This window comes from Triticum aestivum, chromosome 7B, assembly GCF_018294505.1.
Source record: "Triticum aestivum cultivar Chinese Spring chromosome 7B, IWGSC CS RefSeq v2.1, whole genome shotgun sequence".
In the NCBI taxonomy this organism is placed as follows: Eukaryota; Viridiplantae; Streptophyta; class Magnoliopsida; order Poales; family Poaceae; genus Triticum; species Triticum aestivum.
Genome location: NC_057813.1, coordinates 439,803,932 through 439,876,020, shown reverse-complemented (window position 1 = coordinate 439,876,020; position 72,089 = coordinate 439,803,932). Strand labels below are relative to the sequence as shown.

At 44.9% G+C, this 72,089-nt stretch overlaps 3 protein-coding genes across 3 annotated transcripts; 2 read left to right on the top strand and 1 right to left on the bottom strand.

Annotated features, from left to right (window-relative positions):
- Positions 1 to 16,870: 16,870 nt before the first annotated feature.
- On the bottom strand, positions 16,871 to 17,371 carry LOC123158029 (uncharacterized; the record flags this gene model as incomplete). Its single annotated transcript, XM_044576174.1, has 1 exon — positions 16,871 to 17,371. A coding segment is annotated over one exon (501 nt), but the record flags the coding sequence as incomplete, so codon positions are not given.
- Positions 17,372 to 49,101: 31,730 nt separating this feature from the next.
- LOC123156504 (DEAD-box ATP-dependent RNA helicase 31) lies at positions 49,102 to 57,043 on the top strand. Its single transcript, XM_044574624.1, has 11 exons — positions 49,102 to 50,689; positions 52,187 to 52,293; positions 53,988 to 54,043; positions 54,140 to 54,364; positions 54,446 to 54,652; positions 54,724 to 54,810; positions 54,893 to 54,988; positions 55,063 to 55,278; positions 55,474 to 55,656; positions 56,123 to 56,362; positions 56,486 to 57,043. Exons 1-10 carry the CDS (start codon positions 49,185 to 49,187, stop codon positions 56,348 to 56,350), a joined length of 2,910 nt encoding a protein of 969 aa, XP_044430559.1. The 5' UTR covers positions 49,102 to 49,184; the 3' UTR covers positions 56,351 to 56,362; positions 56,486 to 57,043.
- A 3,513-nt stretch (positions 57,044 to 60,556) lies between these two features.
- LOC123161421 (abscisic acid receptor PYL3-like) lies at positions 60,557 to 66,326 on the top strand. Its single transcript, XM_044579256.1, has 3 exons — positions 60,557 to 60,757; positions 64,717 to 64,933; positions 66,129 to 66,326. The coding sequence occupies exons 1-3, from the start codon at positions 60,585 to 60,587 to the stop codon at positions 66,324 to 66,326; spliced, it is 588 nt and encodes a 195-aa protein (XP_044435191.1). The 5' UTR covers positions 60,557 to 60,584.
- The last annotated feature ends 5,763 nt before the right edge of the window (positions 66,327 to 72,089 follow it).

Below are 72,089 nucleotides of genomic sequence, written 5' to 3'. Positions count from 1 at the left end.
GTGCCAAGGAAACTGCTTCGCTAAACGCGCTGAGGTGGTATAATAAAAATGATTTAAGTAAAGGCTTGGTGGTGGTGTGACCTCATGCCACAAAGTACGTCAGTAGATTGAGCTTGTCTACATATTATTCTCTCTATGGTGGTATGTGGAATTTATTTTGCAGAGCCGGACACTATCCTGGTGTTCACACTCTTCTATGATTAATTCGGAGGAGGAACCCGCCTTGCAATGCCGAACAATATGCGCACCGGACTCATTGTCATTGAAGCCTGGTTCAGGGGCTACTGAGGGCGTCCTGGACTAGGGGGTGTCCGGATAGCCGGACTATCATCATCGGCCAGACTCCAAGACTATGAAGATACAAGATTGAAGACTTCGTCCCGTGTCCGGATGGGACTTTCCTTGGCGTGGAAGGCAAGCTTGGTGATACGGATATGTAGATCTCCTACCATTGTAACCGACTCTGTGTAACCCTAGCCCTCTCCGGTGTCTATATAAACCGGAGGGTTTTAGTCCGTAGGACGAACATCCATTACAACAATCATACCATAGGCTAGCTTCTAGGGTTTAGCCTCCTTGATCTCGTGGTAGATCCACTCTTGTACTACCCATATCATCAATATCAATCAAGCAGGAGTAGGGTTTACCTCCATCGAGAGGGCCCGAACCTGGGTAAAAACATCATGTCCCTTGTCTCCTGTTACCATCCGCCTAGACGCACAGTTCGGGACCCCCTACCCGAGATCCGCCGGTTTTGACACCGACAGACATGCTGACCAAGGTAGCTCACCTCATTCCCATCCGAACCACCTACCGAGCCGATCAACTCACACAGTTATACTTGTCCATAATAGTCAGTTTGCATGGAGTACCAAGAACTATCACTTTCGACATAGGGTCTCTCTTCGCCTCAGCATTCTGGTCACGTCTCCATCAAGCCTTGGGGACCGCTCTCAGGTATAGCATAGCCTATCATCCTCAGACAGGACGGGCAGATTGAGCGAGTAAATCAAATACTCGAAGATATGCTCCGAGCATGTGCTTTGGCCCAAGGACCCAAGTGGGAATATTGCCTGCCTTATGGTGAGTTCTCCTACAACAACTGTTTCCAGATCAACCTCAAGATGTCACCATTTGAAGCTCTGTATGGCCGTAAGTATCGCACTCCGCTAAACTAGTCTCAAACCAGAGATATCCGCATTTTTGGGACCGATTTAATGATGGAGGCTGAAAAGCAAGCCAAAGAGATTTGCGATAGACTACAATTGGCTAAGTCCCGACAAAAGAGCTACTATGATTCAAAGAATCGACCGATCAGTTTTGAACCCGGAGAATATGTGTACCTCAGAGTCACCCCGATGAAAGGAGTTAAAAGATTCCAAAGTCGAGGAAAGATTGCACCCAGATATATTGGTCCGTTCCTAGTTATGTCCAGAGTTGGTACCGTGGCTTATCAGTTGGAATTACCCTCGGAATTGTCAGAAGTGCACAATGTGTTCCATGTCTCATAGTTGAGAAGGTGTATCTCGCCACCTGAGAAAAGGACTAATATGGCAGAGATAGAGCTTGCTAAGGATTTAACCTATGAGGAGAAACCGTTCTGGATATTGGATGAGATGGAAAGGGTCACCCGCAGTAAGGCAATCAAATTTTATAAGGTACAGTGGGAGCATCATACTAAGGAAGAAGCAACTTTGGAAAGAGATGACTTTTTAAAGGCAGCTTATCCAGAATTGTTTTCCCGAGCAATCGAATCTCGAGGATGAGATTCATCCTAAGTGGGGGAGGTTTGTGACATCCTGGTTTTTGCCCTCTTTCTTTTTCTGGATTTCATTGCCATTTGATTTGAATTTGGAGTTTTGAATCAACTCAGTTGGACTTAATCACTTGGGCATGTCCTTGATGTTCACCCAAGTGACTCACCTCTCTTTCACACACATCATTTCCTCTCTGATATATCCCAAAATAGCCATAGGAATATTTTTCATAAATGAAAAATATTCATTTCCCTCTCTGAAAATCACTTCAGCAACTTATGCTCCAAAGCAACCCTCATTTTTCTTGGCCATAAAAATCTGAGAAAATCCCTGAATATTCTTTGAACCTTGCCACACCTCCCTGTGCAAAAATATTTCATAGTTCTTTGGAATATTTTTGCTACAGAAAATCTTTTCTGTTCTGACCAGAAAATGCACTTTACAAAGGAAGTGTATTTTTCCTTGATCCAATGAAGCTGAAAAATTTAGGGCTTCATTACCCTCCTAAGAAACCCTTAACCTCCAAAGATGAGCCCTAAAACCCTTCTAGAATTCTCTCATTTAACCTCACGAGTCCGAAAACTTGCCAAGATGATACACTCACACATAGCCCACCTGTGATCAACTCAAGACCTTGGAGCAACCCAAACCATCAAGGACTACACGCCAAACATGAATTTAATGCACGGCGTGGCTGTATGCCATAGTTCACGCGGTGACCACGCGTGTGCACCATGCCAGGCTGCTTGTCGATGCGCTCTGGATGCCGCCGATGCTCCTATTGTGCGCATGCTCGCTTCCCCGCTCACCGCACCTTACCAAACCCCACCACCATCATTGTCTCGACACCCTTAACTCCGCCCTGGCACTCACCGATGTCGGAGCTCGCCGCAGCGAGCATGGGCATGATGCGGCCAACCATACAGTGCACCCGTGCGCCTGCTCTCGTTGCCACCCACCTCCTGTGCTCGTCCCCGCTCGCCCACAGTGGCCGCGTGAGCCATGGCTGCTTCTCCCCCTCTCACTGACGCCATTCTTCGTGGGGCTTCGTCTCCAGAGAACTCCGGCGGAGCACCGAGCCCCCTCCTCCCTCGCCTATAAATAGAGCCCCTCTCGGCCTCTTCGGGCATCACCTCACACTCACATACTCACCACGACTTTGTAGATAGCCGCAGCCGGCCGGGCAGGCTCTGACCGTCGTTCCCAATCGGAGTTCGCCGGCGATCCACTCCATTGCTTCCCACCTCTCCAGAGCTGCTCGAGCTCGACTAGCTTCTCTGGCATGTCCCTAGTGAACCTATGGTGCGTGCTGGTGCAGTTGGAGCCCCTGGACTCGCCTCAGCTCGTCATCTTCTTCCTCTCTGGTGAACCCCAATCGCAGTCGCCGCTGGAGGCCAAGATTCTGAGCCCCTCCATCCACCCCTAGCCACGTTTCGGGTACGTACTGGCTCCCCGTAGTCTTGCGCATCCATCCCCCAACCACGGCGGTGGCCGACCTCTCCTCACCGTAGAATCGCCGGCACATCGCCGCCCTCCTCTGTTTCTCCCTCTCTCTCTCTCTCTCTCTCTCTCTCTCTCTCTCTCTCTCTCTCTCTCTCTCTCTCTCTCTCTCTCTCTCTCTCTTTAAAACTGACAGTGGGGGCCCACCGTCAGCCTCTCAGCTGCGCCCGAAGCAGTATAAGTGGTGGCGCCCCGCGGAAATGCGCCTTCGACGTCACCCCCCCCCCTTTGTTTTCTTTTTATTTGATTTTAATTCAAATTTTGACCAGAAACTTCAACCAGCCACAACTTTTAAACCATAAGTCCAAATGAATTGATTCTTTTTACATTGTGTTTGTCTTGGAATTCTCTAGCAACACACAAAAGTTGAGATTGTTCTCTGTTGTCTAGAATTTCTGGTGATTTCAGAAGTGTTCTTGATATTTTATTTTTGTGGTTTTATTTATTTTCAGAGGAAGAAGCTTGCCTTGAAGGAAACCAGGAGGAGTGTGGCCCTCCTTTGTGCTAAGGAAAGCAACACAAATATTTGCATGGTGTCATTTCAATATTTATGATTTTCCAACTTGAATATGAGTTATTTCATGCATTTAATCATTTAAATGAATAATGTTTATGCTAGTTTACTTTTCATGCTTGAAGTGCCTAGTTTACAGTAGTGTTTGAATGCATGAACTAGTATGAGGCAGTAGAAGTATTTTTGATAGCATGGTTATGTCATGGTTATGATCGGTATCATTTTCATATATGAGTTATTGATTTTAATATGTTAATGGCATAACTAAAATGATGAGGTAGAAAACCAGTGAAGTTGAAACCAGTGAGTTAAAGTGATGAGTAGTGCAAGTAGCATGATTCTATGATGTTGATCCGTTTACTTTAGTGCTATGTTGATATAGTGCATGTCACATAGTTGCATGATCATGGCAAATAGTGACTCGAAGTTCTTTCAAGTCAAGTTAAACTCAACTTGAACATAATGTTGATCCGGTCATGGTACCACTGAATCGAGCTTCCCAGTGCAATCACATTTGCCTTTATGGGAAGGTTTTCTTCGGTTCATTGCCATGCCTCTGGTCGGTGCCTCCAACTAGGGAAGGTTATGGGCATGTGGTACCCTGGCCCGGTAAGCAGACATAACCTTGTGTGCCCGTTGTTGTTGTTATGGTACCTTGTCCCCATTTGGGACCGTTGATTTGTTTTGCCACGATGGTGGCCGTTGGATGTCTTTGGTAGAAATTGGGGCCACCCATGACTTAGCCCAAGAGGGGAGTTGGTTGGAGTAGCCGAGAGAGTGTCGTGTCAATGGGAGGGTTCTGTCGGAATGTCGTTGGTCCACCCGGATGGGAGAGTGAGGCCATGGGTTCTGTGGTGTGGGTACAATGTACTAACCTCTGCAGAGTGTTTATTAATCTATCGACAGCCGCGTCCTCGGTTACGGACACAGCTCGTAAGTAGGTCACACCATGGGTCAACATAAACAAGCTAATCTTGCACACTAAATATACACTATGGCACTGGTTGTGATGAGATCGTTGAGACCATGAGATGGTCGTTGTTGTGGAAACCAAGAGTTGGTTCCGTTTGTGATCCGGGACTGGTCACCGTAATGTTGAGATTGATATTGTTTGTGATTCGGGAGTGATCACCGTTTTGATGATGTTGGTTACGAGGTAACCCGTTTGGTAAGTGAGTCTGAGGGACTCGATGCACGAGCATGTTCACTGCATGAGTAGTATGTTGATGCTTTGCATGAGTAGTATGTCGAGGTTTTGCATTTAGCCTACTTAATTGTCATATTATTGTTTGCCACTATGCTTTTACTTGTCGTGAGCTTGCAAGTACATTCAATGTACTGACCTGGCGTGTCATGCCAGATTTCAGGAAAGTCTTACCAGATCGGAGTGCTTCCCATGTCTAGATCGTGTCCACATCTGTGTCCATGTGCTATGGAGTTCCACTTTGTCGTTGCTCCGCTGCCGCGTAGTTGTCATGATCGAGGCCCCCTCACGTTCATTAAATAATGTACATATTGTTCAGCAGCACTGTGCGTGCCGCTTGGCCTCGCTTCTTGATGTAATATCGAACCTATGTTTTCGCTAGCATCAATAAAGCGGTTGTTTCTGTACCAAGTTGTTGTGTGTTGCCAGAAGACTAGATCTCTGGGCTGGCAATGCAAGGTAAACTGGTTGCTCTGAGCTGGGGTGCCACAAGCTGCTCAATGGTGGGAAAGCCACAGGGGTATGTTGCGTGCAAAGTCTATAACCACTTGGCAGGAATTTCATTTAGCCTTTCGTGCACGGCAAATTCCTCAAGGTTTGATAGACCAGAAGAAGGAGTTTTGCAAACTCTCATAGGGCACAATGACTATGGATGAATATCAGAGAAAATTCCTTGAATTATTTTGCTATGCTGAGGATGACGTCTGCACTGACGCTCGCAAGCAGGAGAAATTCCATGAAGTACAGCGTCCTGATATAAAGCTCGCACTTGTTGCTCATGATTGCGCAGACTTTGCAATGCTTGTCAGCCAAGCTTTCCGAACTAAAACTGGTCTGACTGAGTACCAGGAGTTGCTCAAGTGTACCAGAGATGGTGGCCCATCCTTGAGTTAGGCTGCTCAGAAACGTCGAGTCTGGATCCCACACAATGTTCATCACCGGCCTACTCCAACACCAAGGCCGTCTTATGTTGCACCTCGTCTGCCTCCGCTGCCGAGTCAACTAACAATTCAGGGTGAACAGTCCAATGTTGTAGCTCCTCCCCCCCCCCCCATAATGATGGTTTATGCCACAAGTGTGGACAGCCAGGGCACCGTGCTTTCAACTGTCGCCAGGGTCAGCCACAGAATTCATCACGTCGTCCTGTTGACCGTAAGAAGGGCCGTCGAAACCATCATACCCGTAGTTGTAGTGCCAGGCCGCCTACGGTGACTCGTGGTCAAGTCTCCCATTTAGAATCATTATAACTGAGCAACTTTCGAGCCCTCCCAGGCCATCAACATGCACAGCCGTTTGATCCTCACTTTTTGCCATTTTTGCCCGTCGGATTGGCCCTGGATCGCACGTACGCTCGCTTCGTTCGCTGCAATTGAGCCCCAACTGAAAGGGCCGCTGCTCCGGGGATTTTTTTGGGCCTCCGTCGTTAAATCGGGTTTAATGGCCTTCTATCACGCGGCTATCGCAGCCCCCTCTTTTAGTTCACAAGGTCGCGTGGCGGCTCCTCGCGACCGCTTGGGTTCTGATCCGATCAATGCGGGAAGGACGACTCCCATGGCCACCGCTCTAGATTCTGGCCGACGCGACGAACGGCCTGGCCGGCGAGAAGATCTGGCAGCCGCTCGTGATGCGGGTGAATCAGGGGCCGGCGGATCCAGCCGACGCGGTCGTCCGCTTGCGAATTGGAAATGGAGGGACGCGATCGATGATGGCCGGCGCCTCATCTGCTGGATACTCGGCAACGATGCCGCGGCCTTTAGGTTTGGTTACGAGTGCGCGGTCCATGGTTCTGCTACGGTCCGTTGAAAGGTAACCACACCTAGCCTCCCTGCCGCCCTTTCCTCCCATGAGCACCATTATGTTGAACCTAATTTTCACCTTTTTGTGCAGATCAGACATCATGGTTTTTGTCATTACCCTGCCACTATTCATCCGAAGAGATGGAGATGAGGTTGCTGTTTGACCATGATACGAAGAGGTAAAACATAACCAGCTAGGTTGTTCTGCATGTCTTGCCAATTTAATTGTTTTAGATTAGACTACTAATTAAAAAAATCATCTGCTCAGTGTCTTTGGGATTGGAGGATAATAACTGGGTTCAAAGCATTTTGCTTCCTGACAAAGTAATAGTTGTGCAACACATTGATTAAACAAGTGAGTAGCAAGCCAGAAATGACCCGTAAGACATTCTTTTGTATTTGATAGGGCCACTTATTTCATCAATCCATTGTTGGTAGGTGGAGAATTTACTATTTATTCAGATGGCAAAGAAGCACTGATCTGCAGTTAAAGTGATGCCGAAATTCTGGAACCTGAGGAAGAGAAGCATGTTTTCACAAAATTATGAGAAGATCTGCTAATATTGTAATAATATACCCCATTTGAATAGACTACGTTTTCTGCATTGTGCGCTCTTGTCTCAATTGCTACAAGTACTTTTGACAAAATGCTATTTATCTGTTCAAGTTAATCTGAGGAATTGGTACTATTTGTAAGCCTATTTCATCCGATCTTGTCTCTTTAATTATTTTTGAGTATATAATTTTTCTGACTTCTTCATGCCACGAAATACAACGCGAATTTATTACATGCTTATATGTATGGTGTATGGTGTTTATTTTTCTTTTGGTGGTTCATTTCTTCTTTACGAGAAGTATGTAATACATTGAATGCAAACATAGCAGAACCTGTATTCTAGGATTTTACATGCTCATATGCATGGTGTCATCTCTAACAAGGTACAATATTTTCAAAAGGATTAGTGCTGAAGTTCTACAGAATTACGCAGACATAGTTTGTTTTGTTGACCTAAGAACACGACTTCTCTTTATTTTCTCTCCTAAGGCTTTGAGCTCCGTGGAAGCTATTTCTATGATGAAAGGGGTGAGAACTTAGTCCTTTAGATAAGGAACATACATAAATTATTTCAAAACTGTATCATTTGGGAAACAAATAATAGTTCCGTCAATTAGCATCGATTAGTGACATATGAGTAACCCTCACTTTGTCTCAATGAAATCTTGCCGCTATTCATTCAAAGACAGTAACTTTTCTAAGCAATGTGGTCTATTTCTGCTCAGTGGAGCCTCGGTGGATCTTTATCACAATCATTATCGGACGAGCTTGTGACTTTGAGAGGACACCATTCCATTTATCACGAGTTAATGGGGAAATGCTACAGAAACTTAAATATGAAATTCAAGTTTTCACATAGTTATTTCCTCAATCATATATTTTTAATAACTTCCGTTTCAACTATTGCTTCCACTTTTGTGGCTATTTATTCGAGAATGCAGCTCGCTATGAATACACAACAAGGATGACATTGAGGCCATCAGGACACACCGGTTAATGTCCAAGCACTGGCAGCCTGATGCCTAAGATAATTGTATAATTTGGCACCCCAAATCTCAATGTGTTATGTGAAATCATACTGTATTTACTTTATGATTGTTTCATTCTTACCCTCCTCAAAGTGGAACATTGTGATTCTGTGCACATGTTTTTTTTCAATTATATCTCCATGGGACTAGCATTCTTATGTTACGGCTCATTTTTGTTTAAATTCACAGATGCCACAAAGCAAGTTGGGGCCGTAACGGTTTGTTTGCCTATTGAATATGAATTACTGCTTTATTTTCCCTGCCTAACCATTATTCCCATGTGTGGTGTGCTATTCCTGCTGCTACAGCTTGCATCAATACAAAATGTAGATTAACTACACCAGCATGTATTCCTTAGTTACCGTCACTATGTGAACTTTGTTGGAAGAGTATTTCTGTGTGGCATGAGAAGAAGTTGGATGGATTTATTTTAGCAAGATTTTGTACATATTATGCCTTACTATTGTACTGGCACTATTATCTTAAATTAGATGTATGGAATTTGCGAAGATATAAATATTATGTTGAAGATAGAACAAAGTTGTGATGGTTATAGATAGTATAAAATTTTCTCAATATTTCTACCATTCTTTTGTTAAGATATTTTTAAGATGGGTGGGTGCAGCAATGCGCTGTAATTAATCTGTACAATATCATTGTATAGCAAAATTAGGTGCTTTTGGAGGAAATTAATTTGGTCTGATGCTTATATTTTCACTTGGACAAAACTCTTAACTATATATATTTGATTCCTTAGTTTTATTTGCATGCAAAACTACATATTTTGGTCACAAATATGCCGAAGGTAATGCAGAAAATTGTCTTCCTGTAAAGCCTATTTAATTTTTCCTCTTGTCAATTTAATCCAAAATTTATATTCGTACCGTTTTATTGGATGAACTAAGGAGACAGCATGCGCTATTAAGGTTTGTGCTGGGGTCCATGTCCAATGCAAACAAATAAGGCCAAAACCAAGCCAAAGGAGACTAGATGGAACTTCCAGTCTACACCCTCTCATTTCATAATAAACAGGAGCTACATGTTTTACATAAATTTCTAACTCTATCAAACAACAATCAAAATGGACGGGCGCGGCAACGCGCACCATCAAAGATCTAGTGTCAAGATTGAAGAAGCTCGTGAGTCCCCAAAAATCATGATGGGTACCCTTCGCGTTAATTCAGTGTCAGCATCTATTCTCTTTGATTCAGGAGCATCACATGCTTTTGTGTCCCAACAATTTGCTCAGTCACATGAGTTATAGATGGAGAAATTACCCACTCCTTTAGCGGTTCAATTTCCAGGATCCAAGTGGCAAACCACGATGTTAAGCCCTCACAACCAAATCAAAATTGGAGGTCTACTATTTTTGGCTTCTCTCATTGTACTCGGACCTTCCAACATAGACATCATTCTTGGTATGGTTGGTTGATAGCCCATAATGCTTTGATTGACTATGCTACCAAGAAAGTCCAGCTCACTCACCCTTCTGGACAGACTGTCCAATACTCAGCCCGAACAGCTCAGGATGCCGAGAACCTGATATATGTTCTGAATGCATTGAATGCTTCACCTCTTGAGGGAATAGAGAAAATTCCAGTTGTTCATGATTTCAAAGATGTCTTCCCAAAAGAACTTCCAGGAATACCCCCTCCTAGAGCTGTCGAATTCATCATAGACTTGAAACCGGGCACTACTCCTATTGCCAAGCGACCCTACAAGATGCTGTCGCAGAACTCCTTGAGCTTAAGGAGGAAACCGACAAATCTCTTAGCAAGGGTTTTATTCATCCTAGTTCATATGCTTGGGGAGCACCTTCCCTCTTTGTCAAGAAGAAGGATGGTACTAATCATTTGGTCCAAGATATACCGGCCTATCAACCAGGCAACAATTTAGCACAAGTATCCGCTTCCCAGAATCAACGATCTGTATGATCAACTTGCTGGTTCCTCGGTATTCTCTAAACTTGATTTGAGGTTGGGTTACCACCAGATTCGGGTTCGTGAAGAGGATATTCCCAAGACCGCATTCGTTACTCACTATGGTTCATACGAGTACACCGTCATGTCTTTCAGCTTAACAAATGCTCCAGCAACATTCTCCTGATTGATGAACTTTATATTCATGGAATACCTCAACAAGTTTGTCGTGGTCTATCTGGATAATATCCTGGAATATTCGAAGAATAAAGAAGAGCATGCTGAACATCTTTGCCTTGTGCTGGAAAAGCTTTGCGAACATCAACTCTATGCAAAGTTTTCTAAGTGTGAATTCTGGCTTCCCGAAGTGACCTATCTTGGGCATGTCATTGCCAAGGATGGTATTGCCATCAACCCCGAGCAGCTCAGGCTATTCTCAATTGGACTCCTCCGAAGAATGTCAAACAAGTCAGAAGTTTTCTCGAACTCGCCAGCTATTGTCGTCAATTTGTCGAGAACTTCTCCAAGATTGCCAAGCCCCTGGCTGGTCTGCTTCACAAAGGCGTCAAGTTCGATTGGACAGAAAAGTGTCAGGAAAGATTCCAGGTGCTCAAAGACAAGCTGACTTCTGCCCCAATGCTTGCTCCACCTGATACTAAGGACTTCCAATTTACTGCAATGCTTCACGTCAAGGATTAGGCAGTGTCCTCATGCAAGAGCGTAGAGTGATTGGTTATGCCTCTTGTCAATTGCGCCCTCATGAAGAGAACTACCCAGTTCATGACCTTGAGCTTGTTGCTGTCATACATGCACTAAAACAGTGGCGACATTACCTTCTTGGTAATCATTGCGAGATCTTCACCGACCACCAAAGTCTGAAGTACCTGTTTACTCAGCCAGATTTGAACCTTCGTCAATAGAGATGGATGGAGACAGTAGCAGACTTTGATTTCAGTATTTCCTATACCCCAGGCAAGGCTAATGTAATGGCTGATGCTTTAGCCGCAAGTCATATTGCAACCATCTCAAGGTTCGCAAAGTTCAGCCCTCGCTTGTTGAAGAATTTAGAAAGATGAACCTCCATACTGTTCCTCCAGGTGCACTCGCTCCCCCTCCTGGAGAGCATCAAGATGAACCTCCGTGTTGTTCCCCAGGGTTCCCTCAATACCCTAGTTGTCGAGCCAGATCTCATGGAGAGCATCAAGAGACTGCAGAAGTATGAATCTCAAGTTGAGAAGATTAAGCGGTACCTCGCAGAAGGAAGGCCCTCGTTCTTCATTGTTGAAGATGATGACACCTTGTTCTTTAAAGGTCGCCTAGTGGTTCCTTCAAAAGACAACCTGGATATGATTCAGGAAGTTATGAAAGAAGCTCATGATACGCCTCTGTCTATTCATCCGTGTAGCACCAAGATGTACCAAGACATTCGTCAAAGATTCTGGTGGTCAAACATGAAGCAAGACATTGCTCGCTATGTTGTTGAATGTGACGTTAGCCATCGTATCAAAGCAGAACATCAAAGGCCTGTTGGAACTCTGCAACCTATCTCTATTCCTGAATGGAAATGGGACCATGTTGAAATGGACTTCATCACTAGATTTCCCAAATCGCATAAGGGTAATGATGCTATACTTGTTGTCGGTGTCAAAACCGGCGGATCTCGGGTAGGGGGTCCCAAACTGTGCGTCTAGGCGGATGGTAATAGGAGACAAGGGACACGATGTTTTTACCCAGGTTCGGGCCCTCTCGATGGAGGTAAAACCCTACTCCTGCTTGATTAATATTAATGATATGGGTAGTACAAGAGTGGATCTACCACAAGATCAAGGAGGCTAAACCCTAGAAGCTAGCCTATGGTATGATTGTTGTAATGGTTGTTCGTCCTACGGACTAAAACCCTCCGGTTTATATAGACACCGGAGAGGGCTAGGGTTACACAGAGTCTGTTACAATGGTAGGAGATCTACATATCCGTATTGCCAAGCTTGCCTTCCACGCCAAGGAAAGTCCCATCCGGACACGGGACGAAGTCTTCAATCTTGTATCTTCATAGTCTTGGAGTCCGGCCGATGATGATAGTTCGGCTATCCGGATACCCCCTAGTCCAGGACTCCCTCAGTAGCCCCTGAACCAGGCTTCAATGACGACGAGTCCGGCGCGCATGTTGTCTTCGGCATTGCAAGGCGGGTTCCTCCTCCGAATAATTCATAGAAGATTGTGAACACTAGGATAGTGTCCGGCTCTGTAAAATAAATTCCACATACCACCGTAGAGAGAATAATATGTACACAAGTTCAATCTGCTGACGTATTTTGCGGCGTGACGTCACATCACTACCAAGCCTTTACTTGAATCGTTTTTATTATACCACCTCAGCGCGTTTAGCGAAGCGGTTTCCTTGGCACGTCTTGTCGAAGCAGAGATCGTGTTCCCCTTATTCCGGGATTCCCATCAATACGGACGTGGGTAACCCAACCGTGCCCGTTGCCACGCCTCCTCCATTGAAGGTGAGTTCCAAACGGTTCCGGGGACGGCTCCTGGTATTCTCCCTCTTTATAATGAGACCAAGGCTCGTTTCTTTTCTTCAACCCTCAATCGAATCTGCCCCTCGCCCCGAGTTCCAACACCCAGAGCTCCAGATTCGAGCGCCCCGAACCTTCAACAATGTCCGGCTCCGACCTACAGGGCGGTGGATGCCCTCCTCCATCACGGAAGAGGACGTGCTAAAGCTGAGAGAAGCCAGGTACCTGACCTACGAGATTTCGCATAGGTTGCCTACCAAAGGGCAAGTCATTCCTACTCCCGAGCCCGGCGAGAGCGTCGTGTTCGTGTCCCACCTCCGTCGGGGTTTAGGCTTCCCGATGGATCCTTTTGTGAGAGGGCTCATGTTTTATTATGGGCTGGAATTCCATGACTTGGCCCCGGAGTCCATCCTCCATATCTCAACGTTTATTGTCGTCTGCAAGGCCTTCCTCCGCACTACCCCTCACTTTGGTTTGTGGCTCAAAACCTTCAACGTGGAGCCGAAGATGATTGAGGGGCGTCAAGTAGAGTGCGGCGGGGCGGTCATAAACAAGAGGGCCGATGCTCCATGGCCCGAGGGCTCTTTTCAGGAGGAGCTCGGCTTATGGCAGCAGGAGTGGTTCTATATTACCGCTCCCAGGGGCAGCAGGCAGAGGCCGCCGCCCGTCTTTCGCCCGGGTCCTCCACAGCGGCTGACGTCATGGGTCAGCAAAGGGCTTGACTGGGGGCCGTCCAAGGACGTACCCCTATTGCAGGGCCGGATTCGAGACCTCCAAGGGAGGGAGATCAATCTGGTCGTGGTGACGCGGGTTATGCTAATTAGGCGTCTTCTGCCCTGCAAACGTCGCCCTCTCCGCCTGTGGGAGTTCAATCCGGAGGGACCACGAGCTCTCCAACACTTCATGGGTACGACACCCGTGGAGATGTACAAATTATTCTTCGGATCACAAGAGGTGTGTCCGGAATTAACCGAGGACGCCGGCCTAAGCTGCAATCGCCCGGATACTCAAGTAAGTAGCTCTGTCTCCGGACATACCGTTCGTTTGCATATCTTGGATTTGCCTTTTAACCAATCGTCCTTTGAACAGGAGTGGATAGCGCAACCAAAACTGATACGGTGTCCGGCCCCCCTCCTGGAGACCGCGCCGGATCCCGTGTTGGTCAAGATGCTGGAGGTTGCGCCTTTAGAGGAAGGCGAAGGGGAAAATAGAGAAACTACCGCCTCTACCAAGGAGGCTTTCGAGAAAGGGGGGATCGAGAATCCCTCCTTCCACGGGGAGAAGAGGACCGCTTCCGAAGACCCGGAGGCCAAGGCCTCAATGCAGGGGAAGAGATCTTCACCGGAGGGTCCTACGCCTGGGGAAGCCCCGGCCGCGCTATCTCCCCTAAGGAATCAGCCCTCCAGTGAGCCGTAAGTAGAAAAAGTGGAGTTTTGTAATAAGGGACATCCCTATTTTTCTTCTGAGGATAACCAAAGTTTTTACCTTGTAGTTCGGATCTCCGTCCTTCTCAGCTGAGCTCGTCTTCGGGGGACCTTCGTCCAGAGATGATGGAGAGCGAGACGCCTCCATCTGCCGCACCATCAGGCGGGGCGGACGACCCTGAGGTGTCGTCACGGAGGGTATCCCCGAGTCCGGCACGGCCGGAGAGTTCGGCACCAACTGGTGTACGGCCGGGGGAGCTGAAGGATCTGCTCGAGAGGGCTTCTATCTCAAAAGGTCACCGTACATTGATGAGTACGGTGGTTGAAAGAATTTCATCCGCCAAGGGCGGGTTGCGTGATGCCATCAGAAGTTTGCTGGCGGGGTTTGAGGTACGTAAAAATGACATACCTTTTGACAGTTTTGCACATAAAGTGCACCCTATATAGATAGTAGCCCCTGAGACTCGGTATGTTGTCGAAATCGACAGCGTGCCGAGGATCATAATCCCAGGTATTAATTCTCGCCTTTCCTACACAGGTGGCGGGTAGTCCGGTGGACAGCCGGACTGATGGAGTTGCCGAACTAAAGCGGCAACTGGATGTTGCGGATGTGGACATCGCGCTGGTCAATAAACGACTTGACGAGTCACAAGGTAGGTTGTTTCTCCGTGGTCACCTAGTAAGGGAGCTGATGCCCATTCCTTACAACATGTATGCTTGATGCAGATGGTGCCGCTGCGGTGGAGGACCTTCGGGCAGAGCTTGCTCGAGCCAAGGAGTAGGCCAGAAGGAGTGATGCGGCTGCCTCGAAGGCAGCCGAAGAGCTAGAAGCCGAAAGGGCTGCTCACTGCCGAAGCAGGGAGGAGATGGCCGGAATGGCCGTGAAGCTAAAGGATGTTACCGACCGCTATGAGGTTCTTGAAAAAGAACGTCGAGCGGAGCAAGAAGACCTGAAGAAGGCCACCGCCGAAGCCAAGGATGCCCGTTCTGCAATGAGGGCTATAAAGGAGGAGCTGCGTCAGGCCGGAAACATTGCGGCTGGCAAGCCCTTTCTGCTGTGCAGGAAGTTCACAGATCAGAAGTATGCTCAGCTTGACCAGCTGTGGGTCCGGAGGATCCTTATCTGGATTTGGCGGCAAGTGCGGCGGATGCAGTTGTGCACTTCTGAAGTCAAAAGGATCGCGAGACGGAAGAGCTTTTTTTGTCTCAATTCCACAGTCCGGAGCGTTCACTTCCGTTGACCGAATCGGTTGGCAAAGTGGGCTGAGCTGAATAGATTGTCCGGATTGGCCATGACGGATGTAGTGACTCATCTGTGGCCGGATAGGCCCAAGCCAAAGAGTTATTTTGGCTTATTGCAGCAATTCCTTGGGGCGGTGCCGCATATCAAGGCGATGAAGTGGTCGACATGCATAGAGGGTGCACGGATGGCCCTCGTCCGTGTGAAGACATACTGGACGGAGATGGATGCCACCGATATTGCAACCCGGGGTTCGGACAAGAGCCGGTTACCCGCCGAGCACTATTTTGGGGAAGTCCTGTAGGGTGCTCGTGTAATAGAGTCGCAGTGCTCAAAAAATGTCATGTTCAAATGATCTTTATGGTTTGTAAGACGATATTCATAATATGAGTGCTTTTTATACTTCTGCGTTCAAGTATTGAAATATCTCATGTGCGGCCATTAATGTATACTTGTGTATAACCTGAAAGATGGCAGTCTTCGGCTTCAGCCCCCACGCACATGGTGCGGGGGTGTTTGCAAAATAGCGCATCTTCACACTTAATCCAACGTCTTGGTCCTGTGAAGGAGGTGGTAGCGTAGCAAACGAGGCAACCGGACTATAATGCTTTATCACTTTCACTTAGCCATAGGAGTTCGAAGGTGGGGCTACGACATAGCCCCTATGGGCACCGCGCTTTCCGAATTCGGGGCGCGTATGTGCCTGACTGGGAAACGGTCCTTCATCAAAGCGGAGGAATTCTAGACATTCCAGTAGTCGATCGAGTGGTTGACCAGTCTCTCGCTGTATCATGACAGTCAGTTTTCGGCTTTCTCTACCGAGGTGCTCGCCCGGCCGAACCGGGGCACAATTACAGTAGTTCTCCTGGTGCCGCGTTAGCCGATGATACGGAACGTAAGGCAGCAAAACACAGGAGCCGGGCAAACCCAACATTTGACCAAAGACATGATTCGGAGCTGATGCATATAAGGCCTAACTCGAGACGCCGAACACTCCCTAAGGTATTCGGTCTTTATGATAATGGTCAGAACAATGCCCTAAGCCCCTAGTGTCCAGGTACGGGCGAGAATTTCTGACGCGGCCGATGCCAAAACACCAGCCTCCTCCTTGGTTATAAAAAAAATCGGGGGATGTGTATCAACAAGAGACAGTAAGAAAGGTTTACGCAGGGTCTTAATCTGAAAAGAATACTTGCAACGGGTCCCTGCTGCACGTCTGCGCCTGTGTCTCCATTGTGTTGTATCCTGGACGGGTGTAGCACGTTGTTCATCTGTAAAAGAGAGGAACTTAGTTTGAAAAGAAATCGTCCGAAAAATGTATTTAAAACAGAGTATGAATAAATGAATAAAGTTGAGCTTTTATTGGCTCTTATTATTCATACGCACAGCCCCTTGTGAAGGGGTATGTGGCTAGGAAGCCCCTAGTTTATTTGTGCCGGACTCGCCTAGCCGTGTCTGGGGTCTTGAGCGACCTTGTAAGGAGATGATGCCGCGTGGACCGGGCATTTTAAGTGTAAGAGACGCGTAGTGCGGTATTGCGTTAAAGCGGGCGAAAGCTTCACGTCCCAATAGTGCTTGATGGCTACTTTTAAATGGGGCGACATGGAAGATTAGCTTTTCGCGACGGAAGTTGTCGGGTGATCCGAACACAATTTCTAGTAGTAAGGAGCCCGTGGACTTGGTGTGAGGGCCTGGCGTCACTCCTTTGAAGGAAGTGCGGCTATGGCGAATTTTAGTAGGGTCTATCCCCAACTTGCGGATTGTGTCCGGATATAGCAGGTTTAAATCGCTGCCGCCATCCATTAGGACTTGTGTAAATTGTAGTGCGTCAATTATAGGATCCAATATCAGAGCAGTCCATCCTGCGTTTCGAATACTTCTGGAGTAATCCAGACGGTCGAAAGTAATTGGTTTTGACATCCAATCTCGGGATTCCGCTGGGGTGGACCGTGCGGCATGCGCTTTGGTAGGTGCCACCCTATTTTTCCTTGTTATCACTTGAAGTGAATTCACTGTTTTGACCTGTTGTGAGAAGTCCTTTTGTTGTCTGGCGCTCTGCTTGTGGGGTTCGTCATCGTCCTCGCTCGATGGATCGAGGCCCTTGTGTTCGGTGTTAAGTCGGTCGGACTGCTTGAAGACCCAACAATCTCTGTGGGTGTGGTTTGCAGGCTTCCCGGGGGTACTGTGAATTTGGCATATCCTATCCAAGATTTTGTTTAGGTTGGATAGCTTGTCGCTGTTGTCCTTAAGAGGCAGTGTTTTGCTGTTCGGCCGAGAGCTTTTGAATCCGGCGTTGACCACCATGTTCTTTGGGCCATCTTCCTTATTTCGGCGCTGATCTTTTCTGCGTCGTGATTTTCCATTTCCATCTCTGATCTCGGATGTACTCGGGTCGCTGGTGCTGCATCTTGCCAGCCAGCTATCTTCCCCCGCGCAAAAGCGGGTCATGAGGCTTGTTAGCGCGGCCATTGTTCTTGGCTTTTCCTGGCCGAGGTGTCTAGCGAGCCATTCGTCTCGGACGTTATGTTTAAAAGCTGCTAAGGCTTCAGCGTCCGGACAGTCGACTATTTGGTTCTTTTTAGTGAGGAACCTGTTCCAGAATTTGCGCGCTGACTCTCTGGGATGTTGAGTTATGTGACTTAAATCGTCTGCATCCGGAGGGCGGACATAAGTCCCGTGAAAATTTGCTCTAAACGCGTCCTCGAGCTCTTCCCAACTTCCAATGGTGTTTTCTGGGAGGCTTTTGAGCCAATGCCGAGCTGGCCCTTTGAGCTTGAGGGGTAGGTATTTTATGGCGTGGAGATCGTCTCCTCTAGCCATATGTATGTGCAGGATGTAATCCTCAATCCAGACTCCGGGGTCTGTTGTTCCGTTGTATGCCTCTATGTTTACGGGCTTGAATCCCGCTAGAAATTCATGATCCAGCACCTCATCGGTGAAACATAGTGGGTGTGCAGCGCCCTTGTATTTAGGTGTGCCGTTATCTTCAAACACTCGGCGTGTTGTGTTGCTTCCTGGGGCCCTCTTTTTTGGCCCATAAATGGACCTGACCGGGCCATCCTTTTTGCGAGGATCTTTATGTGTGTGTCACGGCCCTAGAGCTTGCTTGTAACTAGTGGCATTGCAGTCATGCATCATGTCTAAATTTCTTTAAATTTGAATTGGGGAATTGGAGAGCCTCAGAAGTCATTTAAAAAAAATGATGATCAACATTAAAAATTGCTTCAAATGTTTCCAAGGAAATGTTCCTTTTCAGCTTTGAAAAATATTGGCAAGAATAAAATGCAAACCAATATTTTTGGAGTGACTGAAACATTTATTTTGGGCCTTTGAATTAATTCAATAACTATTTGCATTGGATATATATTTGATATATAAATAATATATGTCCAATAATTACTGGAACATTTTATGTGGTTTGGTATATTTTAGTTCTAGCCACATAACTATTTTCAGGATTTTATAAAATGGTTTAGTATTTTACTAAACTAAAACAACACAGAACAAAATAGATAAATAAAAACAGAAATAGAAAGAGCAGAGGACTACCTGGCGCTCACCTCAGCCCACCTGGCCCAACTCCAGCTGGCGGTCCAGCCCGCCACCGCTAACCCCCCTGTCGTCTTCCTCCCCTCGCACCGAAGCAGCTCGGTGGCGAGCGCCGACGCCGCCTCGGCCACCTCCTGCTTCCCCCGGCCTCCCTAACGACGCCACGATGACGCCCCGTGTCCCCTCACTCCTCTTCCTCTCTCGCTGCTTCCTCTCTCCTCCCCTGGCTCTCTTCCCTGAGCTCACCCGAACGGAGCCGCCGCCGCCGACGAGCTCCACCACGGCCACCGTCACCCCCTCGCCTCTCCTACATGCCCCGAAGCCCCGCCATCGATCGCCGCTTCGCCCCAACCTGGCCCCAAGCGCTGGGACGGCCTGCATCACCGACGGCCTCATCTTCTTCCTTCTCAGAAGCCGGTCGCCACCGACGTCGATTCGCCGCCGACAGGACGTCCCCGAGCCCACTTAGCGTCTCGTCCGACTCCCCGTGAGCTCCTCTTCTCTTCCCCTCACTCCGCGCACTTGATTTCGTCCCCTAGCTAGCTGCCCCGCCGAACCCGAGCTCCGGCCGCCGCCATGGACGGTGAGCTTCGTGCTCCCGAGCTCCTCCACCTGCACTCGTTGCCTCCGAGTGTTCCTGGTGACCCCAGCAACCCGTAGAGCCCATCGGCCGCGCCCGTCGTGCCCCGTAACGCCCAAAGCCTGGATTCCCGAACTCCGGCGGCCGCCCGGCTCGCCGCCGCCGCTGTTACACACACCCCCAGCACACCACGCGGCCACCACCGGATGCGCCTCACTGCCAGCGTCCCGTAGCTGCAAACCACGAGCGAAACGATGCTCCGTAGCTCCGTCCCCGAGCATCTCCAGCGAGCCATCGCCGTGCTTTTGGTCGCCGGCGTCGACCGCTGACGTGGCCGTGATTAGGGCCTAAACACACCACTAACCAACCCTCTGGGTCACTGACGTATGGGCCCCACGCCCTTATTTAATCTTTATTATTTTCTGTTAAGTTTTAACCTAACCACCGTGGGCCCACACGTCAGCTTTGACCAAGCTGACGTGGCCGTTGACTTGGTCCCACCTGTTAGTGAGCTAAGCAGCACTGTGACACTGACGTGTGGCCCCCACACGTCAGGTTTGACCTGGACCCGCCCTGTTGACCTGATGACGTCAGGGTGATGTCATGCTGACGCAGTAAATGTTTTCTGGAGTTTTAAATAAATCAGAAATGATTTATTTATTTCAGAAAATATTCTAAACTTCTAAAATTCATAGAAATTCAACCGTAACTCCAAATCAAATAATTTATATATGAAAAATTATCAGAAAAATTCAAGGAATCCATTTGTACCATTTTCATGCATGTTAGAACAACTTATAGCTGCTGTATAGCACAAATCAATTAAATGGCATTTGAATAATCACATATGGAGTTTGAATTTGAATCTTGTATTCAAACCAACTTCATTTAATCTGTTGCTAGTTGCATTAGCTCAAACACATTCATATTGCCATGTCCTGAGCATGCATCATATTGTGCATTGCATTGATTGTATTTCTTCTTTGTTGCCGGTGTTGTTCCCCCTCGGTAGACGTTGTACCGACGATGTGATCGTTGACACTGATGAAGACTCAATGTTATCTTCAGAAGTGCCAGGCAAGCAAAACCCCCTTGTTCATTCCGATACAATCCCACTCTCTCGCTCCTGCTCTCTTTTACTGCATTAGGACAACAACGACATATTTGTTACTTGCTGCGGTAGCTGAACCCCTTTATCCTCTGCATGACCTGTCATTGCCACAGTAAATAGATGAAACCCACTAGCATGAGTAGGAGTTGTTTGAGCCCTGTTGTGCCTACTCATTCATGCTTGTTTGTCATGCCTGCTACTACTTAGAGTTGAGTCAGGTCTGATTCATCGGGGATGAATCAGAGGTGTGTGAACATGTCCTATTGTGTGTGAGCTAAGTGTGTGAACACGATTTGGTAAAGGTAGCGGTGAGAGGCCATGTAGGAGTACATGGTGGGTTGTCTCATTGCAGCCGTCCTCAGGAACTGAGTTCTGTGTTTGTGATCCATGATCAGTTACTACCACACATTGGGCTCCGGGCGCCCCAAGCTCTCTCGACTTATTAATCAACATGATCTCTGTCCAGGAGTTGCAACTAGTTTCTGGTGTTTGTAGGTAGTGTTAGTAGTCTACCAAGTGGCACCCGGTACAGGTGGGCTTGGGACAGACTAGGCAAAGTGGCACGGTGTACCAAGTGTAGATCCACCCGTCGAGGTGGGCTTGGGAACCCTGCACACATCGTTTGGGGTCGTGAGCGACACCCCGGCCGGATCTCCTTGCGGATGGAACCCGAATAGGCGATAAACCTGGACTAGAGACTTGTTCGGTTAGTCAGGTCGTGGCCGACTCCCTCGCCCGGCTTCCGCTTGAAGGTTGCCGAGGTACATGACATGTACAGGGCGATAAGTGGCGAAAGCGTGTGTGAAGAAGTACACCCCTGCAGGGTTATCATTATCTATTCGAATAGCCGGATTCCTCGGATATGGAAACTTGGACCCCTTGTACAGTTCATAGACAAGTGAAAGTGGATACCTTAAAATACGCAAGATAAGCATGAGTGCTATGGATGGCGTTCTCGTAGGGAGACGGGAGCGGATCCATAGTGGTGTATTGATATGGTGAATATGTGGACTCGTGTGCGCCACCTCAAAGAGTTACTTGCAGTCGTAGTTCAGGTTAGCCACCGAGTCAAAGCTGGCTTGCTGCGGTCAAACTCCACCATCCCCTTGTTGATAATGATGCATATGTAGTTAGTTCTGACGTAAGTCTTGCTGGGTACATTTGTACTCACGTTGCTTAATTTATGTTTTGCAGAGAGACTTCAGTCTCACTAGTAGTTCCACGTGGACTTCGACGTTTAGCTTGTTACCTCAGCTACGATCTTGTGCCCTCGGCAGGATCTGGTAGATAGTCAGGCTTCTCAGCCTTCTTCATTTATAGTTGTCTGTACTCAGACATGTTAAGCTTCCGCTTGTGCTTTGACTTGTATGCTCTGATTGTTGGGTCATGAGACCCATGATTGTAATATCTCGCTCCTCTGAGCCTATTGTATAAAAACTACTGAGTCGTAGAGTCATTTTGTGATGCCATGTTGTATTGCACATATCGAGCATATTGTGTGTATGTTATTGAAATGCTTGGTATGTGTGGGATCTGATTATCTAGTTGTTTATCTTTAGTAGCCTCTCTTACCGGGAAATGTCTCCTAGTGTTTCCACCGAGCCATGGTAGCTTGCTACTGCTCCGGAACACTTAGGCTGGCCGGCATGTGTCCTTCTTCGTTCCTGTGTCTGTCCCTTCGGGGAAATGTCACGCGATGAATACCGGAGTCCTGTTAGCCCGCTACAGCCCAGTTCACCGGAGTCCTGCTAGCCCAGTGCTACAGCCTGGATTCACTCGCTGATGACCGACACGTTCGATGCTGGGTCATGGATGCCTGTCCCTGTAAGTTTGTGCCACTTTGGGTTTACGACTAGCCATGTCAGCCCGGGCTCCTTATCATATAGATGCTAGCGACACTGTCATATACGTGTGCCAAAAGGCGCAAACGGTCCCGGGTAAAGGTAAGGCGACACCCGTGGGAATACCGTGTGTGAGGCCGCAAAGTGATATGAGGTGTTACACGCTAGATCGATGTGGCATTGAGTCGGGGTCCTGACAGTGTTGGTATCAGAGCTTGACTGCCTGTAGGATTACCAAGCCAAACTGGTCGAAGTTGAGTCTAGAAATTCTTTAGTTATATAAGGGAATTGATTGTGGGATGGAACGTAAGGCTCTTTTTACTCCTTATACCTCATGCCCTTCTGATCTGAGTCATCTTATCTTTTCTACGGGGTTAAGGAACTAGGCTTTCTCTTCTTTCTATCAGGATCACGTGTTACTAATCAGTAGACTTATAAGATTGTTGGATTTAAGTCTCAGTTCAGTTCCTACTACTTCCATATGTTAATTGTTGATCTCGAAACCTTGATATTGTGCTTCTGAGTGACTATGCCACCATTTCTGTAGCATGTCTTAAATCTTTTCTGAGCATTTACAGCCGTTATGCTGTCCGAGTCATCCCAGGTTTCTAAACAGTCTGATGCATTTGCAAATTCCTTCCTCCCGTTTCGATGTTCCTTTGGGCCAGATTAACCACACTAATCGGTGAGTTGAGGTACTCTGTTGCCTTGACATATATGTTGGAGATATTATTATGACCCTAGGTGTCTTAGGGGATCATCTAGTAATCTAGCCCTGATTTGTGTCCCAGTGTGACGATTCTGGCCTTTATTCTCGGAAGCATCCCGTGATGCTACTTAGTAGTAGGTATTCTATTCCTGGGTTTTGAACCCGAGATTCACCCTACTTGCTTCATGTTGATAGTTTTGCTCGTTCCTTTAGGATATTAGTAACTTTGCGATAGTCCTCGAAGTTCGTGGTATTTCCTTCTTCCAAATACTATGAACCCCTTTATGGCAGATATTATTGGATCAAAAGATGACAACAAGAGTGCTCCCGATGAGTTCTCCATGCTATATTGTGACTCTGCCAGCTCAACCTTTCTGCATGGGTTATCCGGAAGAATTATGTTGTACTTGGTTCGACATACTAATCTATGCATCCACAACTCGGAAAGTTATATGTTCCTTTGAGTTGTCCCTCTTTAGTTGTCTTCTGACCCTCGTCTATCAATTGATAGTCAAGATTATGTGTGCATTCGTTCATCGATGCCTATTACTCTTGTGGTCTGTCAAGCCATTCTATTCCGGAATGACTAGGAGAAACAACCTCCAGTGCCTTGTCCATTTCCAGGATTGGGTCAAAGTAGTTGTATTCCGCAGATCAAAATGCCAATCCAGCTTTTGTTCTGTTCTACCTTGAAGTGTTACCCTCTTTATGTCAGGATTGTCATGAGAATTGCACCACCTCTTATGAATTCTTGACGCAGTAATACTTCTTGCCATCATTGTTCATTCCTCGGTTTCCGTGTTATTGTAACCGGAATGCCGACAAGTGTACCGTGATGTGCGAAATCAATACTCCTAGCAACTCCGTTGCTTGGTAGTTAAAGGACAATAATCTCATTCTTAGCATGTTGGTTATTGAATCATCATTCTAAGATTGATCGTGCTACCTAGTCCATTCTCCTGGTTCACTCCTCGATCGATGAGTTAGGATTATTTCAAATCCTTGCTCTATTGATCATATCGTCTTGCCCTGAAAAGCAAGATTGTCCTCGAGCTTAGTAACATACCGGTGGTTCATGATTTTTCGAATATCTTCTCGAAAGTATCACCAGGTTGTCACCTGACTGTTATGTTGAGCTCGTGGTCAAGTTGGTTTCTTGTGAGCCACTTTCTCTCCAAGAATCGGTGTTAGATATCCCTGAGCTAGTTGGTTAAGCTAGACAACAACTTGGAGAGTTGGAAGATAAAAGCTTGCCTGACTTAGTTCGTTCCAAAGGGATATTCTTGTGTAGTGTGTGTTCAAGAAAGATGATATCTTCATCGATTGGTCCCTGTGATCAGTTATTGGACCTATTGTCTTATCAATCCTTTGATTTGGGTGTGGGCTATCCTCAAATCAAGTCAGAACCAACGATGTTCGTAATGTTGTCTTATTCATGGGTTTTTCCTCGAGCATACACCATTATATTCTTTGGTCTGACCAATGCTATCACCGTGTCCACTTAGCTATGGAATTCCTTTTAAAAGGAAACCCGGATGAATTGTTGTTGATCCCATTGACAACATCCTTGTCTTCTCCATAATTTTGCTGAACATTAAGCTAGTGTTGGAAAACTTTTTAAAGCATTTTCCTCATGCTAGCTAATGGGGTATGTGTTTGATGAAAGGAGTGACTTCCTCTTATACACGTGCATTTGGTGAAAGTTGCCGCCGTGAATTTGAGAAACTTAATGGTGTTTCCTTTGGAATCATCCCAAATCAGTCATGCACACGTGCGAAGAATTCTGTGGTTTGAAGACTTGCAACCTTCATTCCATATGTGTCCCGAGCACACCAAGCCACTGATTGATTTGTTCAAGGAGAAGAAGTTCCTTCATAAGAGCTAATCATATGACTTATGCAAGGACTTCGTTATCCACGGTGATGGTTCCCAACCAGAACTCGGTAGTGTTTTATTGTAAGACTACCACGTGGTCATGCTTGTCTAGGACATCGTGTTCACATGTTGTAGCAGAACCAGCTCATGTTTTGGAGCTTACTATCGTAGTTCATTCCCCGAGAATCTCGCAACGTCATCTCGTCGATTTGTGTTGCAAACTTTCATTTTTCTTCCTAGACTCGATGAGTCTAGAATATCCTAACACCAACCAGATCTGAATCTCAGGCAGATATGATGGTTGGAACATCTCCCAAGAACTATAATATTGGTCTCTCCATAACCGTTGAAGTGGATGTCGTGGCCAACACACCCAGCCGGAAAAACTATTATTGTAGTATCTTGATTGAGGAAGTTGGCCACCTCCCCATAGGGATTTCGTAGGATTTACTCCCTAGTTGCCCCTATGGATTTTGAGATTCCGAAGCCCGACCTTTTACTTGATGTTCTAGATATCAAACCATATCTATGGGTGGATTACGCTAGCACATCAAGGAGAACATTAGAAGCGGAGTGCTAAATGTCTCTCGGTCGATCATCCAGATTTCGTCCCCTTGGCCTCGCTAAGGTGAAATCTGAGAAAGTGTTATCTTCCTTTGCATCTGCATCGTCCATCGCTATTCATCATGGTAGTATGTTGTGTTGTCAGCACCCTTGACGCGGTTGTTGATAAAACCTTGATGATTGTGGAAATGCTCAAGTTCTTGAGAGCACGCACAAGCGCTACGTGTTATCATCGGCACTACCTGGGATGCTCTCAGTTTCCTCGGCAATGCTATGACCTTTTCAAACAGTGAATTCACTCTCTATTGTTGGGTTCTTCCCCCGGTTACCAGAATCATTCCCAGCATTTGCATTTTGTTCCCAGCTTGCACCGCCAATGTGCCATTCTACCATGGGTCTCTTCCATTTCCGGTGGTAAGCAAATTCATCCATTACGTTGTCTTCAACAAGGTAATCCACATCATCCAAGTTCGAGTATGCCATTCTACCGACCCCCTCCAAACGATCGCCCGAGATTTGCCTTAAGCTGGTATAAAGAGTTTCAATGATCTTTGAATCAAAGGTAATTCTTTTGCCACTTAAGGGGATATTTCTACGAGTCACCTTCCCTAAGGTGCATCGTTATGGTATCATGGCAATTCAACTCCTCGCTACGTTGACAACCGATCACCACATTCTTAAGTCTGGAATTGTTGTCTACCTAGTGAACCTTTGTCATCTGCTTCACTCCATTCCTATGGATGTGTGCTTCGTCTCTCAGCTCGAGAGATGTTGCTATGTCTCATTCCGTGGATTAATCCTGAGTTGTTCGACCTTCGGGAAGAACAATTCTTTTAGGGTCTTTCATTTCCTCTCGTTGTCATGATAGTTGGAGTTCTCAAGGCAAGACTTCGAGACAATGATGGTGAACGAATCAACGTTCAATTGAAGTGCAACCTGGATCGTGAAGATTATACTAGTTGTGTTCCCCCTTCATCTTACCCTATGCTTGAATCTCGGGACGAGATTTTTGTTTAGTGGGGGTGAGTTGTCACAGCCCTAGAGCTTGCTTGTAACTAGTGGCATTGCAGTCATGCATCATGTCTAAATTTCTTTAAATTTGAATTGGGGAATTGGAGAGCCTCAGAAGTCATTTAAAAAAAATGATGATCAACATTAAAAATTGCTTCAAATGTTTCCAAGGAAATGTTCCTTTTCAGCTTTGAAAAATATTGGCAAGAATAAAATGCAAACCAATATTTTTGGAGTGACTGAAACATTTATTTTGGGCCTTTGAATTAATTCAATAACTATTTGCATTGGATATATATTTGATATATAAATAATATATGTCCAATAATTACTGGAACATTTTATGTGGTTTGGTATATTTTAGTTCTAGCCACATAACTATTTTCAGGATTTTATAAAATGGTTTAGTATTTTACTAAACTAAAACAACACAGAACAAAATAGATAAATAAAAACAGAAATAGAAAGAGCAGAGGACTACCTGGCGCTCACCTCAGCCCACCTGGCCCAACTCCAGCTGGCGGCCCAGCCCGCCACCGCTAACCCCCCTGTCGTCTTCCTCCCCTCGCACCGAAGCAGCTCGGTGGCGAGCGCCGACGCCGCCTCGGCCACCTCCTGCTTCCCCTGGCCTCCCTAACGACGCCACGACGACGCCCCGTGTCCCCTCGCTCCTCTTCCTCTCTTGCTGCTTCCTCTCTCCTCCCCTGGCTCTCTTCCCTGAGCTCACCCGAACGGAGCCGCCGCCACCGACGAGCTCCACCACGGCCACCGTCTCCCCCTCGCCTCTCCTACATGCCCCGAAGCCCCGCCATCGATCGCCGCTTCGCCCCAACCTGGCCCCAAGCGCTGGGACGGCCTGCATCGCTGACGGCCTCATCTTCTTCCTTCTCAGAAGCCGGTCGCCGCCGACGTCGATTCGCCGCCGACAGGACGTCCCCGAGCCCACTTAGCATCTCGTCCGACTCCCCGTGAGCTCCTCTTATCTTCCCCTCACTCCGCGCACTTGATTTCGTCCCCTAGCTAGCTGCCCCGCCGAACCCGAGCTCCGGCCGCCGCCATGGACGGTGAGCTTCGTGCTCCCGAGCTCCTCCACCTGCGCTCATTGCCTCCGAGTGTTCCTGGTGACCCCAGCAACCCGTAGAGCCCATCGGCCGTGCCCGCCGTGCCCCGTAACGCCCAAAGCCTGGATTCCCGAACTCCGGCGGCCGCCCGGCTCGCCGCCGCCGCTGTTACACACACCCCCAGCACACCACGCGGCCACCACCGGATGCGCCTCACTGCCAGCGTCCCGTAGCTGCAAACCACGAGCGAAACGATGCTCCGTAGCTCCGTCCCCGAGCATCTCCGGCGAGCCATCGCCGTGCTTTTGGTCGCCGGCGTCGACCGCTGACGTGGCCGTGATTAGGGCCTAAACACACCACTAACCAACCCTCTGGGTCACTGACGTATGGGCCCACGCCCTTATTTAATCTTTATTATTTTCTGTTAAGTTTTAACCTAACCACCATGGGCCCACACATCAGCTTTGACCAAGCTGACGTGGCCGTTGACTTGGTCCCACCTGTCAGTGAGCTAAGCAGCCCTGTGACACTGACGTGTGGCCCCCACACGTCAGGTTTGACCTGGACCCGCCCTGTTGACCTAATGACGTCAGGGTGATGTCATGCTGATGCAGTAAATGTTTTCTGGAGTTTTAAATAAATCAGAAATGATTTATTTATTTCAGAAAATATTCTAAATTCTAAAATTCATAGAAATTCAACCGTAACTCCAAATCAAATAATTTATATATGAAAAATTATCAAAAAAATTCAAGGAATCCATCTGTACCATTTTCATGCATGTTAGAGCAACTTATAGCTGCTGTATAGCACAAATCAATTAAATGGCATTTGAATAATCACATATGGAGTTTGAATTTGAATCTTGTATTCAAACCAACTTCATTTAATCTGTTGCTAGTTGCATTAGCTCAAACACATTCATATTGCCATGTCATGAGCATGCATCATATTGTGCATTGCATTGATTGTATTTCTTCTTTGTTGTCGGTGTTGTTCCCCCTCGGTAGACGTTGTACCGACGATGTGATCGTTGACACTGATGAAGACTCAATGTTATCTTCAGAAGTGCCAGGCAAGCAAAACCCCCTTGTTCATTCCGATACAATCCCACTCTCTCGCTCCTGCTCTCTTTTACTGCATTAGGACAACAACGACATATTTGTTACTTGCTGCGGTAGTTGAACCCCTTTATCCTCTGCATGACCTGTCATTGCCACAGTAAATAGATGAAACCCACTAGCATGAGTAGGAGTTGTTTGAGCCCTGTTGTTCCTACTCATTCATGCTTGTTTGTCATGCCTGCTACTGCTTAGAGTTGAGTCAGGTCTGATTCATCAGGGATGAATCAAAGGTGTGTGAACATGTCCTATTGTGTGTGAGCTAAGTGTGTGAACACGATTTGGTAAAGGTAGCGGTGAGAGGCCATGTAGGAGTACATGGTGGGTTGTCTCATTGCAGCCGTCCTTAGGAACTGAGTTCTGTGTTTGTGATCCATGATCAGTTACTACCACACATTGGGCTCCGGGCGCTCCAAGCTCTCTCGACTTATTAATCAACATGATCTCTGTCCAGGAGTTGCAACTAGTTTCTGGTGTTTGTAGGTAGTGTTAGTAGTCTACCAAGTGGCACCCGGTACAGGTGGGCTTGGGACAGACTAGGCACAGTGGCACGGTGTACCAAGCGTAGATCCACCCGTCGAGGTGGGCTTGGGAACCCTGCACACATTGTTTGGGGTCGTGAGCGACACCCCGGCCGGATCTCCTTGCGGATGGAACCCGAATAGGCGATAAACCTGGACTAGAGACTTGTTCGGTTAGTCAGGTCGTGGCCGACTCCCTCGCCCGGCTTCCGCTTGAAGGTTGCCGAGGTACATGACGTGTACATGGCGATAAGTGGCGAAAGCGTGTGTGAAGAAGTACACCCCTGCAGGGTTATCATTATCTATTCGAATAGCCGGATTCCTCGGATATGGAAACTTAGACCCCTTGTACAGTTCATAGACAAGTGAAAGTGGATACCTTAAAATACGCAAGATAAGCGTGAGTGCTATGGATGGCGTTCTCGTAGGGAGACGGGAGCGGATCCATAGTGGTGTATTGATATGGTGAATATGTGGACTCGTGTGCGCCACCTCAAAGAGTTACTTGCAGTCGTAGTTCAGGTTAGCCACCGAGTCAAAGCTGGCTTGCTGCGGTCAAACTCCACCATCCCCTTGTTGATAATGATGCATATGTAGTTAGTTCTGACGTAAGTCTTGCTGGGTACATTTGTACTCACGTTGCTTAATTTATGTTTTGCAGAGAGACTTCAGTCTCACTAGTAGTTCCACGTGGACTTCAATGTTTAGCTTGTTACCTCAACTACGATTTTGTGCCCTCGGCAGGATCTGGTAGATAGTCAGGCTTCTCAGCCTTCTTCATTTATAGTTGTCTGTACTCAGACATGTTAAGCTTCCGCTTGTGCTTTGACTTGTATGCTCTGATTGTTGGGTCATGAGACCCATGATTGTAATATCTCGCTCCTCTGAGCCTATTGTATAAAAATTACTGAGTCGTAGAGTCATTTTGTGATGCCATGTTGTATTGCACATATCGAGCATATTGTGTGTATGTTATTGAAATGCTTGGTATGTGTGGGATCTGATTATCTAGTTGTTTATCTTTAGTAGCCTCTCTTACCGGGAAATGTCTCCTAGTGTTTCCACCGAGCCATGGTAGCTTGCTACTGCTCCGGAACACTTAGGCTGGCCGGCATGTGTCCTTCTTCGTTCCTGTGTCTGTCCCTTCAGGGAAATGTCACGCGATGAATACCGGAGTCCTGTTAGCCCGCTACAGCCCGGTTCACCGGAGTCCTGCTAGCCCAGTGCTACAGCCTGGATTCACTCGCTGATGACCGACACGTTCGATGCTGGGTCATGGATGCCTGTCCCTGTAAGATTGTGCCACTTTGGATTTACGACTAGCCATGTCAGCCCGGGCTCCTTATCATATAGATGCTAGCAACACTGTCATATACGTGTGCCAAAAGGCGCAAACGGTCCCGGGTAAAGGTAAGGCGACACCCGTGGGAATACCGTGCGTGAGGCCGCAAAGTGATATGAGGTGTTACATGCTAGATCGATGTGGCATTGAGTCGGGGTCCTGACAGTGTGTCATGTGCTGGCTTGTGTGCGGCGCCGCTTGCCGCTCTTGGCCTGTCATCTGGTCGTCTATCCAGCCAGGCGGCCTCTTTGCTTTTTGATTGTGGTGGCTCTACAGCCTCCTCGTCGAATTCGGGCAGCAGCTTGCGCTTCGGGTAGCTCTTTGCTTGGTGACTATTCCCGTATTTGTCTGCGGTTTTCAGTATTTTGCTCCACCTCATTCTGAGTACGTCTTCCGCTGTTTTGAGCTTCCGTTTCTGCTTCTTCAAGCTTGTTGCAACAGCGACGAGCCTTTTGTGAAGGTTCTTATGCTCTGGTGATGTGTCCGGCGTGAGGTCGTCTGGACTGTTGTTTTCGCCGAGGATGGGTTTATTGTCCGATTCATCCTGTTCGGATGGTTTCTTGGTTGCATGTTCGTCGTCCACTGGTTTGCCCTGCTCTACGGCTGGGTCATTATGGGTGCTGCCGTTATCGAGGCAGGACTTCGGGCAGCGCTTGCGTCGCCGTTTTAGTTGTTTTTCGGGGGGATTATCCTTCGCCTCGTCCTGTTGTTCCTCATTATCGCTTCCTTTTGGTGTGTCCACCATGTATATGTCATGAGTTGAGGTGGCTTTCCAGTGCCCAGTAGGCGCTGGTTCTTGGCCGTCTCCGGCATCGTCGTTCATACCGTCGATGTCTTCGGAGTCGAAGTCTACCATGTCGGTTAGATCATCGATAGTTGCTATAAAGTGGGTGGTGGGTGGGCTTTGAATTTCTTTGTCGTCCGCATCCCAACCGTCCTGACCGCAGTCTGGCCAGGGCTCTCCTGATAACGAGAGATACTTTAGTGAATTCAGGATGTCGCCAAAGGGTGAGTGCTGAAAGATGTCCGCGGCGGTGAACTCCATGATCGGCGCCCATCAGATTCGATTGGTAGGGGCGCAGGAGGTTCGGAGTCCTACGAGGAGTCCGGCACCTCGGAGTCACGAGCTTTACAAGGGACAAGGTCAGTATTCGGCTCCATCGCCGTAGAGGTTGCAGCCCCCGAGGCGGTGTCTAGCCACCCGTCCTCGATCTGCGCGGTCGGCTCCAAACTAAGGGTCGGAGCGGACTCATGTGCGGCCTCCAGGGCACTGTCCGGCAGCAGAGCTAAATCATGCCCATCGTGATAGTGCGGCGCGCTCGGCTGTGGCTCGAATCCGTCGAAGATCAAGTCTCCGCGGATGTCAGCCGTGAAGTTTAGACTTCCAAATCTGACCTGACGGCCAGGGGCGTAGCTTTCGATCTGCTCCAGATGGCCAAGTGAATTGGCCCGCAGTGCAAAGCCGCCGAATACGAAGATCTGTCCGGGGAGAAAAGTCTCACCCTGGACTGCGTCATTGTTGATGATCGAAGGAGCCATCAAGCCTATCAGTGACGACACAGAGGAACTCTCAATGAAAGCACGAATGTCGGTGTCAAAACCGGCGGATCTCGGGTAGGGGGTCCCGAACTGTGCGTCTAGGCGGATGGTAACAGGAGACAAGGGACACGATGTTTTTACCCAGGTTCGGGCCCTCTCGATGGAGGTAAAAGCCTACTCCTGCTTGATTAATATTGATGATATGGGTAGTACAAGAGTGGATCTACCATGAGATCAAGGAGGCTAAACCCTAGAAGCTAGCCTATGGTATGATTGTTGTAATGGTTGTTCGTCCTACGGACTAAAACCCTCCGATTTATATAGACACCGGAGAGGGCTAGGGTTACACAGAGTCGGTTACAATGGTAGGAGATCTACATATCCGTATTGTCAAGCTTGCCTTCCACGCCAAGGAAAGTCCCATCCGGACACAGGACGAAGTCTTCAATCTTGTATCTTCATAGTCTTGGAGTCCGGCCGATGATGATAGTTCGGCTATCCGGACACCCCCTAGTCCAGGACTCCCTCACTTGTCATCATTGACCGGCTTTCTAAAGTTGCACACTTTCTGGACATTAAAGAAACGATCACCGCTAGTCAGCTGGCAACTCTCTATATGTCCTGAATTGTTTCACTTCACGGTATTCTGCTGGTAATTAGCTCAGACCGTGGCAACTTATTCACTTCAAGATTCTGGGCAAGTTTCCAACAAGCTACGGGAACTCATCTGTCATTCGGCATCGCTTTCACCCTCAGTCTCAGGGACAAGTTGAACGTGTCAATCAAGTTCTCGAAGACATGCTTCGAGCTTGTGTCATTTCCTTCGGCAAGAAATGGGAGGAATCTCTCCCGTATCCTGAATTCTCTTATAATAATAGCTATCAAGCTAGTCTGAAGATGGCTCCCCTTGAAGTGTTATATGGATGAAAGTGTCGAACCCCTCTGAACTGGTCGGAAACTGGGGAACATCCACTCCTCGGTCCATATATTATCCAACACGCCAAAGAACAAGTCCGCGTCATTCGCGAGAATCTCAAGACTGCTCAGTCGCGTCAGAAAAGTCACTAAGACCGTCATCGCAAAGACATGGTCTATCAACCTGGCGAAAAGGCTTATCTTCGAGTCACGCCGATGAAGGGTGCACACCGCTTCAGGATCAAGGGCAAGCTAGCTCCTCGCTATATTGGTCCTTTCACTATTGTCGAAAGGCGTGGAAAAGTGGCATATCAGTTGGAACTTTTGTCGAACCTTTCTCAGGTTCACGATGTGTTCCATGTGTCACAACTCCGCCGCTGCTTCAAGGACCCAATATGAGTAGTGTATCATGAAGTGCTTGAGTTGCAACAAGACCTCTACTATAAAGAGCATCCGGTCTGCATTCTCGACCAAGCTGAACGCCGCACATGTCAGAAGGCGATCAAGTTCCTCAAGGTCCAGTGGTCACATTACTCTGAAGATGAAGCCACTTGGGAACACGAGGATCGTCTTCGTGATGAATACCTTGAACTTTTTCCTTCTACCTCCTAAATCTCAGGACAAGATTTCTTTTAGTGGAGATTGTAACGCCCGGATAATTATGCTACAGTAGTCTCATGCTAATGGTGTCATGTCATCGATTTTACTGTGGTTAAGTTCGCGCTGATTCAAAAGTCGATTCCACATTCAAATTTAAAATAAGTAAAAAAGAAAGGCAAAAGTAAATAAAAGAAAAGGAGAAAGCAAACAAAAAAACAAAAGACCCCCTGGCCAACTGGGCCAACAGGCCCAGCTGGCCACCCACGTGGCCGAGCTGGCCCACCCCGCTGCCCCTGGCCTATCAGGCCACCCCCCGAACCCTAACCACCAGACCCCCCCACTTCCCGCATGCACGCACGCTCCTCTCCTCCCCCCCCCCCCCAATTCGGGATCTGGATCGGGCCACTGCCCCGACCCCGACGCTACATCGCCACTCGCCGCCGCCCGGTGACCTCGCCGGACACGCCTCCCCGTCATCGCATGTCGCCTCCTAGCCCCTCCTTCTCCATCATGCGTCGCCTGCCTAAGGCCTCTACCTTGCAGTCGCCGACCGCCTCCCCGGCCCCTCCCCGAGCCCACTTTTGCACAACTACAGGGCCTCGGTGAGGCCTCAACTGCCTTCGCTCCGTTCCCCTATGCTTCAGTAGCCGTAGGTTGCCTCACAGCACCCCCGTCTATGCCCCGCTCCATGCCCGAGTGCGCCTTGCCTTCGCCGCGTGCCGCCGCTCTGCTCGAGCGCAACGCACGGCCGCCTGCCCTGCGCTCCCCGCTGAAGCCCCGTCCCCTGCCGCTGCTACCGCCTCACCCGTGCGCACAGCTCCCGCAGCCGCTGACCGCGACCGACCACCTCACCTCGCCCCGACAGCCTGTGCTCGCCGCACCTACATGCCCCACACGCCCGCGCCAGCTCGCTTCTCGGCCCCGCGGCCATCTCCGCCTTCGCCCCGCCGCTCCTCGGGCCTGCCTCCGCCTCCTGCCACGGCGCCAGGCCATGCCCACCCCGCGGCCGCTCTCCCCGCTGCTCCTCGCGCATTGTTTCTGCCTCACCAGCCACGCGCCCGCTCGCCCCTGCCGTCTAGCCGCTGCCCCGCGGCGACGCCCAGGTCCGGCGCCCCCGGGCCTCCTTTCACCCATGCCCGCGCGCCCGTTAACCCGTTCCCAGCTGGGCCTATGACATGTGGGCCAAGCCCAGAACAAACAAAAGATTAAAATTAATTAAATATATTAATTAATTAATTAACAAATTAATTAACTTAATTAATTTAGGTTAATTAACTTAACTTAATTAACATATCTAATTAAACTAGCTAACTAAGTTAGTTAGCTAATAGTCTATGACAGTGGGACCCCCCTATCAGTTTGAGTGGTCAACATGTCAAAGTTGACTGCTGACATCACTCTGAGCTCATGCTGACATCATTATTCATTTTTTGTCGATGTTAATAATTAGTAATAATTTCAGAAATTGCTAAAACTTTAGAAATTCGTAGAAAATAATCTGTAACTCGGATGAAAAAGTTTTATACATGAAAGTTGCTCCGAACAGCAAGATGATGTCTACTACGCAACCTTCTTCTTGTAGACTCGTGTTGGGCCTCCAAGCGCGGAGTTTTGTAGGACAGTAGCAAATTTCCCTCAAGTGGATGACCTAAGGTTTATCAATCCGTGGGAGGTGTAGATGAAGATGATCTCTCTCAAACAACCCTGCAACCAAATAACAAAGAGTCTCTTGTGTCCCCAACATACCCAATACAATGGTAAATTGTATAGGTGCACTAGTTCAGCGAAGACATGGTGATACAAGTGCAATATGGATGGTAGATATAGGTTTTTGTAATCTGAAATTATAAAAACAGCAAGGTAGCAAGTAGCAAAAGTGAGCGAAAACGGTATTGCAATGCTTCGAAACAAAGCCTAGGGTTCATACTTCCACTAGTGCAAGTTCTCTCAACAATGATAACATAATTAGATCATATAACAATCCATCAACATGCAACAAAGAGTCACTCCAAAGTCACTAATAGCGGAGAACAAACAAAGAGATTATTGTAGGGTATGAAACCACCTCAAAGTTATTCTTTCCGATCAATCCATTGGGCTATTCCTATAAGTGTCACAAACAGCCCTAGAGTTTGTAGTAAAATAACACCTTAAGACACACATCAGCCAGAACACTAATGTCACCTAGATACTCCAATGTCACCTCAAGTATCCGCGGGTTTGATTATATGATATGCATCACACAATCTCAGATTCATCTATTGAAACCAACACAAAGAACTTCAAAGAGTGCCCCAAAGTTTCTACCGGAGAGTCAAGACGAAAACATGTGCCAACCCCTATGCATAAGTTCACAAGGTCCCAGAACCTGCAAGTTGATCACCAAAACATACATCAAGTGGACGAATATCCCATTGTCACCACAGATAAGCACATGCAAGACATACATCAAGTGTTCTCAAATCCTTAAAGACTCAATCTGATAAGATAACTTCAAAGGGAAAACTCAATCCATTATAAGAAAGTATATGGGTAGAAACATCATACGATCCAACTATAATAGCAAAGCTCGCGGTACATCAAGATTGTGCCATATCAAGAACACGAGAGAGAGCGATATCAAACACATAGCTACTGGTACATACCCTCATCCTCGAGGGTGAACTACTCCCTCCTCGTCATGGAGAGCGCCGGGATGATGAAGATGGCCACCGGTGATGGTTCCCCCCTCCGACAGGGTGCCGGAACAGGGTCTCGATTAGTTTTTGGTGGCTACAGAGGCTTGCGGCGGCGGAACTCCTAATGTTTGTTCTGTTTTGGAAGTTTGGGGATATATAAGAGGTGTTGGCATCAGGAACAAGTCAGGGGGGTCCATGAGGCAACCACGAGGTAGAGGGCGCACCCTCCACCCTTGTGGTGGCCTTGGGACTCTTCTGGTCCATCTCCGATGCTCCGTGGACTTGTTTTGGTCCAAAAACAATCTCTGTAAATTTTCAGGTCAATTGGACTCCATTTGGTATTCCCTTTCTGCGATACTCAAAAACAAGGAAAAAACAGAAACTGGCACTGGGCTCTAGGTTAATAGGTTAGTCCCAAAAATCATATAAAATAGCATATAAATGCATATAAAACATCCAAGATGGATAATATAGATTAATAGGTTAGTCCGGGTTAGTTTCATTCAAATCATGCAAGTTAGAGTCCAAAACAAGGGCAAAAGTGTTTGGAAAAGTAGATATGTTGGAGACGTATCAGTACCGGTTCGGGAGGTGGGTGTGCACAGGTGGCTACCGCCCTACCTCTCCCTTGGCGGCCGTGATGCGCGCCGGAGGAGGTGCCGGATCGGGAGGGGGCGTGGGCAGGTGGCCTCCGCCCCTACCTCTCCCTTGCTGCCCCTGGAGGGGGAGGCCTCTGCTCGAGCCCCTGGCGACGGTTTTGGACCGAGATCGCCGGGCGCGCCGAGCCCTGTGGCGGTGATGGCTGAGGGATCTATGCCGGTTCTGCCCACGATGCAGGGCAGCACCCCGGCTGGCTCAACTATGTTCAGCCCTGTTAGGGGTGGGGCAGGAGTCCTTACTCCGAACGTGGTCACGCGGGACGACATCATCACTTTGGGTGGGATTCCAGATCCTTTATCCGAAGGTAGACGGATGAGCTGTCGCCTCCAGGGGCAGCACGGAACAATAAAAAATTATAGATTCGTTGGAGACGTATCAAGCATCCCCAAGCTTAATTCCTGCTTGTCCTCGAGTAGGTAAATGATAAAAACAGAATTTTTGATGTGGAATGCTACCTAACATATTTATCCATGTAATTTTCTCTATTGTGGCAAGAATATACAGATCCATAAGATTCAAAACAAAAGTTTAATATTGACATAAAAAACGATAATACTTCAATCATACTAATAAAGCAATCATGTCTTCTCAAAATAACATGGCCAAAGAAAGATATCCCTACAAAATCATATAGTCTGGTTATGCTCCATCTTCATCACACAAAATATTCAAATTATGCACAACCCCGATGACAAGCCAAGCAATTGTTTCATATTTTGATGTTCTCAAACCTTTTCAACTTTCACGCAATACATGAGCGTGATCCATGGGCATAGCACTATGGTGGAAGAGAATATGGGGGTTGTGGAGAAGACAAAAGGAGGGAGATAATCTCACATCAACTAGGCGTATCAACGGGCTATGGAGATGCCCATCAATACATATCAATGTGAGTGAGTAGGGATTGCCATGCAACGGATGCACTAGAGCTATAAGTGTATGAAAGCTCAAAAAGAAACTAAGTGGGTGTGCATCCAACTTGCTTGCTCATGAAGACCTAGGGCATTTGAGGAAGCCCATCGTTGGAATATACAAGCCAAGTTCTATAATGAAAAATTCCCACTGGTATATGAAAGTGACAAAATAAGAGACTCTCTATCACGAAGATCATGGTGCTACTTTGAAGCACAAGTGTGGAAAAAGGATAGTAACATTGCCCCTTCTCTCTTTTTCTCTCATTTTTTCTTTTTCTTTTTTTTCTTCTTTTTTTCTTTCTCTCTTTTCTCTCTTTTTTTCTTTTTCTTTTTCGTCTGGAGTCTCATCCCGACTTGTGGGGGAATCATAGCCTCCATCATCCTTTCCTCACATGGGACAATGCTCTAATAATGAAGATCATCACACTTTTATTTACTTACAACTCAAGAATTACAACTCAATGCTTAGAACAAAATATGACTCTATGTAAGTGCCTCCGACGGTGTACCATGATGTGCAATGAATCAAGAGTGACATGTATGAAAGAAATTATGAAAGGTGGCTTTGCCACAAATACGATGTCAACTACATGATTATGCAAAGCAATATGACAATTATGAAGTGTGGCATAATAAACGGAACGGTGGAAAGTTGCATGGAAATATATCTCGGAATGGCTATGGAAATGCCATAATAGGTAGGTATGGTGGCTGTTTTGAGGAAGATATATGGTGGGTGTATGGTACCGCCAAAAGTTGCGCTACTAGAGAGGCTAGCAGTGGTGGAAGGGTGAGAGTGCGTATAATCCATGGACTCAACATTAGTCATAAAGAACTCACATACTTATTGCAAAAGTCTATTAGTCATCGAAAAAAAGTACTACGCACATGCTCCTAGGGGGATAGATTGGTAGGAAAAGACCATCGCTCACCCCGGCCGCCACTCATAAGGAAGACAATCAATAAATAAATCATGCTCCGACTTCATCACATAACGGTTCACCATACATGCATGCTACGAGAATCACAAAGTTCAACACAAGTATTTCTACAATCCACAATTACTCACTAGCATGACTCTAATATCACCATCCTCATATCTCAAAACAATCATAAGCAATCAAACTTCTCATAGTATTCAATGCACTTCATATGAAAGTTTTTATTATATCCCTCTTGGATGTCTATCATATTAGGACTAAATTCATAACCAAAGCAAATTACCAAGCTGTTTAAGGCTCTCAAAATAATATAAGTGAAGCATGAGAGTTCATCAATTTCTTCAAAATAAAACCACCATCGTGCTCTAAAAAGATATAAGTGAAGCACTAGAGCAAACGACAAACTACTCCAAAAGATATAAGTGAAGATCAATGAGTAGTTGAATAATTATGTAACTATGTGAAGACTCTCTAACATTTAAGAATTTCAGATCTTGATATTTTATTCAAACAGCATGCAAAGCAAAATAAAAAGATGCTCCAAGCAAAACACATATCATGTGGTGAATAAAAATATAGCTCCAAGTAAAGTTACCGATGAACGAAGACGAAAGAGGGGATGCCTTCCGGGGCATCCCCAAGCTTAGTTGCTTGGTTGTCATTAGATATTACCTTGGGGTTCCTTGGGCATCCCCAAGCTTAGGCTCTTGCCACTCCTTATTCCATAGTCCATCGAAACTTTACCCAAAACTTGAGAACTTCACAACACAAAACTCAGCAGAAAATCTTATGAGCTCCGTTAGTATAAGAAAATAAATCACCACTTAGGTACTGTTGTGAACTCATTCTAAATTCATATTGGTGTTGTATCTACTTTATTCCAACTTCTCCATGGTTCATACCATCCAATACTACTCATAGATTCATCAAAATAAGCAAACAACACATAGAAAACAGAATCTGTCAAAAACAGAATAGTCTGTAGTAATCTGGGAACTTTCCATACTTCTTTAACTCCAAAAATTCTGACAAATTAGGAAAATCTAGGAAATTTGTATATCAATCTTGTGTAAAAATTTCATATCAAAATCACGTACCAGTGAATTTTCAAATTTCCTGGACTGAGCGCAAAAGTTTCTGTTTTTGCACAGAATCAAGTCAACTATCATCCACACTATCCCAAAGGCTTTACTTGGAACTTTATTGAAACAAAATCTATAAAACATGATTACTATAGTAGCATAATAATGTGAACACACAAAAACAGTAGGGATAAGTATTGGGTTGACTCCCAACAAACGCTTTTCTTTAATGCCTTTCTAGCTAGGCATGATGATTTCAATGATGCTCACATGAAAGATTAGAATTGAAACACAAAGAGAGCATCATGAACAATATGACTAGCACATTTAAGTCTAACCCACTTCCTATGCATAGGTATTTTATGAGCAAACAACTTATGTGAACAAGAATCAACTAGCATAGGAAGACAAAACAAGCATAACTTCAAAACTTTCAACACGTAAAGAGAAAACTTGATATTATTGCAACTCCTACAAACATATATTCCTCCCTCATAATAATTTTCATTAGCATCATGAATGAATTCAACAATATAATTATCACATAAAGCACTCTTTTCATGATGCATAAGCATAGAAATTGTATTACTCTCCACATAAGCAAATTTCTTCTTATGAATAGTAGTGGGAGCAAACTCAACAAAATAACTATCATGCAAGGCATAATCCAATTGAAAATTAAAATCAAGATGACAAGTTTCATGGTTATTATTATTCTTTATAGCATACATGTCATCACAATAATCATCATAGATAGCAACTTTGTTATCATAATCAATTGGAACCTCTTCCAAAATAGTGGATTCATCACTAAATAAAGTCATGACCTCTCCAAATCCACTTTCATAATTATCACAATAAGATTCAACACCCTCCAAAATAGTGGGATAATTACTTCCTAAAGTTGGCACTCTTACAAACCCACTTTAATCAATATAATCATCATAAATAGGAGGCATGCTTTCATCATAATAAATATTCTCATCAAAACTTGGGGGACTAAAAATATCATATTCATCAAACATAGCATCCCCAAGCTTGTAGCTTTGCATATCATTAGCATCATGGATATTCAAAGAATTCATGCTAACAACATTGCAATCATGCTCATCATTCAAATATTTAGTGCCAAACATTTTAATGCATTATTCTTCTAACACTTTGGCACAATTTTCCTTTCCATCATTTTCACGAAAGACATTAAAAAGATGAAGCATGTGAGGCAACCTCAATTCCATTTTTTAGTTTTCTTTTATAAACTAAACTAGTGATAAAACAAGAAACAAAAAGATTCGATTGCAAGATCTAAAGATATACCTTCAAGCACTCACCTCCCTGACAACAGCGCTAGAAAAGAGCTTGATGTCTACTACGCAACCTTCTTCCTGTAGACTCGTGTTGGGCCTCCAAGTGCAGAGTTTTGTAGGACAGTAGAAATTTTCCCTCAAGTGGATGAACTAAGGTTTATCAATTCGTGGGAGGCGTAGGATGAAGATGGTCTCTCTCAAACAACCCTGCACCCAAATAACAAAGAGTCTCTTGTGTGCCAACACACCCAATACAACGGTAAATTGTATAGGTACACTAGTTCGGTGAAGAGATGGTGATACAAGTGCAATATGGACGGTAGATATAGGTTTTTGTAATCTAAAATTATAAAAACAGCAAGGTAGCAAGTAGCAAAAGTGAGCGAAAACGGTATTGCAATGCTTCGAAACAAGGCCTAGGGTTCATACTTTCACTAGTGCAAGTTTCTCTCAACAATGATAACATAATTAGATCATATGACAATCACTCAACGTGCAACAAAGAGTCACTCCAAAGTCACTAATAGCAGAGAACAAACGAAGAGATTATTGTAGGGTACGAAACCACCTCAAAGTTATTCTTTCCGATCAATCCATTGGGCTATTCCTATAAGTGTCACAAGCAGCCGTAGAGTTCATAGTAAAATAACACCTTAAGACACACATCAACCAAAACCCTAATGTCACCTAGATACTCCAATGTCACCTCAAGTATCTGCGGGTTTGATTATACGATATGCATCACACAATCTCAGATGCATCTATTCAAACCAACACAAATAACTTCAAAGAGCGCCCCAAAGTTTCTACCGAAGAGCCAAGACGAAAACATGTGCCAACCCCTATGCATAAGTTCACAAGGTCACAGAACCCGCAAGTTGATCACCAAAACATACATCAAGTGGATCACGTGAATATCCCATTGTCACCATAGATAAGCACATGCAAGACGTACATCAAGTGTTCTCAAATCCTTAAAGGCTCAATCCGATAAGACGACTTCAAAGGGAAAACTCAATCCATTACAAGAAAGTAGAGGGGGAGAAACACCATATGATCTAACTGTAATAGCAAAGCTCACGGCACATCAAGATCATGCCATATCAAGGACACGAGAGAGAGAGAGAGAGAGAGAGAGATCAAACACATATCTACTGGTACATACCCTCAGCCCCGAGTGAACTACTCCCTCCTCGTCATGGAGAGCGCCGGGATGATGAAGATGGCCACTGGTGATGGTTCCCCCCTCTGACAGGGTGCCAGAACAGGGTCCCGATTGGTTTTTGGTGGCTACAGAGGCTTGCGGCGGTGGAACCCCCGATCTTTGTTCTGTTCTAGAAGTTTGAGGGTATATAAGAGGTGTTGGCGTCGGGAACAAGTCAAGGAGGGTCCATGAGGCAGCCACGAGGTAGGGGGCGCACCCAGGGGGTAGGGCGTGGCCTCAAGACTCTTCTGGTCCATCTCCGATGCTCCGTGGGCTTCTTCTGGTCCAAAAACAATCTCCGTAAATTTTTAGGTCAATTGGACTCCGTTTGGTATTCCTTTTCTGCGATACTCAAAAACAAGGAAAACCAGAAACTGGCACTGGGCTCTAGGTTAATAGGATAGTCCCAAAAACCATATAAAATAACATATAAATTCATATAAAACATCCAAGATGGATAATATAATAGCATGGAACAATAAAAAATTATAGATACGTTGGAGACGTATCACGAGACGAATTCGAATATGCCGCCCGTTCGTCTGTCACACGTCCCTAGCATAGTGAACATGCAACCGTCCCCCTTCGTTTCATTTGTCCAAAAATGCCAAACTTCGGGAAAACATTCCCGGATGTTATCCCCCTCGCCAGTATCGAGTATCACTGCGTTAAAACACCCCTAGCACCGCTTATCGTCATGTCATGCATCTGTGTTGCTCTTCCCCCTCTTCTTCTCCGGTAGACCTCGAGACCGCTGTTGATGCCGCTGTGATCGACTACATCATCGATGACTCTTCTTCCCTTTCAGCGGAGCTTCCAGGCAAGCCCCCCTTTTGACCATCCCGATATTGCCCATCCATTCTCTCATGCTTGCATTAGATTTTGCTATTGTAATTGATTGCTCCTATTCTGATGCATAGCCTGCTTTTGTACCTGCTGTTGTACCTTACCTGCTTATCCTAAACTGCTTAGTACAGGTTGGTTAGTGATCCATCAATGACCCCCACCTTGTCCTTGTTGCCCCTGCTTCATTATCGACGACTCGATCAACGTGATCGACGACGAGAGCCCGACACCTCACATCGCTTCACCCATTTAGTTGTACGACTCTGCATAGTTACTATCGAGTGACGTGGGTGATATCTCATAACGCACTACTGATGATAAATCTGTAGTGTAGCTATTCGGTCGTGGTCATCGAGGGTGATTCCTCCTTCACCACTCCCAATACGACTCTGTCGTGCAACACCTCAAGTGTGAACCTCGAGGGTGATTCCTCATACCTTCACCTAGATTACATCGAGTGGAATCCACCAAGGGTGATTCCTCGGGGTTTCCCCCTTGATGTTTGGACACACTGTTACCTTGACTTTACTTGAGACCTTTGTGAAATTCGGGCGGGCCCGGAGAGCACCTGCAAGATAATTACGTGTCGTAAGTCCACGAGACGGGGCAACGGGGTCACACCGATCGTGAGTCTCTGCTCGTCTCCGCAAGCTACTAATACACTAATGGTTTGGGTATTTGTTCTGAGTTGGTCTCGGCCTTTACGCACTAACCACCACACGGGAATAGTTATGGGCCTCGGCGTCGCAGTATCAGCCGAAGCTTTGTCAGACGTCCAGTTCAGTAGTGTGGCACGGTTGGTCCGGCACCATCCTGTAGTGGTGGAGCCTAGACCCGCCCTACACGCAATGATCCTTAGTGCAACGGGCGATGGGCCCAAGACCCCGAAGTGCTTAGGATATAGACCGACGGGGACCCCTCTGCTGAGCCTAGGTAGGGCTGCAACGTGTTGATCTTCCGAGGCCGGGCATTGACTCAGAAAAGTGTGTCCGGCCAGAGTAATCAAGCGTGTTGGGTAACGTGGTGCACCCCTGCAGGGAAGATTATCTATTAATAGCCGTGTCCACGGTAACGGACGTTCAGACTTACATCCTGATCTATTACAACTAGAAATGGATACTTTTGATATGTGGCTTCGGGATTGCTTTCTTGTAGGGAGTCGAGGAAGGATCTCTGGGCATTAATGTTACAACATGATTGTTAATTAAAATGCTATTCTTTACTCTTCTACATGCTGCAAGATGCTCAGAGCTGCTTGAAGATGCTAGTCTTTGATAGGCTAGGCCTTCCCCCTCTATTCTGGCATTCTGCAGTTCAGTCCATAGATACAACCCTTTCTTTTGATACCAATGCATACTTAGTATAGATTTGATGCTTGCGAGTACTTTGGATGAGTACTCATGGTTGCTTTGCTACCCCCTTTCCCCCTTCTTTCTTCTTTCCGGTCACTGCAACCAGTTGGTGGATCCCAAGAGCCAGATACCACCCCCCTTCGACTACTACCACTACCCTGATGGAGCCTACTGCTACATGGAGACCGTCGACGACCAGGAGTAGTTAGGAGGTCCCAGGCAGGAGGCCTTGCCTCTTCAATCCTTGTTGTTTTTGTGTTTGCCTTCTTAAGGCGGCCTTGTTTAACTCGTGTCTGTACTCAGATATTGTTGCTTCCGCTGACTCTTGTGTATCGAGCTATGTATTCGAGCTCTTGAGGCCCTGGCTTGTAATATAAAGCTTGTATTTTTTTATTTGTGTCTAGAGTTGTGTTGTGATATCTTCCCATGAGTCCCTGATCTTGACCGTACACATTTACGCGTATGATTAGTGTATGATTGAATCCGGGGCATCACAATGGTAACTTCATTTTTTAAAAACCTGGTATGATTTTGTTAACTATGGTTGCATACATTCTTATTAAGTAAACTACATTGCTAACTATACATGTTATTGTTATGTTCTTCAACAGAAGCTCCCGAAGGAGGTTGCGCCTAACATGATGTTTACCGAATGTCATATGCATATGATTAGCTTACAACCGACTCCGCCGAAGGCTTACCACAATGCATACTCGATTTCTTTAAACGATGAAAGACTCAATATCAAAGAATGGAGCAAAGTAATGAATGCGCGCATGCAACTAATTGGAGACAACATGAATGTGCGCAAACCACAAGTTGGAGACAAGTGTATATCCATTCTCCATTATGGAGATGGACCGGTTTACCTGTTTTATGCTATCCCAAGAGAGAGGAGTAGGTCCTAGGTAGTACTCATCATGTGCTAAGAACAATTAGCTAGTGTTGGTTATGACTATGATGATGATGATGAGGAGGAGGAGGAGTTATGTTTATGATGATGATGATGATGAGTTATGTTTATGATGATGATGATGATGTGTTAGAATGACTAGTTGTTATATGACTCATGGACGATGATGTGTTGGAATGATGAGTTGTTATATGACTCATAGATGATGATGAGTTTTTATATGACCATGACGATGATAGTGACGATTGTTATTATTATTATGATGATGCTATTAGACCTGGTAAAAGTTTGTAATCCAAACCAAATCCAGACCGATCCATACATGTACACGTGTACCAATCAAACTAAACCAATCCAAACTATAAGTGTTATAATCCAAACCAAACTGAACTGCTCATGTTTTCAAACCAAACTAATCCAGCCCATTTCCTAGAAGTGGTTTTGTCCAAATTTTCAAACTATGGACATGCGCACATGAGGACGTGGATAGCTCCTGATGCATGAATACTAATTGCCATCACTGAACACCGTGGCTGTTGATGCATGCATGAATACTAATTGCCATCACTGAACACCATGGCTGTTGATGCATGCATGAATACTAATTGCCATCACTGAATACAATGGTTGTTGATGCAGCTTGCTGCAGTCGGTGAAGTAGCAGACACGCCGGCCAGCCTCGGGTGCACTGCTGCATAGCACCCATGTATGCGTAGCACCCATGTAGGTGGGCAACAAGTTCCAACTCTGGCCTTGCAGGCTTGGTCACCGGCGGCGTCTCACCCACCCCCCCCCCCACACACACAGAGAGAGAGAGAGAGGAGGCGGTGGCCGGAGCTCCATCCAGCGCCAGCCCAGCGGCCCCTAGCGACGATCGTCGCCCATCGAGGCTGCTAGTCCGATTTGGTCGCTGGATTTTGTTTCAGACTATGGGTTGAAACTATTTGAGACCAATCACTCTCTATTCAGACCAAACCAATCCAGCCCAAAATTAAGTGCAGCCCAGACCAATTTGAATTAACGTAATGTCTCAGTCTTTTTTATCCAATCCAATGACAGCCCAAACAGGAAACCAAACTGAAACTATAGTTTGAATCCAAACTATTCCTAGGTCTAATCATAATGATATAACAATCTCTTCATCGCTACTGTATCAAAATTTGTATAACATTGTATAAAGACAACATAACACAGAAGAAATGAAATACGAACGAATAGCAGTAGTGCAGGGAGAAAGCGCGCGCTGCTACTACTTGGCAGTAGCGCCAGTCCAACTAGCGCTACTGGTAACTGTATTAGCAGTAGCGTTGGGTTATACCCATGCTACTGCTAGGCAAAAAAACTCGCGCTACTACTAGGGTTTTCCCTAGTAGTATCGTCCTACCACCACATCCAAAGAAAGGGTGTAATTTTACCACCACAAGTTCGTCATCAGCGTGAGGGGTTAGTATATACCACCACAGCAAAATATACAGACCATCAAATAGTTTTCAAGCCCTAGCTACACAAAATGTACGTCGTCGTCATCGCCATCATCGTCGCCGTCGAGGATCATGCACACGGTAACCAGAGGCAGAACTAGTAGTAGTGCTTGCCGGGCCAGCTCCTGAGCCAGAGCACCCTGTGAGTGTTGCCATGGCAACAAACCCAACACCCTAGGCCTTGTTGTCCGACAAGTGGCTCAGAGCAACCATCAGAGCCTCTTGGCTGAAGCCACCTTGGTCCATGACGACGGTGGATGTCGATGGACTTGCTCTCCCTTATGGCGGTTGCCACCTCCTTCACGGCCTCAGTCATGCTGGTGAAGACACTGACCTCCTCCTACATCAGGCCGCCCCTCTTCCTCTTCCTATCAAGCACAGGGATGACCTCAAAGGGCTTGTCAAGGCCATCAAGGGCTACCTCTGTGTATTGGGTGTTTGGAAACTCTAGTATGGGTGAACCGAGAGGCTCACCGGAGCCCATGGCATGCTTGTCGGTTGCTAGCCCAAAAGGAGAAGATGTACTACATCTGGTTGTAGTTCTAGATGGGTGTGTGGAGGAACTCCGCGTCTTTGGGGTGGTCCTAAAAAAGAAATACAATGTTGTTAGTTGCGAGAAGGCAATTTTTAACTGGCTTAAAACAAGGGGGACGTGAGCTAACCGCGACGTGGCCGGTGTAGTGCTCTGCCTCTAGGACGATGGAGCAAGTGTTCTGATCCCATGAGGCGTCGTTGAGGCCTCTGAGCTTGGACAATGTGGTCCATCAAGCTCTCCACTCCCCGAGGTGGTCGTAGACCTAGGTGGGGGTCACCTCCTGGCCATAGAACTCGAACACATGCTTTGCAACGGTGTTGAAGTGCACCTCCTTGAAGCCCTTGTCAGTCCTAACCCCACTAGATATGAGCTCACACATCTTATTAAGCACAAACATGGACGTGAAAGGCTGCCACTTTCATGTTGTTCCCCCTACTATCCTTCTTTGCCTTTGCGGCTGCCGTAGCGGCAGCAGGAACAATAGTTGGCTCAGCGAGCACAAAGGCTGTAGGCAGAAAAAGAGGCCGCCTTGCCAGAAACTTCGAACACATCTGAATCAACATGCATAGGACGAAGGGAACTGGCTCTTGGATAGGACAATGGTCTGACTAAGATCTTGCGTTTGTGTGTCATGTCCTACAATTGCATCACACATTGACAATAAACATTGCACACACTACCGGACAATCTAGCTCAACAAAGCATGATATGAACAACATGCATCATAACTTACAAATCCACCACCAATAGCCACCACAACATTACAATCTCATAGATCAAACCCTAGCATGCTACACGATGCCCTACCATAAGGTGGAACATCTAACTCACCACATGCTCTCAGATCTAGATTCAACGAGTACAAAGAAGGGGGTGATTGAACTCACAAAGGCCATCGATGCAGCTCGAGGGAGACGCGAAAACGGTCGGAGAAGACGAGGACATGAGTCGGCGCCACCGTGGACCATCGGCCGGAGAAGGCGCACCGCTTACCTGATCGTTGATGTCGATGCGCGTCAGATGGAAAGCTTGAAAGGGTGGGGGAGAAGGTGGCGAGAGTTTCACTGGTAAGGCGAAGAGGGCGAAGAGGGCTATATAGGGCGACTGAATCGACGGGAGGTGAGCCGAAATCCTCCCGTCGATTTTACGGGGACGCGCGCGAACTCACCTTCGTGGCGTACAAGCTCAGTGCCGCATTCCTTCCCCTGCTTCGGCCGAGCCTGACTCGCTAGAAACTGTCGATTCGGCCGTTCATAGCAGGGTTGGTTGGGAGGTACTTTAAAGTTCATGCGATGCAGACCAAATAGTATATGGGCGCAGCCAAACAGATCAATTTTTTTTTCAGACCTGATTGAATCTCTGATCAGCATTCCCTCTTGACAACCTGAACCTAAAGCCACCCCAAAATGCCATAAGCCCCTAGAAGCCGCCGTCTCTCACTTAAACCCTAAACTCAACCCCGCGCCTCCGCCATGCGAGGCCGCCACCACCTGCTTGGCTTCCTTCGCCGCGCAGCGGCAGGCTCCTTCTCCGCTGCCCGCCGTGCTGATTCTCTCTCCCACCTACACCCGTTCCCGCCGGGAAATGGCGCCGCCGTTCCCATCAGCACCCGCTTCCTCTCCTCGCGCCCCAGCGGTGCCGCGCGGAGCCTAATCGAGGACGAGGCCGACCTCAGCGACTGGGTCAGCGACATCAAGGCCGACTCCTTCAACCTTGGCCTCAGCAGCGGCGACGAGCGCGAGGCCTCCAGCCGCAAACCCGCTGCCTCCAGGGGAGGCCGAAGAGGGAGGGATTCGGGGGGACCGCCGACGAGGTCGAGGTTTGATGGCGGTGATTTCGGTGGAGAGAGGCGCGGCGGTGATTTCGGCGGCGATAGGCGTGGTGGTCGGTTCGGCGGCGATAGTCGTGGTGGTTGGTTCGGCGGCGATAGTCATGGTGGTCGTTTCGGTGGCGATAGGCGTGGTGGTCGATTTGGCGGTGATAGTCGAGGTGGTCGGTCTGGAGGTGATAGGCCAGGCTCTGAGCGAAGGGGGAGGGTGGTGAGTTCTGATTTCAGTGATGATGGTGAGTCTGGCTTTGGTTCTGCGAGGGGAAGGCGAGGGCGGGGCAGGATGTCTTCGGGGTTTGCACAGAGAGGAGGGAGGGGAGGTGATTTTGGTGATGAGGCTGGGTTTCGGTCTTCGAGGGGTCAGCGTGGCCGGGGTGGGAGGGCATTGGGTTTGTCACACAGGGAAGGGAGGTACAGTGATTTGGATGATGAAGCATCTGGGTTTGGGTCTCCCAGGGGAAGACGAGGTCGTGGTGGAAGGACAACAGGTTTGTCAGGCAGAGGACTCAGGGGAAGCGATCTGGATGACGACGAGGATGACAGCGGTGAAGAAGTTGGTTTTGGGTCTCCCAGGGGAAGACGAGGTCGTGGTGGAAGGGCATCAGGTTTGTCAAGGAGAGGAGGCAGGGGAAGCGATCTGGATGACGACGAGGATGACAGTGGTGAAGAAGTTGGTTTTGGGTCTCCCAGGGGAATTCGTGGTCGTGGTGGAAGAATGTCAAGTTTGTCACGGAGAGGAGGCACGGAAAGTGATTTAGATGACGACGAGGATGATGATGATGATGATGATGCAATTGAGTTTGGAGCTTCTGGTGGAAGGCATAATCGTGGTGGGATAGCAGAGAAGATGGGGAATTTGGGATCACGTAGAGGAGGTAAAGTCAGGGATGTGGATTTTGGTAATCGACGGTCAAAGGGCCGGAAAATGTCTGATTTTGGTTCATCAGAGGATGATAGTGAGTCAGGGGAAGTTGATGAGGATGATGGATCATCAGGTTTTGAGGATGGTCTCTCTGGTGATGATTCTGTGCAGGAGGATTTAGTGAACAATGCAGCTAAGAAATCTGTCTCTTCTGAGTCAGTTGAACAGGAGAGTGTACTGGGAACAAGAGATAATGGAGGTGCTGATTCGTATTTGAGTCAGAGAAGGTAGCTCTTGCTCAACCTTTCTCTAATTGACAATAAATATATCCTGCCATTGTTATGGAATGTTTATGTATGTGTTGCACATTGTTTTCTTTTCTCTATGGCAACTAGTTAGATTGTTACTCCCTTCGTAAAGAAATATAAGAGAGTTTAGATCATTAAAGTAGTGATCTAAACACTCTTATATAGTTATATTTCTTTACAGAGGGAGTACTTTGTGATCATATATCCGTGCATAGGATAGATATGTTACGTCATGCATATATTTGAGTTGTGAAGCACGTGAATGACTGCTTGCTATGTCGGGTAGTTTTTATTCACTTTTGTGATATTTGCCTAAATGTTAGTTCAACAAATAGCATCGTTTTCATCCCAATTAACACTATACTTAGTTATCATATGCGAATTTAATAAGAACTTCCATAGCTGCCTCAAACTTGGCCACAAAGCCTCCTATCCTTGGGAAGTGCAAATAGATATTTAGTAGTATTTGTCTGTTGTTTGGTCTGCTTTCATCATAGTGTAACAGGTTCCATGATCCTTTGGATGTGGGGTGGGTTATGAGAAACTTCAGTATCGTTCTATCCTCAATTCTGGTCAATTGTAGGACCTTAGGCCAGTGAAGAAAATGTATCTTGTTCATAGTCACGCACTACTAGAAACTGTTACTGACTACTATCCAAGTATCACCATCTTAATCAGGATTGATTTCATCTAGATGCATTAGTTGGTTTTTGTATTGAAAGATATCCTTAATTCTAATAAATTTTAGAACCTTAGGCCAGTGAAGAAAATATATCTTGTTCATAGTCATGCTCTACTAGAAACTGTTATTGATTACTATCCAAGTATCACTATCCTCTTAATGACTCACTTAATCAGGATTGATTTCATCTAGCTGCGCTAGTTGGCTTTTGTACTGAAATTGCACAAAGGATGCACATTTTAAATCATGATGACTTTTATATAGCAATCCATTTACTTGCAGCAGTGAATGGACATATGAAAAACAAAAGAATGGAGGTAGTGTCTATTTTCACAACCATACCATAATTTAAGTTGCTTAATGATTCTTTTCTTAGTTTTTAAGCTGTTATTTTGTGACCCCCACCATGTGATGAGGAAAAAGCAAAGACATTTGTAGCATAGTGTTGAGGGCAACAAATTTTTCTGTTGCAAAATTATCTGATTCTTGTTACTGCTTGTGCAGCAATTTTTGTATATTAAATAGAACTTGGTATGATTATGTTTGCTCAATGTCTCTGCAGCTTGTGATACCCTGGTCGATGAAATAATATGTTTCATGGAAACTATAGTCAGCCATGTGCTATGATTAGGCTTATCACGTCCTTATGATCTCTAATTGGCCATCTGCATTGTTTCCAAATAGTTGCAGACATGTATTGAAATTTAAGAGCATATGTGCTGATAACACACCTAGCAACCTTTTAATCTCTAATGCCCCCATCCTGTTGGATCTTCTATTGGTTAACATCACAGGTTTGATGAATGTTCTCTCTCTCCCGCGACATTAAAAGGTGTTAAAGCTGCTGGGTATGAACGGATGACTGCGGTTCAGGAGGCCACTCTTCCTATTATACTTAAAGGTTAACACAGTGCTGTTTTTATACGTGAACAGTTATGATTTTACTTTATGGTATGCATGTCTTTCCCACAAAGTTCTTAGGGCTCACAGGCTATGCAAAGGGACGAACATTATCCATTACCACTCTCCTTCTAGCATTTTATCTTTTCAATTTCCAAAATATGCCTTACAACTCCCATTTTCTAGAAAATCTCTTCAACCGTTCCTTGGTTAACCCTTTTTATTTTACTGCCCCCCTGATGTCTAAAGGCTACCTATTATGCGCTTAGTTGGTTTCATTTCCTTCCCTTTTCTTCACATGCATTTTTGCACCACTCGCCGATGCCACTTCCTTCTTTGTTTTGATGGACTTGAAGAGCCGAGGTGGCAGGCAAAAATAAGTAACTGGTTCACGATGTCCAATGGCCCATGTTTTGGTTACTCAAATATTTAACAGGTTAACTTCATTAACTGGCAGGAGGATTAGGGCGTTAGACTATATAATATGGAAACTCATAAGGATTGTTCTGCTTGTAGTAGTCCTTTCTGTGTTAAAAACACACCCTTACAGAAAAAATGGAAGCGCATTGACCCTGTATTTAATGATTATCAGGAAAGTTAAATTGAGAGATGATGAACACTTGTAGGGTGGAGAACCAATTGATAGCCCACTCACCCCACCTCATCCTTCACCAAGCACCACCCTCAGTTTTTTAATGTCTCGTCACAGGCGCAACGGTATTGTGGACAGAACAAGGAGCGATCAGTGAAGGAGAAGATGCGGGCAGGGGGGGGGGGATACCTCAATATTGACCAATGCTGGGTTTACCCTTATACGGCCCCCCTCTTGAAAACCTTTCTGTTTATAGCTCCACACATCCACCAGTCACACAGCTCAGCTATCTTATTAAACAGAACATGCCCAACGACTCAGTACATAGAGAGCTATGCACACTCACCCCAACACAATCCAATCCACAGCTTCATTTACTTCTGCTTCACGTGTTTGCCTTCAGTCTTGCCAACATAGTTTTCTTTTCAATGCAAAAGCACAATATTCTGGAGTTCTGACTAATGAGCATCCATGAGCGAATTGTTCATCTCCTTATAGTAGTTATGCCGAATTCCCTTACTGTTTGCAAAAATCAACACACAACAATTAATATGAAAACACATCAGTCGAATTGACCATATGGCCTTATAGTGATGATATTTCCCATAGTTTCTCAGTAGCTATAACTATAAGGTCTATACAGTCTTCAGAAAACATAAACTATTTATGGATTCCTGAAATTTTGAGTAATAATCTTTCAGCTGGCTTTAACAGCCTATGTATAAATTCTTGAATTACAACAATTAGTTATGAGCCTTTTGAATAAATATAACTGAAACAACCTCACTGAACTTGGGTTGAGATCCTCTACAGTACTGCACCCTGCTGTAGTACAGATGACAGGTGGGGTCGGGTCCATATGACAGCGACCGTACTGCACAGTACTACATTGAAGATGGACTTGCAAATAAAATTGTTTTGAAGAATTATTACTATGGCACAAGAAACATGATGCGAACCTTTAGTTGATTTGAGGGGAGGACAATCTGGACAATATTTAATTATGAACTTTGCCTTGTTTGGCTGTACACAATTGTGAAAATATCTTAACTTGAATTGCATCTTAGTCACTGCTGACAAACTAATAAACCTTTTCTCTGCAGGGAAGGATGTCCTGGCCAAAGCAAGGACAGGAACTGGAAAAACTGTAGCATTCTTGGTGAATACCCTTCTTGAGTATTGATATATTTCTTGTATTTAATTATTTAGGGCTTCATTTGATCTCAAGTTGTAATTCACCATTGTTTATGTTCAGCTTCCAGCCATTGAAGTTGTCTCCAAATTGCCCCCTCATGACCATGATAAAAAAAGACCACCGATTAGTGTTATTGTTGTGTGCCCGACACGTGAGCTTGCTGATCAGGCTGCTGCGGAGGCTAACAAACTTCTTAAATTCCATCCATCAATTGGAGTACAACTTGTAATTGGTGGCACTAGGATGGCTCTTGAGCAGAAACGCATGCACACAAACCCTTGCCAGGTGATTGGAAATAGTTCGCTGAACAATCCTTGCTCTTCCTATGGTCACATGTCATGATCTGAAAGTAATGCTAATATGCAGATTCTGGTAGCTACACCTGGAAGGCTTAAGGATCATATGGAGAACACACCAGGATTTGCTACTAGATTGATGGGCGTCAAATTCCTTATTCTTGATGAAGCTGACCGCTTGTTAGATATGGGGTTCCGAACTGATATTGAGAGAATAGTAGCTGCACTCCCCAAACAACGTCAAACACTCCTATTTTCTGCTACAGTTCCAGATGAGGTATAGTGAGTAAACCCACTCAGGCAATCGGTTTATTTGGTCAACATATACTGAATTTGTACTAATTTTAGGTTCGTCAAGTATGTCATGTTGCCATGAAAAGAGATCTTGAATTTGTCAACACTGTTCTAGAAGGAAGTGAGGAAACACATTCACAGGTATATTTTCAACCATGCACATGTTAATTGCTTCAAGTTTCCTTTTATTATCCAACATGATGCTTATTATTACCATATTCAGGTGAAACAAATGCATTTGGTTGCACCACTAGACAAACAATTCTCTATCTTATATGGTCTTCTAGCGGACCATATTTCGGAAAATGTTGACTATAAGGTAATTTAATTGTTGACTTTGCGGTGTCTTCTCTAGTCACTATTATACACAGATTTATGACAAGACAAATGCAGGTGATTGTGTTTTGTACAACAGCAAAAGTAACAAGTCTTGTTGCTGAACTCCTGTCTGAACTGAAGTTGAACGTACGTGAGATCCATTCTAGAAAGCCACAAAGTTACAGAACCAGGATATCAAAAGAATTTAAGGAATCAAAGGGTCTTATTCTTGTTAGCTCTGATGTATCTGCTAGGGGTGTTGATTATCCTAATGTCACACTAGTTCTGCAGGTAACCAACCTTGTGTATTGTCGTTGTCTATGTTCTTAATTTATTTATTGAGCAGATAAGGATTTTCTTTTCTGTTTGCTCTTTACAACCACTCAGAAAGATATCTTCCACGTAACCAAATATGAACATGCTTATCTTTGTGTCGTTACACATGTTATTATAAATCAGAGTGAACTGATATGATGGTCATTGCAGCTGGGAGTTCCTAGTGACAGGGAACAATATATCCACCGTCTTGGTAGAACTGGCCGCAAAGGTAATGAGGGGAGCGGAGTCTTATTGTTGGCACCATGGGAAGAATACTTCTTGAGAAGTATCAAAGATTTGCCTATTACAGAGGCAACACTACCACTAATTGATTTGGACACTAAACGGAAGGTACAATAGCTCCTTCACCAGTGCACAACTTATTGTTGGTGTTTCGACATGCAATAGCAATGGACATATCGATGATAGAAAATAACACCATCCGAAGAAGTGTTAGACCCTACTTTGATTCAGGAATCGGCTGGTTCTGATCATTTTCTGTTTGATTTTTTTCCTCTCTTGACATTTTCGAAAATTTGTGTCTAGTTAATCTTACATCACATTAGCCATGAATATGTAGAAGTAGCAAAATGAACCTATGTTTGGAAAGCCATCGCAATATTTTTAAGGCACACAATAGGATGAATCTACCAAATAAGTAGAAATGTTTTTCATAAGCGCAACCGTGGAGGGCTGGTCTCAGGTGACTGAAGTAGCAAAATGAACCTACATGGAATGTTGTCATTAATTTATTTAGAAATATTTGGCGAGTTCAATGTGTCATAATGCTATGTTGCACATTTCCATTTTGTTTTAGGTTGAGAAAGCTCTTGCACATGTGGAGGTGAAAGATAAGGAATCTGCTTATCAAGCATGGCTTGGTTACTATAATTCAAATAAGCAAATCGGCCGTGATAAGTATCAGCTTGTATCGCTGGCTAATGAGTTCAGTAGAAGTCTGGGGCTCAACAACCCTCCAGCACTGACTAAGCTTATCCTTAAAAAGATGGGACTGAGCAACATTCCAGGTCTACGGTCAAAGTAATCTTTCATCTAAGTAAGTGTCCTTGAATCTATGGTCGGGGGGGGGGGGGGGGCGACAATATGCTGCTCCATATTGGTATGAGTATTTCGAGTGAGTAATCAAGCTGTGCATTGATAAACAAGTTGTCTCATACAGATACAGGTCATGCTTGCAGTATGGCGAGCTTCCACATTACTTGTTTTCAGTCTTTCCTTGTAAGATGAAAACACACCTTAAATGCATGTCCCTACAAGTATTTGCTGTGTTGCAATATCCTGGACAAGAGTTTGACTATGGTGACGCTATTAGCACCAGGCATCTGGGAAACAGTATCAGATTATTGGCTCTTGACTTGATCTGGTGGTTTTTACCCCTTCATATTTAGAGTTCCTTTTCAGTTTCAGTTTAGCAGTTTCTTGTACTTGGTGATGCCGCCATGATGAATATTTCCTAGGTCACAGATTCAGTATAGTATGAAAGGAACAAAGTAGTTTATTTACACAAATATTCAGGCTCATTATAGATAACTAAATACCACAGCTGATCCCCATATGTGCGATGTAACTTGCAGTCCCCAGTATGCAACTTCGCTCATTTGGCAGACACCTTTGGTCGTACCCGAATTTTGTTGGCATATCCTTTTGCATATACAGTATGCACTTCGATTTGTTATGTTTGTTGAACTAATGAAATATGAATTTCGTTTCAGTTTTATGTTCGGATGCAGCATACAGTTCTAAATTTTTTGACGTCTCTTAATATCATCCTCCCCGGACAAATCTAAGTAGTGACCCAATTTACTAAGTTAGATTATATGTACATTGGCCATATATCTATTTGGGAACGGCAGGAGTGTGTTAGTCGATTCACACATCATTTACTCCCTCTGTCCCATAATATAAGAGTGTGTTTGACATTAGTAGAGAAGATAATGATTCGACAAACCCATGTAGGCTTGGAAAAGATCTCTCTCACTTTTTGCTTAAATATTTCTTCTCTTTTGCATTGAAATGTGAAGTCACGTTACTTGTAATGAGTTTGAATTACCAGTAACCTTGTGATAGTGACGGACACCTTTAGATTAACCGTAATTTGCTAGATAAAACAAAAGCAACACCGTACTAATCCTGGCAAAAGCGTGCACATCTTTAGTAAAGCTTTGAGTTTGCATGTTGTATTTTAATAAAAATGGGTCATCTCTTCTGGCTTGAGGCTTGGGTCCTGAATAAAAGTACATATCTTGATGGAAATCTGAATAACTGAGCACATCACAATACCTGTTCGGAGGTGAAATTTGAATGGTCAATGCCACATGGCACCAGCGGTGGATTTTCTAAGGGATTTTCTAAGAAGCGATACAAACACACCGCACTGCAATACGCGCTGAAAGCAGAGAGCTCCGGGAGCGCCTATAGGGACATCAAAAGATCCTAAATTTCAGAAAAGTTGCTAATTTTGAATAAAACAATCATGATTTCAAAAAACTCGTGATTTCCAAAAAGATGCTTGGTAATTCAAAAATTGTTCATGAATTTGGCAAAAAATCTTCACAAATTAAAAAAATGTTCATGAATTTAAAACAATGTTCATGATTACAAAAAAATATTCACAAAATAAGTAAATCATGATTACAGAAAAATGCTCTGAAATACAAAAACTGTTCACTAATTTGTAAAAAAATGTTCATAATTTAAAAAGTTCAAACAAATGTTTGCTAATTCGAATAATGTTCACGATTTAAAAAAATGTTCACGAATTTGGAAAAAATGTTCACGATTCAAAAAAATGTTCGCGAATTTGAAAAAAATGTTCATGATTTTGAAAAAGTAGTCTTTAATTTTAAAATGTTCATTATTTCAAAAAATGTTCATGATTTGAAAAACATGTTCATGACTTAAGAGAATGTTCACAAATTTCTAAAAAAATTGTTCATGATTTAAAAAAAATGTTCGTGAGTTTTGGAAAAATGTTCAGTTTCAAAAAAAAATGTTCATGATTTAAGAGTAACGATTTAGTAAAAATAAATCATGATTTTGGAAAAAATGTTCATCATTCAAAAAAAATGATTTTAGAAACAAATTGCGAATTAATAGATTTTCGAAAATCGAAAAACAAGAATAAAAATGAAAACATAAAAGTAAAGAAAAAAACGAAAAGCAAAAACGAAAAAAGAAAAACATAAAAACCCGGTTCAGGGAAGGTTCTAGAACCATGAAATGGACCGACCCATAGAAACAACATGGGGGGGGGGGGGGGTACGCGCCACGGCGTTGGCGGGCGCGGTACGCGCCGTATAGGATCCCTGGAGAGCTCCTCACGAGCGCCTTCAGCGCCAACACGCGATAGTGGCGCCCGCAGGTCAAATCATGGGCCGGAGCCCAGCGCGCCTCGCCAGCTTGCTCGCTGGCGCCTTCGCTCACTCAATTGCTAGCTCGCTCCCGCTTGATTGTTTTTTTATCGCTAAATCGCTACAGTACATACTCATTTTTCTTAGAAAAAAAAACAACCAGTTGGCTGCAGTATGTATTCTTGTTGTTAGGAAAAAGTTCATCGATTTCGAAAACAGTTCATCGAATTATACAAAAAGTTCATCGAATTTGGAAAAAAATCATTGAATTTGAAAATGAGTTCATCAAATTTCAAAAAAGTTCATCAAAAATGGAAAAAAGTTCATCGAATTCGAAAAACCGTATAGGATCCCTGGAGAGCTCCTCACGAGCGCCTTCAGCGCCAACACGCGATAGTGGCGCCCGCAGGTCAAATCATGGGCCGGAGCCCAGCGCGCCTCGCCAGCTTGCTCGCTGGCGCCTTCGCTCACTCAATTGCTAGCTCGCTCCCGCTTGATTGTTTTTTTATCGCTAAATCGCTACAGTACATACTCATTTTTCTTAGAAAAAAAAACAACCAGTTGGCTGCAGTATGTATTCTTGTTGTTAGGAAAAAGTTCATCGATTTCGAAAACAGTTCATCGAATTATACAAAAAGTTCATCGAATTTGGAAAAAAATCATTGAATTTGAAAATGAGTTCATCAAATTTCAAAAAAGTTCATCAAAAATGGAAAAAAGTTCATCGAATTCGAAAAACCGTTCGTTGAACTTTGAAAAAACTTCATCAAATTTGAAAAAATGTTCATGGAATTAAAAAAAAGATCGTCGAATATGGAAAAAGTTCATCGAATATGGACAAAAGTTCATCGCGTTTGAAAAAAAGTTCATCAAATTTCAAAAATAAATTCATCATTGATAAAAGTTCATCGAATTTGAAAAAGTTCATCGGGTTTGAAAAAAAGTTCATTGGATGTTAGAAAAGTTCACCGAATTGAAAAAAGTTCATTGAGTTTGAAAACAAAGTTCATCAAATTAGAATACAGTTCGCAAATTTGAAACGAAAATTCATGTATTATAAAAAAAGCTTAAAAAGGTAAAATGGAAATGAATAAAAAAAATAACAAAACCATTCCACTAAAAAAGGAAAGAAGAAAAGAAGGAAACACCTGTAACTAAACGCGTGAAGCATAGGTGGCCGGTTGGTTAGGTTTAGCGAAGGTTGAACCAAGCGATCGCTGTTCGGCCGGCCCAGCGTGGACAAGGGGGCGTGCGCCCTGTACCATTAACGCTATATCGGGCGCAGCAGGCACCAAATAGGGTTTGGCTTGAAAGCAAGCATGCCGGTTAAGGAGGATGCCTCACCCCGGCTTCGTTTTCCTCACCGCATCAGGCTGCCATGGCCTTTCTCGTGGCCCAGGATGGTGGGCTGAGAAAGCACATTAGCTAATCAACCTCTTTTGCCTTGGGGTTGACTGTCGTCATGCTTGGTTAGACAAACACGTAAAATTTCTTTCCGTCTCTGTAAAACATCTGAGGACTTAATAAAGCTTTAATCCCTAAAAAAAACTTAATAAAGCTTTAGGAGATTGCCTAAAAAGAGCTAACCAGTCTCTTTTGTCTTAAAAGAAAAAAAGAAGATAATCAGGGCTTGCTTACACACAATTAAAAGGCAAACCTTCACGAGTGCGTCGCTACTGATATTTGGTAGCAGTAACGGACTCGTGACCACATGGCATATGTGGTGAGTAATCTAAAAGCAAACAATGTCTAGAAAAACAAATATAAAGGACTCGCCTAAAAAAAGTAGTAGTAGCGGACATCAAGCATTTACACGGCAACACACCACCTCCTTGTTATAAGGGCACAGTTTCTAGCCCATCTTCAACCCCCTAGTCAAGAGTAGTGTACGCAGGAGCGAGAGTGAAGATGGATGGAGGAAGCAGCGGTGTGGGCGCAGACGAGATCTGGAGGCCATGGGACGAGCACACTGTGCTCCGCCCGGAGGAGATGGAGTACGTGCGACAGTTCCACCAGCACGAGCCAGGCGCCAACCAGTGCACCTCCTTCATCGCCAAGCACATCAAGGCGCCCCTCCAAACCGGAAGAAACACATGCCTACCTCTTTATTTATGCACCGTTCTTGATGCGTTGTATGCCATCTAAAACCAAATTTGTCACCAAAAAGTTATTGGTATAGTTACCTGTTTGTGATTTTGATTTGATTTGCATTGAAGTCTAAGAAATATATTAATCCACATGCAGATGCACTTTGAGTCCAATCATGTGACCTGTATAGGGCGAGTAGGGGTTTGTGGTCATTTTTGTTTTATTTTCTCCATTCAAATTTCCTGTTTGTACATAATTTTATTTTCTAAGAGTGTTGACCTAATTAACTCAGAAATTTTAGGAATCGATGATTTAGTCGATCCCTAAGTTAGACAAAAGTGACTGATTATTTTTTAGTTGGAGTGATCTATTCCGTTGTCCCCTCTAGATGGAGTGAACCATTAGATTTAAGAAAGAAGAAAACAAAGGTCATGGGGGATTCTCGTGGGGATGAAGATGCATATGGTGCACATCATGCAATGGAAGGTCGACTACCATGCTCCATGGGAAGGGAGATGAGGTCAACAACTTAGGTCAAGATCGCCATGGTGTTGGACAAATGCGGGCCACGACTGTGGGGGTGGGGGGAGGGGTTAGCAAGGATGATAAACTTGTACACGGTAGGCCTTTAGGAGTAGGCAAAGTGGCAAACGTCTGACGAGTTTGCCAACAACCAACACATTGTCTACCGCTTCATGCCAGACAAGGATGTGGTGGGGGCTCGCGTGGCACATGTGGTCAATTATGTAGGTTTTATTTGTTGCTTAATTATAGGGTATATGGCAAGGGTTGGAAATTGGGATGTATTTGGTCCATTTCATTAACCCGGATCATTTTCATTGTTCACACACGATTTAGGCACCAAAATAAAAATGAACTAACCTTTTATTGGGTTTGGTTTAGAGTTTTTATGCTCATCCATAGCTAAGAGGGCCGAAATCATGCATGATCAAGGGGATGAGTTGGAGTGCAGTGTTGTGGTATACACACCATAATCAGGAACGTTACACACAACACAATAAAGGAACGCTACCAAGATAAATAGATGCACACAAAGAATATTACGACAAATTGACGATGTCTTGCCAACTGGCATGTGCCACAAGATAAGAAAATTCTTTAGTCACTCATGTAGTAAGGAAATGCTCTAGCTTAGACAACAAAAGTATTGGTAGAGAATAAGTGTGACAAACCAACGCAAGCACATCATACACCACTCAATAATGAAACACTATAGCAACAAGACAATAGTAGTAGAAAAATAGTTATTGCAGAAAAGGGTAGCGGCAAACTGACGGTGGCGTGGCACATACCATGACATTAAAAACCTGGACCATGGAATGAAGTTACTCTGATTTTTTTTTTGATTTTCCACATGTGATTTAGGCACCCCCCAAAAAGGAATGAATTAATTTCATTTTTTAGGGTTTCTGTTTTGGTTTACAATTTCAGCGTCTCATCCTTAGCTAAGAGGGTTGATATGTTGCACAACCAGAGTGAGTAGTAGCGTATGTGGAAAATTGATAGTGCTATGGTATATGATAGATAATAAAAAACATTACATACCATAAAATAAGGAAATACCCTAGGCAGCCAGATAATATGTGCATGCAGAAAACAACCTCACAACAAATTGACGAAGGCTTACCAACTGGTACACAACACAATATACAAACTTTAGCCACCCACGGACACTCTAGCTTATACAGAAATAAACATATTGGTAGAGAAAAGGTGCGACGGACTAATGTAGACATCACACACTTCACTAAATAATGAAACACTCTAGCAACAAGACAACAATGATACAAAAATAATTATTGCTAGAAAGGAGCCACCATGAACTAGTGGTGGCATGAACATGCCATGAAATAAGGAAACTCTATAGCCACCGATGGAGTAAGGGCATGTACAATTATGCTATCTTAGCAACGACTCAAAGGATAATTGGTGAGGTGGAAGAGAGAGAAACAAAAAAGAGATGTTTCTGTTAGCTCAAAAATCACCTCTTAATAAGGTAAGATACTTGCCTACATTCTACGAGATGTATTATCTATCATATAATATGCTTGTTTGGCTTCTCTAACTGAGTGTACTATATAAAAGCAGAGCACATTATCAACCATTGTACATTCTCTAAGGGAACACTCAAGTTACCATAATATTGTCTCTATGGAAAAAATATACCAAAAAATGGTTGTCGTAAAGTGACAACCCCTCCCATTAAACCCGGGCATGGGTAGCCCGGCCCAACGACCCGTCCCGAGCCCGGCCCGAAAAACCAGGGCCGGGCCGGGCCGGGCTTGACACTCGGGCCAGGCTTGGGCTTTGTTTTGCAGCCCGAAAGGTAGTTCGGGCCGGGCTCGGGCTTCTCTTTTTCTATTTTTCGGGCCGGGCTTGCACGTACACGTACTAAAAAACAGCGTTCGGGTCGGGCTTCAGGCTTGATTTCGGGCCGGGCTCGGGCTTGAAATCAGGGAGTATTTTGGGCTTCGGGCCGGGCTCGGGCTTGAGAAATGAAGGTCGGGCTTTTACAAGCCCGGCCCGAAACCTGGCCCGGCCCGACGTTTGCCCAGGTTTACCTCCCATACATGTTGGAGTAAGAAAACACCAATAGCCACCCACATAATAGGTAATGCTCTTGCTACCAAGCCAATAGTTGTACAAAGCTAGTTACTTTTATTCACAAAAAGCTAGTTATTGTTAGAACAATATGGTGTCAAACCAATGAGGATGCACACCATGGAATAAGGGAACATTCGTGCCACCCACACAACAAGGAAACACTCTAGCTCCATCCGAGTTCTCAAGCACTCATCGAGCTCCCGGGTTCTGAGTTTTATTTCCACCAATGTCACGGTGTATAGTTTCTCTCCTAGCCACATGTGCCCATTCATTTTTAGGCGTTCTTTGTTTTGATTGCGGAGTGGGGTTTCAGAAAACATTTTGTGTGGGTTTGAAAATACTTTTTGTGTGGTTTGGTTGTTAGTTGAGTGAATTTTTGGACAGTTTGAGAATATTACCTCTTGGTGATTGGCCCACATTTATTTTGTATAATTTTGAGCTCGTGATAGCTTGAACAAACAAGGAATACAAATTTTCAAATGGCAATGAACTTTTGTATACTAGCCTCTAAATTGCATTAACGCTTTACATATTCAGAGTAGATGCATATTATTGCAACTTTTACCATGATGACATGAACCCATGGCTCATTTGACAAATAAATTGATAATAATCTCTACTACTATGGTTACATAAACTAAAATTGTATGAAGCTTTTAAGACAATTTCCCCGTTTGTTTTGATTAGTACACATTTGCGGCATCCATTCACAATACTTGTAATTTAATAGTCTTATTTACATCGTAATGCATATTATTTATAATTAGTGAGGTTTAGCAATAAACTAGTGTGACCATAATTATTATCGTAGCAAAATGACGTTGCACTCCCTTTTGGATTGGCAACTTCTCACATGATTTTTTTATCATATACTCACTCCGTCCCATAATGTAAGACGTTTTTTGACACTACATTACGGGACAGAGGGAGTAATTGTCTTGACTTGATAAAATATCAACAATAGAGCCATTATTTTTCAGTATATAACATCTACTCTTATTAACATAGTTCTCTCATGTAACAACGGTTACCTTTTAGTCTAAAAAAACAATCTAAAATACATAGGAGTTTAGCAAAATAAATGTTTTAACCTGTTAGTAATATTCAATAAAATATTATATTTTAGTTTCACATTTATCACAGTAAAGTGCTTGAGAAGTGATGAGAACATGCAACATTTTATGTGTATGATTGTGTTGCTAATGCATATGAAATAACATTTAACATAATACCTTAATTGTACACATTGTGTCAAATCATACATAATATGGTGCTTACTAATATCGATTCAATTAATTCATGTCCTTTTGTTGTTCACTACATGTTAGGTTTGGTCACTTGTGAGGAGGTTTGACGAGCCACAAGTTTTCAAGCCTTTTGTGGAGAAGTGTGTGATGCAAGGGAACATTGAGCCAGGATGTGTTAGAGAGGTCACTATCAAAAGTGGGTTGCCTGGTACATGGAGCACCGAGAGGTTGGAGCTGCTCGATGATAATGAGCACATCCTCAGTGTCAAGTTTATTGATGGTGATCATCCGCTAAAGGTATGTAATTACGTTTTGAGCCTCCAATGTTTGTTTAATTTTTACATTCTATTATACAGTGGCTGATCTACTGAGTAGTATGTATCGTCACCTGTCAATTTTTTTGACAACCTGGACCCCACAAACTTACTAATATTCAGATGCTAAGATGCAAGACGACGAGACTGCAAAACAAAGAGAGATTTATCAATACCTGTTGTTATTGTAGTTTTAAATCACATGTTATAGTAGAATGAAAGATATTTAAACCTAATAATTGGGCATTGTTTTGACAAAAATTTCTTGGAAATAATTAATTAATCTAGACACAAAAAATGCCTAACACAAGTGAGCACAAACCCATAGAATAATTAAAATTAAACCAAGCCCTGAACTTCCAACTCATGCATGACCATATATTTAGAAAGTTCTTGGTACAATATACCAAATTGTATCATTGAAAGTTATAAATGAGAGACTAGCTAGCTCCACTCCATGTGGTGAGAAATGTATAACTGATGTACTTAATACGAAATATTCCATATAACAGTAAAAATGATACCAAATGTACAAATATATTTATAAATATTCATAATTAAACCCTATAGATAAACACACATTCTTTGTAAGTTAGCATCCAATACATCTCAATCAAGGAAATAATATCATTTCTCATTAGAAGTCAATGATATACAAATCCAATTAGTTTGTTTTACTAGTGTATGTTTACAATAATGTTCCGTAAAATATTGTTACATCGATAATTTTCATTTGTTGTCTTTAGATTTTATACATGGAAACTTTTAGAAAAACATTGCTTTAGAACATTCAGATTAATGGTTAGTAACAAAAGCTAGCTAAGTTAGTAGATCATATAACACTTCCACACCCAAACCTACTCAGACCACATATATATACATATATAATAATGGTAATGCACTTTAATATATATATATATTTGGACACTTATATATTATGAAGTATCAATCACATATTAGTAGTTGGATCACACTTGAGGTTAATTATTACGAGATTATTTTTCTAGGCATACTAAAATTATGTCTTATTTTTATTTATCTAGAACTATTCATCTATTTTGACGGATATCTTATGAAGTATCAATCACATATTAGTAGTTGGATCACACTTGAGGTTAATTATTATGAGATTATTTTTCTAGGCATACTAAAATTTGGTCTTATTTTTATTTATCTAGAACTATTCATCTATTTTGACGGTCCACCATGAGGTCATTGGTGGTCATCCGGGAGCACTGGTAATTGAGTCATTTGTGGTCGACATCCCAGAGGAGAACACTGAAAACGAGATCTTTTACCTTGTTGGGAACTTTATCAAGATTAACCACAATCTGCTTGCTGATGTGTCAGAGAGACGCAACCGTGCACTAAACTAATGGTCCCTTATTGGTTGGTCACGACCAATCAATTAGCTTGCACCACCCATGAAACTTCTCTATCAAATTGATCGAGCGCCCTACCTTTCATCGTTGGATATTGTTATAAATTAATTCGTACAATGTATGTGGAATATTGTCTATCGTGTTTGGCGCCTTCATGGGCATGTTTATCAGGATTTTTTGTTGTTGAAGAATATGAATAAAGCCTCTTCTACCATTTCGTGAGAAAATAAAGTTAATCAAAGATCATTGCTCTCTTCTTTCTAGTTTGCTTGTTAAATTCACAAAATTATCCATTTGTTGGGCAACATGAATGGAAATGTCACGGCCAATGGGTGTGGGTCTATATATTTTTTATTTTTATCATTGAAAATATTTTATGAATCAAAAATGATTTTATGTAAGAAACTAAAGTGCGCCCTCACACACACACACACACACACACACACACACACATTAATAGGATTAATATGCTACAATACTTATGGCACACTTGGTATCATACATCATTAGTGTTTATAAATTCTTCTATTTGATTAGTATTTTCATATTCATTCGAGTTGATACTTCATTAGTGTGGCTGTAAAAATATGTTGGAACTTTTCAGTATCAAACATAAGAAAAATGTACCAAATATATCCGATTACTTTTCAACAACATTTGTAGCGACCACGATCCCAATGGACCGAAGTCTCTCTGCTTAAGTGTCATCCCTAGATCGATAATGCTGACACACACAGTACTCGAGGAATTATAACAGAGTTCAGTCACACACTTATTACATCGAGTCCTCGTAAAGAGTATGATTACACAAAAATATCATGACTGAAGGCCATCTAAACTAAATAACCGCGGAAGCTTCGAAGGTAAATGAGTCCATCAATTCCAATGGCATAGCTGAGTGTAGGACAACGACCTATCGCACCTTATTCGTCGTCTGAGAAGTCTGCAACATGAGACATTGCAGCCATGTAGGTCAGCACATTGAATATGCTGGCAGAGTTACACTGTAAAGCAATGAATGCAAGAACTATATCTATATGCAATATTTGGCTCGTGGAGGCTCTAAGTTTATGTTTTTGCATAAAGCTAGTTTTTCCCTACATCAAAGGAATAAATTTATTTAAACTACTCCCAAGTTGTACCAATATTTGAGAAGGTTCCTCCAACTCAAATCCCAATTAAACAAGTATCATCATTAAACCTAATTCAAATTAATTAAAGAGTGATAAGATCAACAATCATATCCAATTCTAGATACTCAAGATGTCCATAACCGGGGACACGGCTAAACATGCTACAATTGTGGCAATGTGAGCCATTTTGTGGCGGAGTGCCCTTACGAGAAGAGGAAAGACAATGGTGGCAAGCTCATCCGAAAAGACAAAGCCAAGTCCTTCCCCAACAAGAACAACTTCACCAAGAAGACTCAAACTAAAGGGTTGGTGGCACAAGAAGAATATCATGAGGATGATGATGATGATGAAGATAGTGAAGCCATGGCCATGGCCTCCGTTGCCATTGCCACAACTCCACGGGTGTCTCTCTTCGACTCACCCAACGAGAACATCACCGCCAGGTGCCTCATGGCTAAAGCCACCAACAAGGTAACCCCCAACATCAAAACCACCATCATTACTAATCCCTCCTTGACGGATTGCATTGATGAAAGTGAGGGGTCTAATGAGGAAGTAAATGAATTTGAGTATTTTATGAGTAAGCTCAAGGAAAAAAATTCAAGAAGCACTTTTCCCCACAAGACTCGACCGCATCCATGATCAGAAGATCGAGACATAGTCTTTCTAAAGCATTAACTCTCTACTCCGGGCAAACCGGTACACCTACTTTCCCATACATATGCTAGTCCACCTCTTTGAGAGCTCATACAACTTACTCAGCTATGGCAGAGCCCATAATGGCTTGTGGCTGCACACGGAAGTTTCTAGGCATGAAATATCATATGATCCCTTTGAGCCTGCGTGGCGAACCGAGGAAAAATCACATGAGTACTCCGTATTTCCCTAACGGACAAACACTGGATTCTCCAGGTGCCCCAATGAAAGGATCGATATAGTTGACTAGAGGTGGGGGGGGGGGGTGAATAGGCAACTAACAAATTTTAGCTTTTCTTTACCAATTTAAACTTTGCATCAAAGTAGGTTGTCTAGATATGCAACTAGGTGAGAAACCTATATGATGCAACAACAACAAGCACACAAGCAAGCAAGAGATGCAACACAATATAAGCTTGCACAAGTAAAGGTACGAGATAACCAAGAGTGGAGCCGGTGAAGACGAGGATGTGTTACCGAAGTTCCTTCCCTTTGAGGGGAAGTACGTCTCCGTTGGAGCGGTGTGGAGGCACAATGCTCCCCAAGAAGCCACTAGGGCCACCGTATTCTCCTCACGCCCTCACACAATGCGAGATGCCGTGATTCCACTATTGGTGCCCTTGGAGGCGGCGACCGAACCTTTACAAACAAGGTTGGGGCAATCTCCACAACTTAATTGGAGGCTCCCAACAACACCATGAAGCTTTACCACAATGGAATATGGCTCCGTGGTGAACTCAACCGTCTAGGGTGCTCAAACACCCAAGAGTAACAAGATTCGCAAGGTATTAGTGGGGGGAATCAAATTTCTCTTGGTGGAAGTGTAGATCGGGGCCTTCTCAACCAACCCCTAGAAAATCAACAAGTTTGATTGGCTAGGGAGAGAGATCAGGCAAAAATGAAGCTTGGAGCAAAAATGGAGTTTGGGGATGGAAGAGGTGAGTCTTCTTGGAGAAGAAGACCCCTTTATATAGTGGGGGGGGGGACACATCCAACCGTTATGCAGCCCGCAGCCCGCATCTGGGCGGTACTACCATTCCTGGAGCGGTAGTACCGCTGCCATAGCGATACTACCGCTATGGAAAGTAGGCATAGGGCAACCAGGGCTGAGGGAGAAGAAGTACACGCACTAGGGCGGTAATACTGCCCTGAGGGCGGTACTACCGCCGATAGGCGGTACTGCCGCTTCCTACATCTGCTGGAAAATAGGGGAGGGCAGCGAGCTGAGCGGCAGTTGGAGCGGACATAGGAGCGGTACTACCGCTGATAAGCAGTACTACCGCGCCCTACTGCCGTCCCTACTACCGCTCCCCTGCATGGTCCTTTACGGAAACCCGACACGACAAATCGAGACCACAGCAGGGGCGGTAGTACCAGCGGCACTAACAAGCAGTACTGCCGCCGATAGGCGGTACTACCGCCCTGGCCGTGGTACTACCGCTTAGCACAAAGCACCCCTTGTTTTGCACATCACAAAAACTCCAAGAAGCAGGAAGAAGGCGAGGGTGCAAGGAGAATGTGAACGTGATGATTCCACCCATACTCTTCCGAAACGGATCCCCTCTTGATAGTACGGTTATCCCTACGACTCAATTCCACCGAAAAGAAACAAAGGAAAATAACCCGTCTAAAGTGAAGTCCTCGAGGGGTAACAATCGCATAGTGCTCTTATATTAGATAACCTGAAAAGCTTAATGCACACGATTAGTCCGCAAACGTATTGTCATCAATCACCAAAACAACCGGGGAAAATAATGCCCTAACAATCTCCCCCTTTTTGGTGGATTGATGACAACACGGGATTTGCACATAATAGTAACTGGAAATTAAGCAAACCCTCTCCCAACAAAATATAGACAGGCTCCCCCTAGAGGTGTGCACCAAGGAAATTAGCATGAAAGGCTATGTGCACATCTTTAGGATCAAAATCCCCCTATATTTTGTAGACAGGCAACATCCTTGCATATAAGAATAACAACAAGTACATCTAAGCAAGGACAAGCATGAGAGCAATAATATAAGTGCCGGTAAAGAAGCATCTCACATGATAACAGAGTACTTGACACTAAAGAGATAAGATAGGGTAGTTCACATATGTCTTACACCATATGGTCTCACTCACAGCCGAAAGAAAGCGAACGAAAATGACGAACATGAGACACAAGACACGAACAAACACGAACACACAAACACAATACCCAAAGCAAATCCCTAACTCTTCCCCTTTGGCAGCAAGACACCAAAGGGAAAGGGACGACACGACACATGATGGTAGTAGATCTCCATGGCATCACCATTCATGCTCCTCCTCCTCCTCCTCAGAGACCTCTGCAGCACGGGGAGAAACGTGAACTCCGGTGTCCTCCTCAGAGTCAGACCACGGGCAGTGCACTCTGATCCAAGACTCCTCATCAGTGATCCGCTCCTCAGAGCCATCTGAAACCTCAAGGCCAACCTATCTCATAATGGCCTTGTCACGACGGCGAGCCATCTTGGCCTCCTTGTGAGCCTTGTACTGGCCCTTGGCCTGAAAGCAGAACAAACGCTTCATCTTCTCCTTGAGTTTCTTCGCCCAAGAGGGCTCCTCAGATGGGGGCACATACTCCGAATCATCATCATCCTCATCATCTGCATCAGATAAGACAGTCTCCTGCACTAGAGGTGCCGGAGTAGACGAACTCCACTTCTCCTTCTGACGCAGCTCGATAGTATCATGAGACACCATATTGTCTGTGACAAGCTCCCATCTGGAAACTTGGCTGCCCAAGTGTCCTTGATAAGCTACATAAGATAGGGTCCATAAATGATGCACTTGCGCTCCATGACAACAGAGTGAAGTTCAGACCACATCACATGTGACACATCCAGCACCTATTGAGAACCCTGCTCTTCTTGACAGAATAGAAGCATGTCAACAAGGTAAGAGTGCACCTGATCCAAGTTGCCAATCCAAGGAAACAAGGTGTTCCAGAAGATCCGATGCATGATGTCTAGAAAGGGCCAGAGCTCATAAGAAACCTTCCCAGTCTCAGACACTTTCTTAGTAGAATAGGGCCAAAGCTTCTCCTTATGAGTAGCAGCAATCTCCTTATGAGGGCAAAACCCAAGTGGGATATGGGCACCCTCATCATTGTATGATAAGATGACCATGAAGTCCTTCCATGGTGCGGACAGAAGATGACCATTGGTCATCCAAGACAGAATACGGGCCTAATCATGCCCAAAATTAATGGTGGAAAAGAACTGGACCACGAGCTCGGCATCAAAGTCTTTGTTGAAAGTAAATCCTCTTGATGTCTAACTCCTCACACCTCTGCAGAGCATTCCCAAAGTATGATAGGTCCTTCTCCATGTGCGAGAGATTGACAGACTTGACCTTCACAAAAAAGTTCTTCTTTTGCTTCAAGACATCATGATAGATGGACTGCTGAAACCTATTCCAGAAAGGACGCCTCTGAAGAGCAGGCTCCTAGTCCACATGGTAGGGATTGTGCTTCCTCTTGGTACAAAACTCCATTGCATACATCTGATTTGCACGCTTGCACCCAACGGAGGTCTTCGACGTTGGGACCTTGGCCTTGAGTTTTGGCGGCTCAGATGAGCCACCCGCAGCAACAGTAGCTCTGGTGCGTCCGAAGAGCGATAATGCTTGGAACCTGTTGTACGGTCTAGATTCTCGTGGCGAGCCTGATGCCCGGAGCTACTAGCACCTGAAGACACACACACACACACACAAGAACCACAAGAGCAAGAGAGCATAAGCCAAGGAAAGACAAACACCAAAGATGAAAATTAGGTAGAGAAACATGGGCATTGGCATCTCGGGGCAGCAGTACCGCGCACCAGAGCGGTAGTACCGCCGGAGCGGCTGTCAGTGGGCTGACACCTACCGCGGCAAGATCCAGTACTATCGTAGATGCAAAATTCC

Excerpts from the sequence above, each read along its gene's own strand:
- LOC123161421 (XM_044579256.1), top strand. The coding sequence starts at position 60,585 with ATGGATGGAGGAAGCAGCGGTGTGGGCGCAGACGAGATCTGGAGGCCA. Across the intron at positions 60,758-64,716 it reads ATCAAGGCGCCCCTCCAAAC|GGTTTGGTCACTTGTGAGGA; the intron begins CGGAAGAAACAC and ends CACTACATGTTA. Across the intron at positions 64,934-66,128 it reads ATGGTGATCATCCGCTAAAG|AACTATTCATCTATTTTGAC; the intron begins GTATGTAATTAC and ends TTATTTATCTAG.
- LOC123156504 (XM_044574624.1), top strand. The coding sequence starts at position 49,185 with ATGCGAGGCCGCCACCACCTGCTTGGCTTCCTTCGCCGCGCAGCGGCA. Across the intron at positions 54,365-54,445 it reads TGCACACAAACCCTTGCCAG|ATTCTGGTAGCTACACCTGG; the intron begins GTGATTGGAAAT and ends GCTAATATGCAG. Across the intron at positions 54,653-54,723 it reads CTGCTACAGTTCCAGATGAG|GTTCGTCAAGTATGTCATGT; the intron begins GTATAGTGAGTA and ends TACTAATTTTAG.